The sequence below is a fragment of the Salvia hispanica genome, unplaced genomic scaffold, assembly GCF_023119035.1.
Source record: "Salvia hispanica cultivar TCC Black 2014 unplaced genomic scaffold, UniMelb_Shisp_WGS_1.0 HiC_scaffold_736, whole genome shotgun sequence".
NCBI lineage: Eukaryota > Viridiplantae > Streptophyta > Magnoliopsida > Lamiales > Lamiaceae > Salvia > Salvia hispanica.
In genome coordinates, this window is record NW_025952506.1 from 1 (window position 1) to 72,089 (window position 72,089).

The following is a 72,089-nucleotide window of genomic DNA, read 5'->3' on the forward strand; positions in this document are numbered from 1 at the left end:
CAAGGATTTAGTTCGATATTCTCTATTAGATTAATTTTAGTAAAAACTAAATTAGTACCTTTCTATTGTGTTGTTTCCGAAAGGTTATCTCCGCAAGTAAGATCGGAGTGAGAATCTCAAGTAAGGAAACCAAACAATCAAGGTGAGCTTTCTTATACTAAAAATATAAATTATATTTTATGAAAACTCGAACACATGTTCGTGATTTGATATTGTCTTGTCATAAATGTTTTGTGTATGATGCCTATCTGTTGGCTAAGGCCAAGTGAATTATGAATGATGATATATAAGTCGAATTCGGGTCCCGGTGAGGGTGGTGTCCCCGCTCGGACTAGTGTACACGGGATACCTCTAGCCGTGAACGGACGACAGAGAAGGTGACCGTGGAAGGTGTCCACCTTCCCGGCACAAGGATATCTCTTACCTGTTGGGCAGGTAAGGTGACCGTTTGAGAACACCATCTCAGCGGCACAAGATGATCAGATATGGCAAAATACAGAAAGAAAATGGACTGCAGTCGAAAAATGATTTTAAGTAAGCTCAGGCCTTTTCAATAAAACCCCTGAGTGTTACTGTGATAATGGCTTGACAATATTTTAAATGTATATATATATATTTTTCGTCAATGTGTTCACTGAGTACCTTCGTACTCAGCCCTGCATATATTTCTAAATGTGCAGGTTGATCGTGGAGGGGTGAAGCAAGTGCTGTGGAGGGCAGACTAGTAGCTATATAAGAATAAAACTCTCGTAGGTTCATGTCTCCACACATGAACCGCGTTCTTTTGCTTCCGCTGTGCCGTTAATAAGGCCTCGCTTATTTTAAATTTCTAAACTCTGATAAGTCGAACTTGTAAGAACAGTCTCTCAAGTCCCCTTGATCGAGTATATTTTGATATAAGTAATTTCCTTTATTATTATAATTTGTGTGTCTCCTTATGTCTTGACCTTAATTTCCCCTAATTTCTATCCTCGCTTCTTATAATCCCTCCATAGTCACGATAAACCGGGTTATGCTATCCTTAGCTAACTGCGGTCGAGACATCTTTGCCCTCTCTTATACAATTTCTTGGCTCTGCCCCTGAATGAGACAATTTCTTATGGACATTCTAAATAGCCAAATGAGACTATTTTTCATGTACGGAGGAAGTACTATATATATATATAAATTTATATAGAAACTAAAAGAGAAAAGAATATACAAAATATAAAGAGTTTTTTTTTTTGGCTTACGAAATACTATAAAGAGTTGAGACCTAAATCCTCAAGGCGACCACTACGGTAGCGGCGAGCTCCCAGAGACGACTGTGCTGGGGAAGTCGTGCTGGGCCACCCTATTCTTTTCGGGCCTACTTTTAATTCTGAAGGGCCAGCATTATTAATATTTCGATTTGATAATGGGTTAATTTCAATCAAATTCTTAATAAGATTATCATGGAATATTATTGTGCTGAGTTTTTCGATATTGAGTCCAGAGCCTTTGTCCTAGCGGCAAGGAGTTTAGACATTATTGTTTGAGTTGCCGAAAGTTTTCTGATATTGATACGTTAAGTTTATTTTTTTAAGTAAAGAATGTGATAGAAAATATGGAGGCTGATAAAATATACTCCTACTAACAAAAATTCCTTATATTTTCTTTCTTTTTTTTTTTATAAATTTATAATCAACAAAAATCCACACAATCACAATATCTTATAAAAATTTAAATACGACCCATATCTGATGCGGGTCAGGTGCCCATTGGATTCTCTTAAAGCGTATTAAATTCAACTATTTTTTTAATACTATGCGATAAGGGAATATTCATATCCGTAAGATTATTGCAAAATTCACGTGTGATTTGACTACATACCTAACCCACATATATATATACTCATACATAATCCGCCACCTTTAATTCCTTATACTAATGTCATGTTTCATGTACAATTTTCCACTCTTAGCTTAAGACAGCCAACTAGTTAATTTTTGCAAGTATTTTAACATGAGATTAGGATATATTCGTATCCATATGATATCAGCATTATTAATCATACATAAGCCACACATATAATGTTATTGCTTAGCTTCATGTACAATTTTCCATGCTAGGCTTAAGACATCCCACTACGCGCAGTCACATGAGCCGTCACATAATATAATACTCCTACTATTATTAGGATATAATTATTAATTATAATTAATGAGTAGTCACTTAAAACAATTACTATTCTTAGTATGGAACATTTGACAAACATATTTACTAATATTAGGTTATAATGACTTAATGAGTGGTCACGTGATATAATAATAATAATAATAATAATAATAATAATAATAATAATAATAATAATAATATTATTATTATTATTATTATTATTATTATTATTATTATTATTATTAGGTAACGAAGTGCACCATAGTTAAATGTAGGTGTTTGGTATAGGTAATAAAGTGGAGTAATTTTTCTAGGTACATCAAAAAGTGGAGTAATATTTTAGGTACATCAAAAAATCTAGAAAGTTTTTCCTCTTTAAACATTTAGACTAGAAAGTGGAGTATACTTTATTTTATTTTATACAAAACAGTTTTAAATTAATACTGATACCATTAAATTCACAAATCATCTAAAAATAGAAGTTCAATTTGGCCATTTTTTCTATATTTTAAATAAATAAAATAACAAATTGAATTTCTGACTTTTAGATAATTGTTATTAAATTAACCCAATAGCAATCCAACTCAACACAATTTGTTTACCCCTAGTTTTTTACGTATTTCTACAAATAATATGGGACGAAAAGGAGTGATCGAACACTAAATTATCAAGCAAAAGACATCCCACTAATAATTGCAAATATTTTAATAGTATGAGATTAGGGGAAATTCATATCCATATGATATCAGTATAAATTCACGTAATTGAATACCGAATATCCATACCTAATCCGCCACGTAATTCACGTGATTGAACAGTACTAGTATATTATAATGTTGTCTCTGCATACGAAAATAATGGTTGAATTATTGAGAGGGACAATTAGTTTTCCACTCTTCACAACAAGTTAGCAAATTGCTTAATTATATTATTTTGTATTCATATGATTTTAAATCGTTTCTGTAACTGTGTTAATTGTGGCTGTATACTGAAAATTTATGAAAGAAATAATGATGATAGTATTAAATTATGAAATATCAGAGTTTCTTATTCATCTCATTGTTTAAAAATTATTTTTTGGTGATGTTGAAAACATTATGTTCTAAAAATAATAAAAGAAAAAAAAATGAAAATGAAAAAATTCCTCATTTTATTGTTAATATATTATTTGAGTATCATCAGAAGACATCGTCTCGTACATTAATAAAACATTTAAAATGAATTGAAACTTTTTTGTCTAACATCCTATTTTAAAACTTTCTAAAACTCGTTAAAATTGCACAAAAAATTTATTTATTCAGATAGCTAGATATAATTCTTGCATATTATACTATGCCCATTTATGCGACCAGCCGACGTGGTCCATCATTGAACCTATAGACTTAATAGTTTTTTAATTCGCATATTAAAAAATAATTATACGTTATAACATTTCCCAATAAAAAAAGAAAAGGTGCATCTATAAATTGGTGGATGATCTCTTTCAGTATCATAGCATTATCAAAATTATAATATTAGAGAAACACAAATTAAGAAAGCTAAGTTTACTATTTTTGTAGAAATGGCTGCAGCAAATATTTCGAGTGCTAATTCAAGCAACGTGAGGCATATCCGCCCTCCCACCGTCTCATACAAGCCAAGCATGTGGGGTGACATTTTCTCTACATTTTCTTTCGATAATCAGGTATTTTATTACTATAATTTAACCATGGTGTGATGATATGTACGTGCCATAATCACCTTTTAATTTGGAAAAAAATTAAAATAATGAATTTTATATTTCGAAACGCTGAAGATACCGACGAACGAAATTGGTGTGTATAGGTGCAGGAGAAGTACTCTAAGGAAATAGAAGAATTGACTAAGGAAATTGGAGGAATGTTAATGGCAGCAGAGTCTACGAAATTGTTGATATTGATCGACAAAATTGAGCGTTTGGGTGTCGCGTATCATTTTGAGAAGGAGATCGAAGAGAAGCTCAAACTAATTTATGAATCGGGAAAGGAACATGAAGGCGTCGACGACGACTTGCTCACTACTGCGCTTAGATTTCGTTTGCTCAGGCAACATCAGTATGCCGTGTCTTGCGGTATGTCACGTATTAGTTTATACTATTTTGATTAAGATGGCAACAATTAATTTTTATATAATGTTCAATAAATTTATGACTTACTAGGATGGATCCAATTTTTATATAATTGATAATTTATATGATCACATATTGATTATACAGATGTTTTCAACAAATTCGTCGAGAAAGACTACAAATGGAAACCAGAAAACCATGGCAACGACATCGAAGGCATCCTAAGTTTGTACGAGGCAGCTCATGTACGAATTCGCAACGAAAAAATACTAGACGAAGCTGCAAAATTCACAGTCGATCAACTGAATCAAATGCTATCAACATTAGATCAGTCTCCCATTGTGAAAGAGAAAGTGCAACAAGCTTTGAAGCACTCCATTCATAGAGGCCTTCCAGTTTTAAATATCCGATTCTACATTTCCATCTATGAAAGAGAAGGAACAACCGATGAATTACTTCTCAAATTAGCCAAACTCAATTTCAATTTCTTGCAGAATATCTACAGGAAAGAGTTGGATGAACTCACAAGGTAAAATTCATTACAACATGATTTTTTTTTACTAAATTTTAAGAAAAATAAAAAAATGCCAACATGCCTTATTTTTTGGTGAAGGTGGTGGGATAAATTTGACTTAAAGAACAAACTGCCATATGCAAGAGACAGAGTTGTGGAGTGTTATCTTTGGGGCAATGCGTTACGCTACGAACCTCAATACTCTTACGTTCGAGTAACTGTGGCCAAGAACATGCAACTTGTGTCGATTATGGACGACACCTATGATAATTATGCTACACTTGAAGAGGATGATCTTTTCACCGAGATTCTCGAGAGGTACATTTTAATACACCCCCTTGCCTATCATTAAATGCCCCAATTTTACTTGGTACAACTTTTATATATTAGCTATATAGGTGAAGTGAGACAGTAGAATGTGAGGCGCATTTAAAAAAGTTACTTATTCACCATTTTTAAAATTTTTCAGGTGGAATTTGGATGAGATTGATGTGCTCCCTGATTTCATGAAAGTTGTTTATAGATTCATTATGAGTACTTATGAAGATTTTGTAGTTGATGCTGAAAAGAAAGGAAAATCATTCGTTGTTCCTTACTACAGAGAAACAGTAAGCCTTATTATTAGTCGAAATCGTATATTGTGAAATTACAATTACACCCTTCATCAAAGTTCAAAACACTTCTCCATCCCTTTTGTCAATACTCCCTTCGACTAAATCTATTATAAATTCCAAGAAATAAAAGTTAATGCTCCTTTTTTTGTGACAATGAATAAGGTGAAGCAGCTTGGTAGGGCTTATAACAAAGAGCAGAAGTGGATTATGGAAAGGCAAATGCCAGGTTTCGAAGAATACATGACGAATTCAGTGATCACGAGCTGTATGTATGTGATGTTCACATCTCTTGTCCCTGGCATGAAATCTATTGATGAAGCAGCAGTTCAATGGCTCCTCAGTGAGCCCAAAATCGTCATTTCTACGGCCAAGATGGGTCGAACCCTCGAAGACTTGGGCAGTCATGAAGTAAGTCATACTAGTACGTACATAAATAATGTTGATTACATGTATATAGTTAAATGACTAATTAAAAGTTCATATTTGACGATGAAGCGCGAGAATAGGGACGGGAAAATGGCGACAGTGGTGGATTGCTACATGAATGACAAAGGCGTGTCGAAGCAAGAAGCGATTAGTGAGTTTGTGGAGCTTGTTGAGAATGGATGGGAAGATGTAACTGCAGAGTGGGCAAAGGGAAGTAGCACGGTGCCTAAGGAAATGGTGGAGCTACTGTTAAACTACGGTCGAATAGCTGAGATCACTTACAATAATAAAGAAGATGGCTACACTGATCCTGAGAAGTATTTGGGGCCATTGATTGCAGCTCTTTATGTGGATCCTCTTCCTCTGCACGTTTGATTTTTGCATTCTTATGATTAATGTGAGACATGATCTTGTTTTATTTAATTAGTTATGAATAAGCTAGGTTGGTGATTTACTATATCAATATATGTGTGCATTGGTGGAATTGAGCTTTTGTAATAAGATGTTGTATTGTACTAGTAATAAAGCCTTTTGCTTTCAGGGGGTTATGGTGTCAATATCTATGGTATTCAAATAATTGATCTTTTATACTCCCTTTTGTCCACCAATTACAGGACCCTTATGTCATTTTGGTTTGTCCACGATTTATAGAATCATTTACTTTATTCTATTTTTAGTATGCGGACCTCACATCTCACCAACTTTTTACACTAACAATCCAGTATAAAACTAATACTTTAAATAGGTCTCACATTCCACTCACTTTCTCCCTTTACTTTTCTTTACAAATTCAAACAATTTTTTAAAACTCGTGTTGAGTCAAAATAGGTTTTTAAATAGTGGACGGAGGGAGTAGTTTATTTATTGTTTGTTTCCGCATAGCCGCGCTCTTGTTGCGTGTCGCCGCCAAGCGCTTGCCGAAGGCCAACCCAATATCTTAATTATATAATTTTCTAGTTTTAATTAAGTTATTTGTGGATTTCATTTATAATATTTCAAAATGTTACTACCTCCGTCCCCCAAAATTTGCTACACTTTGACCCGACACGGGTTTTAAGAAACGTGAATGGAAAGTGAGTTGAAAAAGTTGGTGGGATGGGGTCCTACTTTTAAAGTATTAGTTTTATAATAAAATGCTAATAGAATAGAAGTTAATGGAATATAAGTCCACTACCAAAAATGGTAAAAGTGAAGTATATCAAATTTTCAGGGACGGACTGAAATAGTAAACTGTATCAAATTTTGGGGGACGGAGGTAGTATTAAATAAATTAAATTTTAATAAAACTTATATTTATTAAATTTCATATTTAATAATAATGTACAACTGTAAATTATAATGTGTATGAAATGTACTAGAAAGAATTAGAAAAATAAGTAAAGGCAAAATAAATAGTACTACTACTTGTAAACTCCTGGACTGTGGGTGTAAAAAGATGGTGACGGTGTAAAAGTTAGGGATGCGGAATTATACCGAAATACCGGATTTATCATACCGAAAAAATACCGAAAATGCTGATTTTTTGGTGTACCGTAGTTTTCGGTACGGTAACGGTATTAGATTTCCTATACCGCGGTATATCGTGGTATACCGAATCTTCGTTCCGATATATATCGTCATACCGAATCGTCGATATATATCGACACTTCGGTATACCGTGGTATACCGATATGCTGATTGATTATTATATAGTTAAATGAGGCTATTTTGTGATAACTAATTAAAAGTTTATATTTGACGATGAAGCGCGAGAACTTCAAAATAACCTTTCTGAGTTGTGTAAGGCTACCTAATACAGACAAAATAACGCTTAAAACAATTTCAAAATAAGCAAAAGATATGGTGTTGCGTCGCTATTCACTCTACCTCACTTCATAGTTCTTATCATTGATTTTCTGTTTCACCATCTTAAAATCTGAAATTAGGGAATCTCACTTATTCTATCCCTTTGTCACGTAGAAAAAGACTATATTTCTTTTTTGTTTAATAGAAATAGTTCATATCCATATATGATAAATTGATTTCCTTTTCTTTAACTTTATTATTTATAGATCCTACAATTTTTTATACAATTTTAACTATTTTTTTTTTATTTATCTCTTTTACTTTAACAATTACGTACTCCCTCTGTCTCATTAAAAATGAAACGTTTTTCATTATTTGGTTGTCCCATTAAAAATGAAACGTTTCTTAAAATGGAAACAACTATATCTCTATATTTTCATCTCTCTTACTTTACTCTATCTTCATTAACTCACAAAACAACACTATATAAAATCTCGTGCCGATTCCCAAATGTTTCATTTTAAATGAGACGAATGGAGTATTAAAACTCCTAAATGACCTATTTCTATGGGATGGAGGAAGTATTATTAACGCCCATCCATGACCCCATTCTGATGCAGTTATAGAATATAAGTCTTGTTAAGCAAGTTGTATTTTAAGTTTTATTTATTTCCTAGTTAATATAATTAGTAGATGAAAAAATATTACGAGTAATTAATTATTTTTTCCTATATCCAATTAGGTTTTTCTTTTGGTTTATTTCCTTTTTCATAAGTTTAATATTTCTTTTATCTATATAAAGGCCTCACAGTTTAATTTAAAAAGACTGACTTTGAATATTAAATTTGAGTTTCGTATACTAGAGTTATCAATTTATTGAGTTTTTATTTCTACCAATTTAGGCATTCTCGTTCGTTTCTGCATCATTCAACTTAAAAGACAAACTCTGAATATTATTTTTACATTGACTTTTCTGCATCATTTGAATGATGCAGAAACGTATGACTGTATGAGAATGACTGAACTGGTAGAAATAAGAAATCAATTTAGAGTATAAAACTCAAAGTAATTTTACTCCCTCCGTACCAGGATAAGCGACTCACATTCCTTTTTGGGACGTCCCAAGATAAGTGAGCCATTTCCATTTTTGGTATTCTCTCTCTTATTTCTCTCCATTTTATTAACTCTCTTACTTTATTCACTTTCCACATTACTAAGAGCGTCTCCGGTGGCGCCCCTCTCACTAGGACTTCCACACGGACTTCCCACAAAAATTGTTTGCCACGTCATCCCTAGCCCTTACCATTCCACTGGTCACATCACTAGGACTTCCCACTCGCACTAGGACTTTCCACTAAAGGACTTCCACTAGGACTTCCTGCAATTATTCAATTTAAGGACTTAAAATTTTACGGAATTAAAATATCGACACGGAATACGGGAAAATTCAAAAACTTCATTAAAAAAAATTACATAATACTTAAAAAAAATTACATAATACTTAAAATTTTTTTACATAATACTTAAAAAATTACATAATCATAAAAAGTCGAGAAATTACATAATAAATTTCGACTCTACTCCTCCTCGTCCTCGTCCCCGTCGCCCGTGCCGCTGCCGTCTCCGACGTCCCCGCCCCCAATCTCGACGCCATAATCATCAATGGGTGGCATTCCTAAATCGCGTCGACATGCATCGACCACATCCTTGCACCACCTTTTGTACAGGGATCGATGCGTGCTAAACCACTTACTCGTGCTGCCCTTAGGGTCTTCGATTAGTTGCGCGCGGGAGAGACGGTCGTTACCTGGGTCTTCTAGGGCCTCCGATTCAACCTCTTAGGACCCGCTGCCACTGCCGCTTCCGCTGCACCATCCGCTGTTTAGCCTTTTGCCCCATCGGGCGACGACGACAGTCGAGCAGTCTGATCGTGGTAGTGGGGCCACTTCCTCGGCTTCGGGGAGCTCAAAAGCGAACCAAGCATTGTTATTGTACTCACCAAATTTAAAGAGTTGATCTTCGTCTCGTTTCAAGCCCGAGTCGACACCAATCAAAAAGCTTTTGCGAATCCCTGACCACGAGAAAGGCCTCCCATTAGTCAAAGTCTTTGAACTTCAACTCTTTTGTCGAGGCACTCAGCCAAGGCTCGCTTTTCCATATCATCCTCAGACATGTCGCATATGACTGCACAAATATCCCAGCCTACCGAAAAGTTTACAATCGCAGGGGTATGACTCGTCACTCTTATCATGTCACACAAAGTAGGAATTGCGAAGGTTGTCTTCAATTTTGTAGGTGTCAACCCTTTCTGTAGATGAGAACCCCAAAACGTGGCATTTGTCATTACCCTCAACAATCTCCTATTGTATTTTCTTGAACATACTATCTGTGTACATAGTAGAAGCATGTTTCTCGAACAGAAAAGTAGTGGCCAATATAAAAGGCGAAAAGCGCCTTGGTAGTCCAACTTTGTTCTTTTGCTTGAAATTAAGTAAAATTTCGGAATGTTGGGGGTTTCCCAAAATTTTTTATAGAAGTTGTTCCCCAAAACTGGGATATCGAGGTGGCCCCAAATCATGGCCCCAAATGGGAAATCTCAAAATCTTGGTATCTATATTTCCCCATACTCGTGCAACGTCTTGAAAACTATGTTCTTGGGGGCCATAATCCCCAAATGATCCTTTCCCACTCTTCTTGAACTGTCGGGTTCAAGGGGCCGCCCAAACAGACATTAAAACTCTTTTTGAAATCTTCGTTTCCCGGAAACCACATGGAATTTTTTAAACCACCTTATGCATAATATGCCACATACACCTTTGGGGGGGCAGTCCACAGAAATCCTTCAAAGCCGACCCTCTCCCAAATATTGTTTGGGAACGATCTTTTGGGGAAAAGAACCCCCATACATTGAACAAAATTTTTGGGTAACCTAAAACCCTTCCTTTTTCGTTTTTTCCCAAAACCCCGGGAAAGAAAGTTCCCGGTCTTCCATAGTTGCCCTTTTCCCCGTAACGGGCGAAGATCATATAATCCCTTTATCATGGAAAAATATAATTCTATTTTGACGGATATAATGCATAATAAATACAAAAGAATCAGATAATAATGCAAAACCCAACCCTTAAATAATCCCACGGGGGATACCTATTGGTGTTATAGGTGGTTTTAAAAAACCACAATATCCCCCAACATATGGTAATTCCTCTTCATCAAACTATCACACCAACCCCAGAACCCAAAATTTGTTCTGATTAACCTCCCCTTTTCTATGTGAATCCCTTTGGGACATCTCCTTCTTCTTAGCCATTTTCATTAAAAAACCCTTTTCGCCAATACCATGTGCGTATGCTTTGAGGGCTCGGGCATTCCGATATCCCCAACATTTCAACCAACAAGTTTTTAAACCCCCCGGAATTTCCCTTTAACACATTAAGTGAAGGGGGCCCATATTAGCCTTGAACAATCAAAAAATAAATTGGTAATGTCTCCCCAACTTTGATTGATTGACATAAACTATTGATGCTCTTCCCAACCATATAATGGTTATGAACCTCATTGAACCCCCGATAGTATAACCTAAACTCCCCCTTCGGGGAAGAATTTGAATGATATACTGTTTTCAAAACCCCCTTTGGGTGTAATGGTTTTTCCAAAAAAAGGGGCCCCGGGGTTAACGGTCATTTGCCGACTTCTTCTTTTTCTTCACTATTGCATACAACATTATACCAAGTAATAAAACCCCTCTATTTTTCCTCATTTTAGATTTGCGCGTATCAAAAACCCCAAAAACGAACCCCCACATGGAAAAAATCAAAAAACTTTATTTGAACTTTTAACCACGGGGTTTCCCCAACCAAGAACATTGGAAACAACCCCGTATACAATCCCAAAAAAAAACCGCCCAACATACGCATTATGAATTATAAAACGGGAAAATTTTTTTAATAATTTAATACACGTTAAATCTACATTATGTATATCTAAAAAAAACAGCCCCTGCCCCCCCAATTCAAAACCCCTACCGAGACAAAATAAAAGGGCATTATTTATTCAAACTTTAATTATACATTAAAAAATGTACATTTTTTATCAAATAAAACAAATCCGCCCCCCCGATTCTAAACCCAGGAGACCAAAACTAAACTATGCCCTTGTCCACGTTTTGGAACAGACCAATCAACACTTACAAAAAACCTAAAAAAGGGGGGTTTAATCCCTACTTACTACATCCAAGGCCAACATTGTATCCCATTGAATAAAAAACGGGGAAAAATTTCAGATTTTTAAATATAATTGGTACAAAAAAATTAGACCCCAAAAAAAATATAATTTGACAAAATTTAAAAAACAATGAAAATTTTGAAGATATTTTAGAAGCAAAAAATTTTTTAAGGGAGAATGGGGGAAACGTAAAAGAAAAGAAATAATTTTGTAATTTTTGAAAAAACCCCAAATATTTTTCTGAAAAATATGGATTTTCCCAAGACGTAAATGTGTACCCCTAAATTTTCTATTTTTTTAATGAATAAAAAATTAATTTTCCCTTTTTTCACCCCTTAGATCTTGAAAATTGATGGTGGAGATTGAAAAGGGAAAAAAGAACCGGTGCAAAGAATATGAATACGTCCCTATATATATATATATATATATATATATATATATATAAAAGACGTAATTTGGAACAATTTTAAAGACCAAACTAGAGACCAAATTGGGATTGATCTAGTTTTTATAGAGTTCCGTGAAAATTTTTTTCGGCTTCATTACAAGCCCATTTTACTTCATTATATAGGTTTATTACTTCATTTTGTAAAATACCTTGAAACACAACAGTTATTATTTTTGTTTCCCGAGGTTTTGAAAAAATTTCAACATTGAAAATTCATTGCGGGTTTTTGCTTGATTAACATTTAAATCAAATTTTTTCAATGATTTATTATAAAACGTTTTTACTTCATGATAAGATTTTTACTTCATTCCCTGACTTCAAATGCTTCTACACATACTTTATTCCAATAATTTATTACATTATTCCCGTGTTTATTAAACCATATTAGCCAGGCGTTGGTGATAGATATTGTAGAGAGAAAAAAGGGACGCGGCGAAACCCATTTACGTTTGGGAAAGAAGAAAAAACCCCCGCAAGAAATAAAACCTAAGAATGGTAAAAACCTACTAGAATGAAGTAATATTTCTGGGAAAGAATTTAAACTTTAACATGTTAGATGACTTTTTATTGATGAATTAAAATGGCTCGTGATGGGGAAACAAATAAATTTATGTATCTTATCCATAAAAAACTAGGTCAAAAACCCCTAATTTGATGGGTTGGTGGTTCGGTCTTTAAATGGTTTGTGGAAAAGGACTTATATATATGGTTTGTGATAAATTTGAGATTTTTTATGCAAATTTTGAGAAAGAGAGTAAAGCCCCCATTTTTTTTAAAATAGTGGCCCAAATTTTACATCAAAAATTTTTTTTAAAGATTAATTAATTAAAAAAGGGGCAATATGGTAATGTGTCCCCCGATCTTAATCGGCCTCTTCCCCCCCAGGCCCCGGCTCCAACGAACGAGACACCCCAATTTCTCTCCGTCGGGGCAATCACGTGCCCCCCCAACGGAGCGTTTTGTTTTTAGGGGAGCGACGTCGGGCGGTGGGGGGCGGGGGAGGGGGTTGCGGGGAATTCCCCCGTCCGTTCTTGGGGGGAAGGGGCGGGCCGTGATGCGCCTCGCGGATATCGGGGTGAAGAAGAAAATTTCCCGCCGGCGGAGCGATTAAAGAAAATGGCCAGGATGATAGGGGTTTCATCCATTCGGTTGGGGGATCTCAAAATTGGAACGCTTGGGAGGTTTCCCGGATTACGTGAACCGTGAATGGGGAGCCGGACCGCCGGGATGGTTTTCTAGAGGAGGGAAATTGCCCTTGTTGGAGGAATCGAGCAACGGGAGCGATCCGTTGAGGGGGGGGGATTATTGCAGGGGAATTTCGCCCGGGAATCCGGAGGACCATGGATGCGTAAAAAAAAGCCCCGTGTCTGAGGGAAACCGCAATGGCGACGAGGGGGTCACGCGAAATCTACGATCGCCGGGGCCCCATCTTCCTTTTGTTTTTCCCGCCGACCCAGCTCACCCTGCGTGTTTTTTTTTTTTTAATTGTAGTTGAAATTGAAAAGTATGTTTTATGAATGGGCCGTTTTTTTTGTCAAATTTTTTATCCCTTTTTGCAATCGTATAAAGGGGGGTTTGATGGTATTGGGCGTTCAGGGTTTTTTATTGTAATGGTGTTTGATTGATTCTGAATTTTGTAAAATAGTTTTTGGGGGTTGGTTTTAAATTTAGTTTTGGTTTTTTTGGGGTAGAAAATTTTTGGGGGGTGAAATGAAAGTTTGATGATTAATTTCCCAAACCTAGGGGTTGTGGTCTTTAATTTTGTGTCAATGGGAACTCTATTTCCTTGATCAATTTAGCTGATGATTTTTAGTTGGATTACCTTTTAATACGACTTTGCTAGTTATTTTGTGTGTGATGTTTGTGCTTTCGGTCTGCATATGTATTTGGGGAAGATGTTGGATTTAGTGGTGTTTTCTTGCCTGGTTTATCTGATCAATTTGGGAAAAGTAGATCAGGTTTAGGTGAAATTCCTTGTTCTCTTTCCATTTCTATTTATTTGAAGCAAGCATTTTGTTGTGGTTGTACGTGTTTTAATCAGTCAATCTGTTAAGAACAATCACAAATTTAGTTGAATCACTTATCTTTAGAGTACTCGATTAACTGTCTGCAACATGAGTTGAGCTTCTTTTGATTCTTTAATTTGAATTTGGTTTTGCAATTTTTGGATATATATTTTCAATTTTCATCAATCTCTGTCTTTTTATAAACAACCATGGTTAGGTTGTCTAGAGAAAGAAAGAGAGAGGAAGAGAAGAAAATTGGGGAAAATTCAATTTTTCACAAGTTGATTGACATTAATTATATAGGTCATTGACATGAATTATATAGTTCGTTGACATAATAACGTTTGTTGTTGACATAAATTATATGTAAATCGTTGTTGTTGACACAAATAATATGTCGTTGATATGAAAATATTTGTTGTTGACATTGATTATTTGTAAAATGTTGTTGACATAATAGTTGACATAAATAAAGTTTATTGTTGACATAAAGTAGTTGGCATAAATAACGTTTGTTGTTGATGTCGTAGTTGACATAAATAACGTTTGTTGTTGACATCGTAGTTGACATAATATATATTAGTTGACATTACTTGAGTTGTTGACATTTTAATGTGATTGTTGACATTCGATATTCTTGGTATTGATATGTGAATAGTATGTGTTATTTGTTAGTTGTTGACATTTTAATATTTGAGTTGTTGACATTAGATATTCGATATTGATATGTGAATAGTAGAAGTATTTAGTTGTTGACACATCTGATTGTTGACATTAGATATTCATCGGTATTGATATCTTGAGTTGTAAGTGTTATTTGTTAGTTGTTGACATTTTAATACGTTGTTGACATTCGATATTCTCGGTATTGATGTGTGAATTGTAAGTGTTATTTTTAGTTGTTGACATTTTAATGTTTGAGTTGTTGACATTCGATATTCTAGATTATTGATATGTGAATAGTAAGTGTTATTTGTTAGTTGTTGACATTTTAATCACGAGTTGTTGACATTCGATGTGCTAGTATTGATATGTGAATAGTAAGTGTTGTTAGTTGTTGACATTTTAATACGAGTTGTTGACATTGCGATATTCGGTATTGATATGTGAATTGTAAGTGTTATTTGTTAGTTGTTGACATTTTAATACGTTGTTGACATTACGATATTCGATATTGATGTGAATTGTAAGTGTTATTTTTTAGTTGTTGACATTTTAATACGAGGTTGTTGACATTCGATATTCGGTATTGATATGTGAATAGTAAGTGTTATTTGTTAGTTGTTGACATTTTAATGCGAGTTGTTGACATTCGATATTCTGGTATTGATATGAATTATAAGCGTTATTTTCATTGAATAATTTGAAGATATGAATGTTGAAGATTGAATATTTGAAGATTTGAATGTTGAAGATTAGAAAGGTTTGAATGTTGAAGATTTGAAGATCTGAAGGTTGAAGATTTGAAGATTTTAATGTTGAAGATTTGAAGATTTGAAGATTTGAATTTTGAAGAGATTTGAAGATTCGAAGATTTGAACATTTGAATGTTGAAGATTTGAAGATATGAATGTTCGATTTGAAGATTTGAAGATTTGAATGTTGAAGATTTGAAGATTTGAAGATTTGAAGGTTGAAGATTTGAAGATTTTAATGTTCAAGATTTGAAGATTTGAAGATTTGAATATTGAAGAGATTTGAAGATTCAAGATTTGAACATTTGAATGTCGAAGATTTAAGATTTGAAGATTTGAATATTTGAATGTTGAATATTTGAAGATTTGAATGTTAAAGCTAGATTTTTAGAGAAGATTTTAGAAAATGATTTCAAACACAATTTAATGAAAAGACAATTATACCCCTTGTTGACATAATGTGGTATTTGTTGACATTTTATTAATCTTGTGGATTAGTGGCCCATATATGATCAAATACAAACCCTCTATAATATAAACTGTACAAACTTAATCCTACCCATTCTATATAAATTAATCTACGGTTAATATATGAGACATTTCAAATGTCAACATTTCCTACAAATCTGTCGACGAAGGGTGTATATGGAATTTGTTACATCACTCCTTAATTTCATGCCAATCTGCCATATTATTAACAAGAATCGAATGTAACAGTTTAACACCTAAACAAGTCAATTATGCGTCCCTAATTTATCTCCAACCTCCTGAATTACCATTATTATCATTTTTGAAACAGATTAGCGTAAAACATTAATAATTTCTTCCTTTAGGAGCAGGCGCAATTATCAACACTAGGAAAGAGATTACATTCAGCCAAAAAAATTGTATTAATCATTCATTCATGAAATATCAAATATCTTCGGAGACGTAGTTCTTCAATAAATCTTCTCCAGTTGAAATTGATCTCCTAAATCTTCTCCCATGAAATTTTTATACCAGAGACTGGAGAAGATAGAATAGATGCTGTCGTGACTGATGTAGAGTCAATAGGCGGACAGTCGTTGATGTCAACACCATGTCAACACGTCTACAACAACATTACAATTTTTCACTGATATGGACATCATACAAACACGTCTATCGATTGTTTCTGTCCACTTCATATGTTTCAAATTTTATCTGAAAAACGAATGTCAACAATTGATGCAGTTTCACTCTGGCTCAGGATCACTTTAAACCAGCTGAATTGATGCAGTTTCAATACAAATCTAGCTGATTTTTGCTGCTATGTCTTTTGAAAATTACGTACAGTTCACTATGGCTCAGGAGTACTTTAAACCAGCTGAAGGTGGAGTGCTGGTAGATGTGAGTTGTGGCAGTGGTTTGTTTTCCAGAAAATTTGCGAAATCAGGGGCTTATTCAAGAGTGTCGCGCTTGATTTTTCTGAAAATATTCTTCGCCAATGTTGTGATTTCATAAAAAATGGTGAAACTATCTTAAGCTTATCAGCTCCTAAAACAGAGACTATACAACCATTATCTCAATCAAAAACAAAGAGAAATTCTAGTGCCAACTATCCAACAAAGCTCATGAGCATTTCTCTCCTGACTAGAACATGAATACTTGAAACATTTTGGTTCAGCTCAGTTTAGAAATTGTATCCCTTAAACTAAATAATTCGACCAAATTTTGATTGGAGATATTTGCCCTTGTGGGAGCTGATGTTTCGAGGCTTCCTTTTTCATCTGGTGCAGCCTTACATTGCTGGGGAAGGTGATTTGGAAGTCTCATCAAGAGCAATGAGCATGTCCTTGATTATTACTTCAACCAGGTTGTGGAGTCCCTTTGAGTTGAGATAAAAACCGAGAAAATCCCTTTGCAAGAAAGTTCAGGGGTAATGTAAACATAATTTCAAAGGGAATGATCACAAAATTGTTTGTTCTCAACAATTGTAAAATGTCAATGATAAAACTAAACCACAATCTGGAAGTCAATGTCAACAACAGTTTCCCTTCAAAAGCTCACATAAAATGTCAACATATAAGCCAACATATATCAACACTATTGTATCATAAAATCAACTAACGTATCCAAGTTTCAACATGTCAGCAGAAAACTGTAATAAAATGTCAACATAGAGCCCAACATGTCACTACCACATAGTATAGTGTCAATACATCCAACCATTTCCATACCGATTAATAGGCTTGTTCGTAGGCACGGCCACTACAAATGTCAATACGTTCGAAAACTAGAGTTTTTGGCCCGAAATCTCACCTTCAGACGACTCACGAAGCTTGCCTTCGTTGTCGGACATAACTCATGAGGCCGCCGCAGATGAATCACTTCAACACCGACGAGGATTTGATTACTCCTCTGCAGCCGAGAAGGAGAGATAAGAAGGCGAGGATTCGACTAATGAGAGAGAAATTGGGAAGGCGAGAATTTGGAATGGGGGAAAGAAGAGAGATGAAACGTGAATAGTGGAGGAGCGATGAAACGACGCAATTATCGGGATATGGAGAATCTCTACGTGATTAATGATTTGGGTTGATTATTTCATTCTCTAAATTAACCTTTGTTGATAATTTTTTAGGAAATGTTGACATTAATAAAATGTCATATATTAACTGTAGATTCATTTGTATAGAGGGGTAGGATTATAGTTTGTATTATACAGGGTTTGTAGATTATCATGACCCTATATATATATATATATAAAGGGATGTATTCAAATCCTTTTCATATCTTTTGTCATTTTTCCTTCTTAATCTTACCACTGATTTTGTCATCTGACGTTGATTAATGTCACGTGTCATTTAATAATGCACATTTTCACTCTAATAATGCACTAATAATGCAACATTATAGACTAATAATGCACATTTTCATTCTAATAATGCACAACGGCTAATAATACAACATTATAGACTAATAATGCATTGATCACAACCATCCAATTCAAGGATCCAAGGACTAGATTAAGAATGAAATAGGACACTCGGTGCAAGAGGAGCTCTAACGCACCCCTATAAAATGAGACTCTTCATTTCATAGTGAAGATTCATAACTTTTAAACTAACGCTACATAAAATTTAGTCAGAAAAATTAATGCTTCACATTTAGTGGGATAAAGGGAGTTATTGTCACCACACTTTTATTACTCGTCATTCATTATTTATCTATATATTTCGTAACCTTTACCACCCGTATACAACTATTTGCAATGAAGATAAATATAAAAAATTACTCTACAATTGTTAATATTCAGTTGGACCACCAAGAGCCGAAATCCTTAGTCCGCATTACGCTCAAATCCATAACCTTTGGTCCAGGCATCAATTATTCATTTTACCGCACGTCCAGCACAACCTACAATATTTTCATTCTAGTAAAACATACGGTCGAATATGATACGGGAACTGCTAAAACGTAAAAATTTTCCATATTTTATTCTTCTTTGTCATACTATAAATTTGCAAACAACGAAAATCAACACCAACACAATATCAGATACGCATATAAATAAATACGGCCTATATATATCTACGGTGGGTCAGACTCACATTGGATTCTCTTATTATATTCCACAATCCAGATTAAGTATAATAATCCCACTAATTTTTGCAATCTAAGATGGGTCAGACTCACATTGGATTCTCTAATTATATTCCACAATCCAGATTAAGTATAATAATCCCACTAATTTTTGCAATCTAAGATGGGTCAGACTCACATTGGATTCTCTAATTATATTCCACAATCCAGATTAAGTATAATAATCCCACTAATTTTTGCAATCTAAGGTGGGTCAGACTCACATTGGATTCTCTTATAAATTTAATTATCTCATGATTTTATTTACTTGCCGCTTTTTATATTTACTTGGATTCTTTCTTCCTTGATACTATCTTAGTCCCAATAAAATATGTGCATTTGGAGAGTCAAATCAATATTGTTATTTGTGTTTAATGGGTTGTAATGATAGACCATAGTAGTATAATTAAGTTATAAATAAATGGATATATTCCATAGTAATGAGTTGAGGACAAGTTTCCATAAATAGAAATGTCCATATTTTTTAGCTGCGATAAAAGGAAAGACACATATTTTTATGGGACGATAAAATATTATTTATATTCTTCCTTTTTTTAGAAATGCAAGTCTTCAAAATAGTACTCCCTCCGTCCCATAACGATGACACATTTGGAAAATAATACGAGATTTTATGAGATGTTGCTTTGTATGTTACGAGAAAATAGGAGTATTTTTTTTAATGAAACAGAAAACTTTTTTCTATGATAAAATATACTCATATTTTTTGCCGGACAAATTGGAAAATAAAATATGACTATCTATTACGAAGAGTAGTTTTTTGAAATTCCACTATTCTAACATATGGACTTCTGACACACAAATATCAATCCTAATTCCATAATTTCTTTAATCATAAATTAAGTTTTGTATAGTTTAGTTTTCTGGTATATTTTAAAAACATTTTGCAAACATTATTAAATTATCTTTTGTTTCGGTGGAATAAAAACGTAGTAAAATATCTAATTAAAAATTAAATTATAAAAAAACTGAACGTTAATAAAGAAGAAAAGAAACATGATCCCAATTAATTAGTAATTTAAAAGAATCGCCAATTTACTACAGAGTACCACTATCATTTAACTCTTACAACTATTTAAAGGCAAATAAACATGAAACGGTGTCGTTTCTTAGGCACAGCACCATGCTGTGTTTTCCTACACTGCAGGGGATCATCCCCATCATTCATCTCGTTTTAAAGAAGAAGAAAGCCTAAATTTTGCAGCATTCATTTCTTGATAATTTTTGCAGCATGTAAAGATGAAAAAGCCTAAATTCTGTCGGTGATCTACGGTTAGTATAAACTAATTTTAGAGACTTGTTACTTTTTTAAAAAACATACACTCCTCTTACTAAGTTAATCATTTTATAGACTTATAGTCATAGAAACTTCTCACATTTCAGCTTTTACATGGATCCTGATAGCATAACTCAGAGGGATAAATGAAAAACTGAAAGAAGTCTCCGGGGCACAGCCGGAATGCACAATCTACAGAGTTCACAGACACTTACGCGACCTGAACCCAAAGGCCTACGAGCCTGAGGTGATCGCCATCGGCCCTTATCATAATAATAGTGAGCATCTAAAGAGGATGGAACGCCACAAGCTGCGTTACCTGAAGCAGCTCCTTGTCACAAACGATCCACCCGATGATGTTGGAAGGTATGTGGTCAAGCAGAGTGGAAGCAGAAGCAAAAGATGTAGCAGATCTGCCTGAAACCTGCCCCCGGGCCGAGTTCGTACAGATGCTTGTTCTATGGTTGCTTCATCGTCCAGCTAGTCGCAAGTTTGAAACAGTGATCTTGAGGGAGGAGAATGATCCCATCTTCCAAATGAACTGGATGATCAACAGCCTGCAGCGTGATCTCATGCTCTTCGAGAATCAATTACCGTCTTTTATCTTGTGCAGCTTACGATCTATCGCGGCACCCAACCAGCTCTAGGTTTGGTGCCTTCTCTTCAAATTCTTCATCGCCTCATCCTGGACGGGCAGCAAGCCAATGCCGATTGTAGATCCTCCAGTTATGTTAGGAAAAATTTCTTATTTTATATAATATTGATTTTATAAAAATAGTACTCCTCCATTTCACAATAATAGTCATTTTACTATTTCAGAAAGCTTTCTTCATAAGCCATTTTTTATAGAACTTTTTTCTTTCGTTTTACTCTACTTACTTTATTCTCTCTACTTTATTCACTTTATACTTTATCCTCTTTCCTTTACCTTTCTCTTACTTTTTATCTATTTATTTAACACACCCAATATTCATTTCTAAATTTCGTGTGAAAAGTTTCCCAACTATGGCAAACGGGAAGGGGTAATAATGAAATGAGATATATGTTGTGGTTCTTAAAAAATAAAAAAAAATTAGACATTTAATGACGACATTTAACTCTAGGTTAACATGTTTCTATTTTCTCTACCTTAATTAATTAAAGTCGAATAACCTAATGTGGTCCATATATCTTTCAGGTGAAGCATTTGCTCGACTTCCTCCATCAGAGCTGGCTTCCTCCCCCTCGGTGCTCAGGTGGAGGAAGCAGTCACCAGGTAATAACACTAGGAAGAGGTTGCGGTTCATCAGCACCGCGACGAGACTTCAGGATGCTCTTGTCATGTTTACGAACCGATCAAGAGGAGAGACATTGTTCGACGTTAGATTCGAAAAGGGGTGATGACAATGGCGCCACTAACCATCGAGGATAGGACAGAGTCGTTCTTGCAGAACCTCATTGCGTACGAGCAATATTTTGAGCATAATCAAAACAACTTCGTGACTGATTACGTCAAATTCCTTTACTGCATCGTTGATTCCTCCATGGATGTGGAGATACTGTCTCGAAAAGGGATCATCCACAACTGGTTAGGGGATGAACATAAGGTAGCGAGAGATGGTGAACAAGCTGGGTGATTCGGTGGCTGAACTGGGGAATAGCTTCGTGTATGCGAAGATGTTTGAGGATGTGCATAGGCATTGCGGAAAGCGCACGAATATGTGGATGGCTAACTCCATACGTATCTATTTTAACCGCCCTTTGTCTACTTTAACTCTTGTTATTGGTCTAGTGGGGGTTTATCTTGCAGTTATGCAAACGGTGTTTAGCGTATTACAATATAACCAAGGGAAGAAATAAATGGAGAGGTAACGTCATATAACTACCTTATTTACTTTTTCCATGTAATATTATTCTCCAAATGAAAAGGTATTCGAGAAAGTGATATATATGTTTTAATTTCGAAAAGGTATTTTTACACCTCTCCATCACGTAAGGTCATATAACTGCCTTATTTAACTTTTTCCATAAAATATTATTCTCCAAAGGAAAAGGTATTTGAGAAAGTAATATACACAAGTGGAGATGCTAAGGAATTAAGGCAAGGGTTGGTATGGTGAAGAGTTTTCTTAATTAAAGTGCAAATATGTTGATTGTTAATTATATTAATTGTATTTTATTTGATGATAGACTTGAGAAATATTGCTTGATAACTTGCTAAAATCCACTTAATGGTTTATTGGGTGACAAATTTCAAGCCAAGAATGGTAGCGACAATTATGATGGGGGCATTTATTGTGTGACAAATTACAAAGGCTTCAAGCTTGGAATGAGGGCTCTTCAACTCTTGGTTATAAGCCCCTTCAAGTTGTTTTATCTGATTTTGATGAATCTAATAGAGAACAACAACTATAACATCCATTTGATATGGTCGAAGGAAGTATAATTTAAACCGAGAGATACGTGAAATTCAATGTTTTGAGATATATGTCTAGTCACCTAGAGCCTGGTTTCCAAACCTAGGGTTTCGAATTCGCATCCGTAGGGATCGTGTTAATTGATCAAGATGTTTGCTTCGAACGTGAAGGTCGACAAATTCACTTTGAAAAATAGTTTCAGTCGATGGAAGATCAAGATGCGATCTTTGCTGAAGTAGCAAAGATTGTGGGTGTCTCTAACTAAAAAAAGAAAGGCGAAAAAGGCAGACGAGACAAATGACGAGTGGGTAACCCTAGATGAAAGGCTCACTCGACAATCATGTTGTGCTTGTCGACGATGTTATCATCGAAGTCGCTGATCAGAAACTGCGGTTGCCCTCTAAACGAAGTTGGAGAGTCTATACATGATGAAATCTCTAAGCACTAAGTTGCTCCCGAATCAACGTCCGTTTCCGATTACGCATGTAGGAAGGTACGCCCTTCAGATCATCCGGAAAATTTTAACAAAATTTTGTTGGATTTCGTAATGTTGAAATTAAAGTGAAGATGAGGATGCCGCTTTAATTATGCTAGTTTCTTTGCATGAGTCGTATGAGAATTTCGTTGAGTCATTTTTATGATGCGCTCGGAAGATGTTCGATCCGCTCTCCACATCGGAGAAGATCGCTACAGCAACTAGTTCGGCCACGTAAAGTCAAGCATCGGGATTATCTTGGGATTATCTTCTACGGGTACGGTCGAAGAAATCTGAAAGAAGAAGTCGAAATCAAAAGGGAGATCGAAAGGTTTCCAACCCGGCGACATCGCAGATATTATAAAGAACCGGCAATCGAAAGAATGATTGTCCGAAGAAGAAAAATAAAAAGGGCAAGAAGGGATGTCAATGGTTCAAGAACGTGGCGTAAGCTGATGACTCAGATCAAGTAAGCCGGAGCTAATCGCGATTACCAGCCACTGCAACGATGTGTGGAGTTTGACTCAGAGCATCGTACCATCTATGTCCACACATGGAGTATTTCACCACTTACGAGCGATAGATAGAGACAATATTACCATGGCCAACAGTGTTGTCTCGCAAAATGGTTAGCATTGGCTTTATCGAATAAGGACGCATGATGGGGTGTTCGCACCGAACGACGTTAGAAATGTTCCACAGATGACAAAAAATCGATATCTCCGAGTACCTTTGACAGAAGGGATTCACCTTCAAAGGTGAAGATGGAGTAATGCATATTATGAAAGGTTCGAAGGTGGTTCTTATAGCCTTGAAACGGGGCACCTTGTATATTCCGAAAGGTTCCATCGTGAGAGCTCGCTAATACTACATCATCCGAGATTTCAGTGAGAGTATGACAAAGTTATGGCATATGAGGCTTGGTCACATGGGGGAACAAGGGATGCAAATTTTGTCCAAGCGTGATTTTCTCCGGGCATAAAGTGAAGAATGGATTTCGAACACTATGTTTTTGGGAAGCTTCATCGCAACAAATTCCCAAAGAAGGTTGTTCATAGGACCAAGGGGATGCTCGACTACATTCACATGGATTGTTGGGGACCATCACATGCTGAATCTATTGGAGTGCTTAAGTATTTTGTGTCGATGATTGATAACTACTCGAAGATGACTTGGGTGTTCATGATGAAGCATAAAGGTGACGCTTTCAAGAAGTTTAAACGTGGAAAACTGGTGGAAAATCGGACAGAGAGCGACGGATCACGCGAGAACTGAAAATGGTTTGGAATTCGTTCGTCTGAGTTTAATTAGTTCTGGAAGAACGAGGGGATTGTTCGCTACCATACTATCGACATACACCACAACGGAGATGGTGCCAGAACGATGAATCGATTTGGTGGAAAGAACGAGATGTATTCTTTTCAAGCGAGTTGACTAGCAAGTTTTGTCGAAAGCAGTAAACACGACGTATTACTTGATCAATGTGGACCTCACAATGGAATTGACTACACGACACCTTATGTGAGTTTAATTAGTTCTGGAAGAACGAGGGGATTGTTCGCTACCATACTATCGACATACACACAACAGCAATGGTGCGCGAACGGATGAATCGAACTTGGTGGAAAGAACGAGATGTATTCTTTTCCAAGATGAGTTGACTAGCAAGTTTTGTGCGAAGAGTAAACACGACGTATTACTTGATCAACGTGGACCTCACAATGGAATTGACTACAAGACACCTTATGAGGTATAGTCGATACACTGCAGATTACTCGTTCGAGAGTTTTTGGTAGTACTTGTTTATTAACATGTGAGTGAGGGTAAATAGGAACCAAGAGGCCTTTTGAGAGAGACCCAAAAACAACTCGGTGCGGCTTGACCCAAAGTGGACAATATCAAAATAATGTGCAGTCGACGGTCGTAACAAGTGGTATCAGAGCCCAAGTGGCTATGGGTCGCCTTGAAAGACTTGGGTTAAAGTCGGGCCCTCGATGACTTAGGGGCCGGGCTGGAACAACCCATGTTTGTGTCGACGCGTTCCGATGTGGTCTCGATTTGAGGGGAAGTTTGTGGGTTACAAACCCATCCCACATCGGATGAGTGGGGGAAGTTGGAAGGTGTATATAACTTGTCGGATTGTTGCGTTGCGTATTAATTTGATATTGTCTGCTTTGCATCAAGTCGCACTGATTTGTCTCAAACTAATTAGGGGTTAGACAGGATTATATACACGTCCGCGGTATTAGTTTGATATTTTTCGCTTGCATCAACCCGCAGGATTTGTTTTGGGTCACTCCCAAAAGGCCTCAAACTAATTAGGGATTGGACAGGATTATATACACCTTCCAACTTCCCTCGATTTCCGATGTGGATAGGTTTGTACTCGACAAACCTCCCCTCAAACCGAGACCACATCAAGACACATTACGGCCGACTCGACTTGTGAGGATCGTCCTACTCAACATGGGTCTCTTAGACCAGACGTGGCGCCAACCGGCTTTGATACCACTTGTTAGGATTGTCGGCGTCGGTAGTATTAGTTTGATATTGACCACTTTGCATCGCCACGAAGTTGTTTTGAGTCATATTAAAAGACCTCGAACTGATTAGGGGTTGGACATGATTATATATACCTTCCAACTTTCCTCGGGTTTCCGATTGGGATAGATTTGTACTAAACAGTCAATGTATTAGTGATTAATGCAATTTACAAGCATAATTAATCCATACAAAGGGAAAGGTGTTACAATACCATTGATCTTACGAACCATGTTCAATCATTGTCATCTTCTACTTCATAGAAAGGCAAAAGATAGGATGAAAAATAAAAAAAAAGTGAAAACAACAATTTTTTAAAAGTAAAAATTGGGTGAAAAAAAGTCAATCCCGCAGTATTAAAAAGTCAATCCGCAATATTTTCTACCAATTTAGGCATTCTCATTCGTTTTGCATCATTTAACTTAAAAGAAACTCTAAATATATTTTTACATTGACTTTTCGCATCATTTGAATGATCGAAACGTATGTACGTATGAGAATGACGAACTGGTAGAAATAAGAAATCAATTTAGAGTATAAAACTCAAAGTAATTTTACTCCCTCCGTGCCAGGATAAGCGACTCACATTCCTTTTAGGGACGTCCCAAGATAAAGTGAGCCATTTCCATTTTTGGTATTCACTCTCTTATTTCTCTCCATTTTATTAACCCTCTTACTTTATTCACTTTCCACATTACTAAGAGCATCTCGGTGGCGCCCTCCCACTAGGACTTCCACTGGACTTCCCACAAAACGTCACGCACGTCATCACTAGCCCTTCCCATTCTACGCCACATCACTAGGACTTCCCACGCACTAGGACTTCCCACTAAGGATAATTATTCAATTACGGACTTAAAATTTACAATTAAAATGTCAACACGAATAAGGAAAATTCAAAAACTTCATAAAAAAATTACATAATTAAAAAAAATTACATAATTTTAAAAAAATTACATATTTTAAAAAAATTACATAATTTAAAAATAAAATTACATAATACCATCGGTCTCACTCCTCCTCGTCCCCGTCCCGTCCCGTCCCTCGTCCCAGTCGCCATAATCATCAATGGGTGGCATTCCTAAATCGCGCCGACATGCATTGACCACATCCTTCCTGACAGCTTTTGTACGGATCGTGCGTGCTAAACCACTTACTCGTGCTCGCATCGGGGTCTTTGTTAGTTGCGGGCGAGACGGCGTTACCTGGGTCTTTTGGGGCCTCCGATTCGACTCGTAGGACCCGCTGCCAGCGCTTCTCCTCACCATCCGTTGAGCCTTTGCCCCCATCGGGCGACGACGACTGAGAGTCTGATCGTGGTGCGGGGCCACTTCTCGGCCGGGAGCTCGTGCGAACCAAGCCTTCGTCGACTCCTCGGAAGAGTGATCTTCGTTCGCTTCCAGTCCGAATCGACACCCAAGCAAACTTTGCGATTTCCTAACCACGAGAAAGGCCTCCCATGGTCAAACTCTTTGAACTTCAATTCTTTGTCGAGTCTTGGGCGGCTCGTTTCTTCACATCATCCTTAGACATGGGGTTGCCATGTGCATGTTGTTTGAGGGGCGGAAAAAGACGAGTTAGCCAACCCATTTCCCCGAGCCAATCAGGCTTTGCTTCGGTTTAGGGGGTGGGCCCACTAATGCGAACCCCCCAACATTTTGTTGCCCGAAAAAGGATTCCTCTACACCCATGGCCTTTGCAAGCCCCTTTTTCCCACACGGTCCGACTCCCCCTCGCCTCTCCTCACCCCCCCTCCTCCCCGTTTCAAAAAGAGCGGGGTTTTGCCCCCCCACCCCCCCCCGTTTTGCTCCCCCCCCCAAAAAGGGGCTCCGCCACGGGCGTCTTACGGACGGGCGTAGCCCAATTTCCCTTTTCATTCTCAAAAGAGAAAGTCTTGATGCGGAAACGAGTTTTTGGAAATCTAGGGGAATCGTCCCCAAGGGAGATGTTTAACAGAGGTCCAAATTGTTGATATTGATCAAAAAATTGGTTTGGGGTGTGCATCTTTTTGAGAAGGAGATCGAAAGCTCAAACTTATTTATGAATGGGGAGAGGAAATGTTTGTTCCCCCGTTGATTTCTTTTGCCAGGCAACATCAGTATGCTGTTTCTTGGGATATACAAGTCACTTTTTTTTGACCATTCATTTCATTACTGTAGTAGTAGTATTAATTTTTAATTTGGGGGCAAAAATTTAAAATTTTTTTAAAATAGTACTCTATGTTATAATAAAATATAATGTTCAATAAATTGATGACTTACTAGCTGGATGGCCCCAAATTTTTTGTACAATTGATGATTTTCATGATCACATGTTGAGACACAGATGTTTTCAACAAATTCGTCAGAAAGACTACAAATGGAAACCAAAAGCCATGGCAACATGTGGGGCCCCCAAATTTTAAGGGAGCCTGTCCCAATTTTTAAAAAAAAAATATTAGACAAGTTTCCAAAATTACAGTATCAATTGAATCAAAAGCTGTCATCATTAGATCAATCTCCATTGTGAAAGAGAAAAACAAGCTTTGAAGCACTCCATTCAAAAGGCCTTCCAATTTTTTTAAAAATCCCATTCTACATTTCCATCTTTAAAGAAAGGGAAAAACCGATGAATTACTTCTCAAATTAGCCAAAGTCAATTTAACTTAGAATATCTACAGGAAAAAGTTGGTTGAACTCACAAGGTAAAAAATTTTATAACATGACTTTTTTTCTAAATTTTTAAAAAAAAAAAAATCCAACATCCTTTTTTTGGAAGGGGGTGGATAAATTTGACTTAAAAAAAAATTGCCATATGCAAAAGAAAAAATTTTGGAGTTTATCTTTGGGGGAATCACCCCAAAACCCCAATACTGTATTGGAACTTTCCCAAAAACATGCAACTTGTGTCATTATGGGCGACACCAGATAATTATGCTACACTTGAAGAGGATGATCTTTTTACCCAGATTCTGAGAGGACATTTTTAAAACACTCCCCCCCTATATTAAAGCCTAAATTTTACTTTGGGACGACTTTTATATATTAGCTTTATAGGAAAAATGAGTGAAATGAGATAATGGGAAAATGCGGTAAATTTATAAAAAGTTTACTTATTCAACATTTTTTTAAAAATTTTTAGGGGGAAATTTGGATGAGATTGATGTGTCCCGATTTCATGAAAGTTGTTTAAGATTCATTATGAGTACTTATGAAGATTGTGTTGATGCTGAAAAGAAAGGAAAATCATTGTTGTTCCTTACAAGAAAACAGTAAGCCTTATTATTAGGGGATTTGGGAAATTTCAAATACCCTTCCCAAAGTTAAAAACACTTCTCCATCCCTTTTGGCATGAATAGTACCAATTTAATTAAATCTATTTAATTGTTTTTTTTAAATTTCAAGAATTAAAAGTTAATGTTCCTTTTTTTTTGGGCAATTAATGGTGAAGCAGCTTGGTAGGGTTTTAACAAAGAGCAGAAGTGGATTATGGAAAGGCAAAAGCCAGGTTTCGAAGAATACATGACGAATTCAGTGATCACGGGTTGTATGTATGTGATGTTCACATCTCTTGTCCCTGGCATGAAATCTGTTGATGAAGCATCAGTTCAATGGCTCCTGAGCGAGCCCAAAATCGTCATTTCCACTGCCAAGATGGGTCGAACCCTCGAAGACTTGGGCAGCCATGAAGTATGTGACACTACTATAGTACCACATAAATAATGTTGTTACATATATATAGTTAAATGAGGCTATTTTGTGATGACTAATTAAAAGTTTATATTTGACGATGAAGCGCGAGAATAGGGATGGGAAAATGCCGACAGTGGTGGATTGCTACATGAATGACAAAGGCGTGTCGAAGCAAGAAGCGATTAGAGAGTTTGTGGAGCTTGTTGAGAATGGATGGGAAGATGTAACTGCGGAGTGGGCAAAGGGAAGTAGCACGGTGCCTAAGGAAATGGTGGAACTACTCTTAAACTACGGTCGTATAGCTGAGATCACTTACAATAATAAAGAAGATGGCTACACTGATCCTGAGAAGTATTTGGGGCCATTGATTGCAGCTCTTTATGTGGATCCTCTTCCTCTACACATTTGATTATACTCAATTGAGACATCTTGTTTATTTAGCTATAAATAAGGTTGATGAGTTACTTGCTCAAGCTAGTATATGTGCTGTGTGTGTGGAGTTGTGGAACTTGAGCTTTTGTAATAGGATGTTGTATTGTAATCAAAACAAATAATTATATAATTTGGTTATTGTTCTGAAGTAAAGTGAGAGTTCATCTACATAAAAGTTATATAGCGCCTCAAATAAACAAAATGGATTGAATCCATGTAGGGTTTTGGGCTGGGTTCAATCGGACCCAGGGTTGGGCCCAGATTCGGCCCGCACGCATCCAAGAGAAAACATTATGTGAAGAATGGTGTGTATAAGTAGCCCAGCCAATTAAGGAAGTAAGCCCAAGTGAAGAAAAGAAGAATGAGAGTTCAAAGAATGAACTAGCCGCTGGAAAAGCTGTTGCTAATTTCTGTTTGCTTTCTCTCATTTTGTTTAGGCCGTTTGAGGCAGTTAGTAGAAAAGGGTATATAGTGTTAAATACTCAGCCAAGTAAGAAGAGTATCAATCGAGAGTTTATTGTTCGTCAGAAAAACAAATGCTCACATTTAGTGGGACGAGGGAAGTTATTGTCACCATGTTTTTATTATTCGTCACTCGTTATTCATCTATTTATCTTATAACTTTTTACCGCCTGTATACAACTATTTGCGAAGAAGATAAATATAAAAAATTACTCTACAATTGTTAGTTTTCAATTGGACCACCCCTAAATCCTTAGTCGCCACTGCTCAAACCCATAACATTTGTCTAGGATCAATTAATCATTTTATCGCTAGCCAACACTAACCTACGATATTTTCATTCTAGCAAAACATACTGTAGAATATGATGCGGGAACTGCTAAAACGTAAAATTTTCCCATATTTTATTCTTCTTTGTCTTACTATAAATTTGCCAACAACGAAAATTAACACTAACACAATATCAAATAAGCATATTATACGGCCCATATATATATCTAAGGTGGGTCAGACTCACATTGGATTCTCTTATCATATTCCACAATCCCACTAATTTTTGCAAACGTTTTAATATAAGAATTGAGCATCTCGTACTTATCCATGTGATTAACTTGTTTATAATCCGCCACCTAATCCATGTGATTAAGCATAATAATCGCACTAATAAGCCCCTTCAAGTTGTTGTACTCCTTTCGTCCCTCATAATTTGTCGCCATTTGACCCGTCATGGGTTTTAAAAAAAATAATAGAAAGTGGGTTAAAAAAGTTAGTGTCATGTGGATCATACTTTTATATATTAATTAATTTTATATTAAAATGCAAGTGAGAATGAGTTAGTAGAATATGAAGTCTACTACCAAATATGATAAAAGGAGGGAGTATCTGATAAATCTAATAGAAGAACTAACAACTATAACATCCATTTGATATGGTCGAAGGAAGTATAATTTAAACCGAGAGATACGTGAAATTCAATGTTTTGAGATATATGTCTAGTCATCTAATGTCAACTGTAAAGTATGTCATTAGCAACTGTATTAGTCATGAATGCAATTTATAGCATAATCCATACAAAGAGAATGGGTTACAATACCATTTATCTTACAAACCATGTTGAATCTTTTTCATCTTCTACTTCATGGAAAGGAAAGTACCCTTACAAAACGGAGTAGGACGGAAAATAAAAAGTGAAAATAACAATTTTTTTAAAAGGAAAAATTGGGTAAAACCCACAATATTAAAAATAACTAATTATATCATAATTTTAATATTTTTTCAAGTATCTTATTAATTTGGATGTGGAGGCAAATTATGTGTGTTATTGCAGCGCCAAGAAGCAGAGCAATGGAGGATCGGTACGGCTCGTCCTTAGGACTTGGGCTCATCAAATTAAAAAGATTTGGGCCTGAATTATTTAACTCGTAGTTGGGCGGAATAATACTAGAAGTGAGACTGGATATAAATATGTACCTTGATATCATAATCTTAGAGTTTATTATGGATTGATTTAAGTGTTGAATTATTTTTTTTCTGTAATTAAATCGCTGGATTTATTTAAATAATTAAATCCTATTACTTATATTTGTGATTGAATTGTACATTTAATTAAGTAATTAATCTCTGGATCAATTTATGTAACACGAAACTAAATCCCTTGCTATGAATGAATCCTAAACGATGTCGTATATATGGTTTGGTGTGGTGTGGATATTGGTGACTAATTAACGTAACCAATGTTTTTGATCGCATGTATACGGCTTTGGTCGTTCAAATAGACAAATAAAATTGAATGAGCTTTTCCTGATTATAGACTTCGAGAAAAGTGACGGTTCTGATCTATACAATATATAAAATGGAGTTTTTGAAAAATTTATAAAATTGCTATTTAATTTAAAAAATTATGTTAAATTAAATATATATAAATTAAAGGCAATTAAATGTGTGATTATGGAGTGAGTGGGAGGTTTTACTAAGGGTATCCCACTGGCGCCTCCCACTCGCCCGTCGGGGACGGGCGACGGACGGCGCCATATGGGGGAAGGCGCCACGCCCGTCCCGAGTGCCCTCGCGATGGCCTCGCCCTCGACTCGACGTCCTATCGACGGGCGCCATCAGAGCGTGGGTAGGACATCCCACTTGACGTCCCACCGATTTTTTTTATTTTTTATTTTTTTTAAACTCTATAAATATGGCTCGTGTCGAAATTTTAATTTGTAAATTTTAATTCCGTAAATTTTAATTTTAATTGTGAATTTATTAATTTTATTGCGGGAAGTCCTTAGACGGCTCACGGTTCAAAAACCGCCGGATCCGGTTCGGAACCGCAGCTCGGTCGTCAAATGCTTGAACCAGAATCGCCCGATAACGTTATCCGGTTAACCGCCTACTGTCGTTCCGGCTTATAACCGCGGTTTTTCACCGGTTCCGGCTGGTTCGGCGGTTCCGGCTTCGTTCCGTTCGATTTTTTTTTTTAATTTTATATTTATAACTTTTAAATTCTATAGAAAATCCAAAGATAATTGATCACGATAAAGAATTGCAATTTTATTGATTTGAAACTTTGAATGTAAATTTCTACAATCCAATTACAAGTTACAAAATACAACAATACTTATACAACTATACACTTGAATTTAAAATTTAAATACAAAATTACAATTTACAAAAAACATATTAAAAGTAAAGTTGAAACAATAGAAAACCGCCGGTTTCGACCGAATACCGGCGGTTTCCGACACCATTTCGAGCCATACGCTAACCCTAAACCCTACGCCTCGAACCCTACCCCCGAACCGTCTGGGAACTAGCGGTTTCAGGTCATAAACCGCCGGTTTGACACAAACCGCCGGTTTTCTCGACACAAAACGGCGGTTAACCGTACTTTTTCGCCTACACATGCAACCCTACGAACCTATCGGCGAACGGCTACATATTCTGCTAACCGGCGTTCAACCCACGGTTAACCGCAGTCTGGTTTCTTATTTTTGGAACCGTAACCGAACCGTGATAACCTGTAACCGATTTCGAACCGAACCGTCGTCCGTTCTCCTGCTTCCCAAACCCCGGTTTTCAACCGCGGTTAACCGCGTCCGGTTGGTTGGCCACCTCTAGAAGTCCTAGTGGGAAGTCCTAGTGCAGTGGGAAGGGCTAGTGATGTGGCAGTGAATGGGAAGTGGCTAGTGCCGACGTGCATGCGCTTTTGTGGGAAGTGGTATGGAGGGCGACGGAGGGCGCTCGGAGATACCCTAAGTGGGAAGTTTCTCGTCACTACCAAACTGACATATAGAGTCGGAGATTGATTTCGTGCATTCAAAAACAGTAGTAAAATTTTATACTTCTTCTCACGAAATTTCAATCCTTACAAAGGCAAGATAGCATAGTTGTTTCCTACAGATGGAGGTGAGGGACAATGGTGCAATGAACATGAGGTTGAAGAAATATCGAATTTTAAGCATCTAAGGGGGAAGAATTTTCCTGCATTGTTTCGCGCAAGGCTTCCGGAAGGGGCCCTGACGACTCCTTGATAGGGTTCAATTCCATCTGAGAGATTAGAGCAACCTATTTGTGATGAAAACGGAAAAAAACAAGGAATAAACTTAGCAGCAACCAGTGCTTTTGGTTTCGAGAATTGAATTTTATTTCATACTTCTAATATTTTGACTCTAATGGATCCTAGTATTTATAGGATCCGACTCGCTTGATTCGACTCTACGATTCGGAAAGAATCAAGAAAAAAACCCAAAAGATTTATATAAATCCTATGCTAAAATAGTAGACAAGGAAATAAATAATAAGCTAACAATAAAAGATGTCGGGCCACGGCTTAGTTGGTCGTTGGCTTGGGGCTCGAGGTCATCAACTCCCTTCCGATAACAATCGCCTTTGTCCTCGGCGGAGATGACGAAAATGCGTAAGATCAATTTTATAATTTCATGTCCCAAAGCTCGAAACTGAAGCAACACACATAAGCTACAATGAGCAGCCACATATGCTTCCCCACTGATTGCCAGCGTTCAATGTTGCCTTCTAAGGGAAAATTTGGGACTTCTAGCTTTTCTCCGTACTATACGCTTATTTGCCGCTCGTCGCGCTAGTAGTCATACTCTCTGTAGCTGGAGCTTGAATCCCCTGCGGTGAGTAGCGCCAATCTCGACCACCCATGATTGAAGTGGCACCACTCTCCTCACCCGGCGTCTCACCCCACGACCGGCCAACTCGGAATAGTCAATCCCATTGCCATTATTGCTGCTTCAGCAGTAGCAAACTTAAGATGAACAGATCCTGGAAACGAATGACTGTCCTGTAAGTTTCAACCTATTTTGAAAATCGGGAGTCTCGCATCACCTTCTCTTATCACCTTGGCAAAGATGGGAGCAATATTCGAGCGCTGCGAACAAACTATCTTCTGCGATCCCTTTGTTGTCTTACAATAGTACCATACTTCAAAATCCCATGCTCTTCCGCAATGAGAGATATCGCGCACCATGCCTACACCTAGGTATAGAAGACTCAAAAATGCTTCCAAAGTAAGACAAATTATCGAATTTCTGTACGAGATAAACTTGAGGAAACTTCGTACCCCTTAGAGACCCCCAAGCACCTCGTAGCTTGCTCTTTTTTATCCACAACCGAAAGAAAGCATCCACACGACTTGGATGATTTTTTTCCCCTCAAAAGCTCCCCGGGTCAAATATGCGATCCCCTTCAACCAGAGCTCACTTTGCGCTTACTCCCGGCGCCTATTCCATGATCCTTTCCATCCCTCGTCCTTGTGAAACAACGTGTTAGAGGTGCACCCCCTTTCCCGATTCCCGAATATAAACCTTCATGTTTTGTGCGCTCTATAGTCCCGGAATCCAAAAAACCAAATTAGTCGACTATCCCCGACAATACCCAAATTAACCCAAATTAACAACCATGGGTGAATCTCGGTCCACCCCATTGCATACTAATCCACTCTCCAATATTTTCATGACCGGCACAACCTCGATACTTATCTCTTCATCCGCTAACCCAAAAAAGGTCTCGGCGTTGTATCGACTTTATCCTGGAGAGACCAAATGCAACATCTCCACTCGCAAATTTCCGCAAACTTGGGGTAACCGCTATGCCTGAAGTGCATCGCATACCAAGTCAATGGGGAAGAACCCGCACCGCAATGAATAAGCCGGAAAGAGTGTTGAATCGTAATATAATCCCCTGCATTTCTTCCAAGACATCATAAAACAGACCCAATGGTGCACCATATTCATCTTTGCCCCATGGCAAATGCACCGGTAATAGACACTATAGTCGGGTCTAGAATTATCTCGATGATTTCGAGACGCACAACAACATCGACTCTTTGGGATCCATAACACCAAGAAATGGAAAGATTTCCATAAGAGGAACATAACCTCCTCGATCAAATTCATGAGCGATTTGTTCCGCACCAAACAAGAGAGACAATTTGCCCCATTTTACCATCTCCTTGTAATGACAGCCATAGTAGCTTCCCAAAAAATCATTCAAAGATTTCACATTCTCTACGAGAAATCCATGTTCATCGCTGAACCGAGCCCGAGAAAGGAGAAACTGACCGTTCATATACACTTTAGATGGCGTGATGAAGGGTCGATCCTCCGAGATAGAACCTTTACTTCCCCAAAATCGGCGAATTTATCCTCCCTCGGGCCCCATCGGGGCTCAACCTTCGAGGGCCGCCGCATGTGGAATGAGCTCCTTGCACATATGGACATCTTTGGCAATAAAACAATATCCTCATTATTGGGAACAAGTAGGCGCTTCCCAAATTCTACTTCCTCATTTAATTTTGGTCAATTAACGCCAAAGCCGCAAGTCGTTGGGCCCCAGAGGGGTATCAACGCCTATTATCCCAAACGACATCTAATAGGATGTCTGCCGTGGCATAGTCTTCTATAATCAGGGGCAAATCGCGCGACCGCTCCAAGAAAATCATCCCAACTCTCCCTGATGATTATATTTCCAGGGTGTCATCCAACTGGGCCCCAGTTGATCGAACAAGTATTTAGTAAGGTATAGCCGATCGATAGTGGCATGTAGCCTGGTTGTAGTACATCTCGAGATATTACTAATCCACTCAGGACATTCATCCGTCGAAACGTGGGGGATCAAAATGAGGGCAGTGAAGGCTATGGGCACCACGCCTGGGTCATGAGCGACGGAGGAATTCCCACCCGTGTATCCGAGTGACAGCAGGTGGATCGAGCGGGTTTGATCATTGATCTGCTCGCGCCAAAGCTCATGTAATCTTTATGTAAAATCGGATGAAATCGATGTTGACCGCATCGAATCTTCCCGCCTTTTTCCCTGTTGTTGTCCCTTTCCAAATGTCGCCCAATCATATGCCGGTGGGGCAAATAACAACGTGATAAGATAGAGGCGACGATTCCGGAGTATAACTGTGATTAAGTATTTCGATCTTGATAATCCAAAGATCTTCACCCGTGAAACGTGGCGCTCCACGCGGATACGGGAATTGACTCGGGTTGTGGTCGCTGGGGTGACATCGCGACGGTGGTGGTTTCACACATGGTCCGTTGCATCTCCGAACGCCCGGGGGGTCTTTATGTTTGCACCCCATGCGACCAAAGCCAGGTTTTTTTCCGAATCATCAATCGAATCAATGAACTTTGGGGGGGATGAGGGTTAGAAAGCATCGTTAGATGAGGGTAAGAGTAATCAATGGAAGCACCAATTGATAGGATTCAATTTCATCGGAGAGATTAGAGCACCTATTTGTAGAAAACGTGATAAACAAAGGAATAAACCTAGCAAAAACTAGGCCAAGCTTTTGGTTTCGAGAATTGAATTTTATTTCATACTTCTCATATTTTGACCTCTAATGGATCCTAGTTTATAGGGTCCTGACCGCTTGATTCGACTCTACGATTCGGGAAAAAATCAAGGAAAAAAACCCAAAAGATTTATATAAATCCTATGCTAAAATAGGGATATCTGCTTGAGGAGCAAGGTTTGTGTTCCAAAAAAACTATAGCTAGACAAGGAAATAAATAATAAGCTAACAATAAAAGATGTCGCCACGGCTTAGTTGGTCGTTTGGGCTTGGGGCTCGAGGTCCCTATCACTCCTCCGGCTGACTCCCTCCGCCTGCCTCGAGTTCGTCGGAAACGCCGCTCTTGGCTTGGCCGTTGCCAACTTCGTTTACCTTTACTATCCCAGCTTCGATCCCGGGAAGCTCCGCTCCTACGCTCCGCCAACACCAGCACTGAGAAGCTTGCGCACGTCGCGTCCGCCACCGTCTCTATAAGTACGTTCGCCGATGTCCTTGATGAAAGGGTATCTCCTTCAATTCATATTTTGTAACTACTCAATTCGCCCCTATTTCTCCGTTTATGGCTTTTACTTACGATTCCATTCCAATTTCGGTTTGCACTTTATTAGTTTTTTTTTTACCAATAATTGATGTTTTATACTACCTCCGTCCCCAAAATTTGTCTGACTTTGACCCGACACGGGTTTTAAGAAATGTAATGGAAAGTGAGTTGAAAAATTGGTGGGATGTAAGTCCTACGTTTAAAGTATTAGTTTTATAATAAAATGTGAGTAGGAATCGTTAAGTGGATTATGGTGTCCACTACCAAAAATGGTAAAAGTGAAGTGTATCAAATTTTAAGGACGGACCGAAATAGTAAACGTATCAAATTTTTAGGGACGGAGGTAGTAACGATAGCTGATATGATAAAGAGAAATTACGCCAAGTTTGGAGAGAATTTATACGTGGTATACTTTTGACTGACTCTAGAGGTGTGTAGTGGGTAATTGATGGATATGTCAATTTGTGCTATTTAGAACATTGCTTTGCTGCGCTTGATTGTGAAGTTGGCTTTTGTTAAGTAAGCACTTTTGGGTCGGGGCTTATTGATAGCTAATTGTTCATCAAATGTATAGTTCACGTTTGATGAATTTTGCTATAATTCATAGCTGAATATGCCTGATACAACTCTGTCAAGATCATGTTCAATTTATGCTTATGCTTTATGTAAGAGTATTCGAACTGGCACAACAAGGCAAGGAAGAAATAGAGATACATAAGAATCGAGGGTATTAGTATATAATGATGAGGTTGATTTTAATTTTTAAAGTTAATATAGTGTATAAAGAAGTTTTAAAAATGATGAGTAATTTTTTATTGTGATAGATTTTTATCTTTGCTCTATGATTTAATATTTATACATTATATTATATGATTTGTTTTAAATTTATTATACTTCAATGTTGATTTGTATAGATTTTTTTCTTATATAATTAAAATTGTTACTCATATTGTTCATTGTTAATATTGATTCTAATTTTATTTAATTAATTTAAAATTAAAAATTAATGTATTAAAATATGTATTAAGATGTGCATAGTACAAGTGTGATACTACTTATAATTAAAAATGAAGATTGTATAAATGGTCGTTGTTCTGATTAAAGTAACATTCATTCAATACAGAAGTATATCTGACTTAAAATATGGCACTTTTTTATTACTATATTTTTCATTCAATACAGAAGTATATCTGACTTAAAATATGGCACTTTTTTATTATCTAAAATATAAGTAGTTATCATTAATAAATAAATGCGTGATAATGTCGGATTAGATCCATGTAGGATTTTGGGCGGGTCAGGTCAAAATTGGGCTTGGAGCAGTGTCCGACAAGCACACATCCAAGTGCCCCTTAATAATTATACTTGTCCCAAGAAAGATAACCTTTCTCTGATCGAGATTTTATGCGGTTTATTTTATATGTTAGGTAGAGAGATAAAGCAAGAGAGAGTAAATAAAATAGAGTTAAAGAGATTTCTATTTTCAGTAATGACTTATCTTGGATGTGACAAAGTAAAAAGAAAAGTGAGTCATCTTTAGTTTTGCGGAGCGAGAATATGTATTCTTTTTAATGGAAAGAAAGGGAAAACATATATTTACACATATTTTTCACTCTTTTCACATGTTTTGTAAAATTGAGAACTCCTTCAGTCCTAAAGATGGCTCACTTTCCATTTTGGTTTGTCTTAACCAAAAGAAAAACCAAAAGGACTCACTACTAAAAATGGAAACACATTTATGTATACTTTATTCATTCACTCTTACTTTACTTTTTCCTTTAATATACAAAATAAAGGTGCATAAAATCTCGTGTCGCCAAAAGAAGAGATCAACTTTCATGGGACGGAGGAAGTAGTTTTTAAGGAGATGATGAAAGAATTGAGCAACCTCTCCCTTATTTTCAGTCAAATTCTTGATAAGTTTGTCATTGAATATTGATGTGTTAAGTTTTCCGATATTGATACGTTAATTTTATACATGTACATAATATTGTATTCATAATCAATTAATTCAATTAACATATTCATTGATTTCTGTATGTGCAAAGGTACAATTATCTGCCCTACTAAATTAATTATATGCATGCTAATCACCTCCCGCAGATTTAGATGATAAATTTGATTAAGATTAATCATAAATGAATTTAATCATGAAGAATGCACAATTAGCAAAAGTTGCTCGTTATTTTGCTTAATACTCCCTCCATAGCCATTAAAGGTCACATTATTCTTTTTTCATCCGTTCGCTAATAAATGTACCATTTCACTTTACTATATAGTGGAATCACTTATTCCACTAACTCATTTCTCTAACATTTCTACTTTTCTTTACAAAGTCAAAAAAATTTTAAAACCTGAACCGGTCAAATATGAGACACTTATTCATGAACGGAGGGAATAGTAGTACTCCCTCCGTCCTATTGAAGATAACTCACTTTCCTTTTGGTCTATCCCAATCAAAACGACTCATTACTAAAATAAAAACACCCTTCTCTCTACTTTATTCTCTCTCTCATACTTTACTCTCTCCACTTCACACACAAAATAAAATTGCATAAATTCTCGTGTCGTTCAAAGAAGGGGTCATCTTCTCGGATGGAGGGAGTATTACACAAGTACTCCTCGCTATTTCCTCGCTCTTTTCTCGCAGATTGGTGCTGGTAATGTTAGAAATTTTTATACTAGAAATCACCTTTCGAGTGATTGAATACTGTGAAACTCTTATTTTATTTTCCAAATGAATAAACAGATTATTTTTGTTATAAGGTTGTTATGTTTTACATTTAATGGATGTTTATTACATGTTTAAATGTATGAGTAACCTAACAAAGTCTAAGTCTTTGTTTTAGTAGACCGGTTGTGGGCGTCATTCACTTTAAGGTAACACGGTCAGTTCTAAACAAAGAAAAAGAATAATTTCACAACCTAGATAGGCTTAGACTACCTATCGTGAAAGGTTGCAATGTCGATCCGATTATTTCTAAGCCTTAACGCTGGTGTGGTATAGCCCGAATGGATCTAACATGAGACCGTCTTTATGCTATCTCGAAAGACAAGGTCTCGTAAATTATTTCTTAATCAATGTACGTTGGCATTTAGCATACGGTATTGATTATGCACTACTTTGACTTACCAAATGGTGCGGGTTTTCCTAACCCAATAAGCCTGGTATATTGGGTAGTGGTGATTAATATCTAGCGGTGCTAGAATTGCTATTATATTGAATCGTGCGCAGGTGAGTCTCGTTTGATAACATCCTCAAGAGAAGCTTGAAATAATGTTTTATTATTCGGAACCTAGCTAGTTGGTGTTTAATCACTCTATGAATAATAAATAAGATTTTCTTGATGAGTCCTCTCTTGGAATAAATAAGATATTAATTAATTAAGTTCATAGAGACAATAATTAATTAATGGATGTTTCTATCTTAAGCGTGGGAAATAAATACTAATTTTTGGAAACCCGGAGTACTTGTAATTTCAGATTTGGATGGGGAGTGTAGTATTACTTCGTAGTGGCTGCTCGTAATATTCCAATTTTAAGCTTATATTAAATTGGGTTTAATTTAATTAGTAAAAAGCTAATTGGAGGAGCTCATATCCAAAGCCTTCCATAGATCCCTGTTTGGGTCCAATGTGTGACTTATTATAAATAGGAGAATAAAGGAGGCAGAAAACATACTTGAAAATACTACAAAATTTTCGACCCCTCCCTAGGAGTAGTCGAATTTTCTCCTTGTGGGATAGGATTTCTGTCTTCTTTATTTAAGTCTTAGTACTGCTGGAAGATCAGCCCCACGATATCGGTTACGTTCGGAATCATCAAAAAATCCGTGGTTTTGTACTAAAGATCTTCACGAGGAGAAGGCACTAGTCATCTACGATTCTTTGGAGAATCATCAAGATATAATGGCTAAACCGTAAAAAGCATGTTTTAGGTTTCAATTAATTTAAAGCATGATTTATTTGAGTTATGAGCATGATACATGTGATAATTGCGCGAATAGAATTTGTCTAAATAATCCGCTAAATAGATCAGAATTATTATGTAATTGATTCATGATAAACCTAGCGCTTCCGCTCAGCCCCTTCGGTAAGTGGTAACATAAGTGGACACAATTAAAGAAGGACTTTAGAGCATCCCAATGGGGCGCCCTATAAACGGCCCTATAGGTTGCCCTATTGACAAACACGGATTTTGCATGTTTTAAGGTCTAGATTTGACTCATTTTAAATGTCAATCATGCAAATTATGTTCTTAAATTGCATATGTTATACATTTGATATTTTTAATGTGTTTGTTGATAAATGATAGAAAAGATAGAAAAAAAGGTGCAAAAAGGCCAAGGTGCAGCAGCCTCTGTTTGAGCCCATTCTTCCAGCGATTTTGAAGTCCAATCAGTGCTTACTTCATGTCATTCTCTTCGTCTTCGAAAGATCTTCGCGTGGATATCGCGCACGTCTCAATCGGAGTTCTGTGGAGAAAGTTATGTCGATTCTATGAACGTTGCGCAGTGCAGTCAAAGCTGGCGGAAATTAGGTGGAAATTCAAGGAAGGAATATATTATTGCCCAAATCTCTCCTTTTAATTGAAGGATCCGAAAATATCATATTTTCAATTCATAATTCATCTCAGAGTCTTCAATCCTTCTCCCTTCTACACATTCTTCCATCCCACAATCCACACATAATCATCCATCTTCCATTGGAGCGGAGCTCGGATCCAGCAAGAGAAGGCTGAAGATTGAAGATTCAACCTTGGTTTTATCAATTTCTTTCATGTCTTGTACTTTAATTGGTGTATTTACTTGTCTATGAGTAGAACATCTTTTGTGGACTTTTGGTGAAGATATTCAATTGATTTTCCGTGTTAGCTCTTGCATTATTTGATTTATCCTTGTGCCTTCTATATTCAATTGATTAGCTACCTTTTGAATACATGTTAGAGTTGATTAGAGTACTCGGAGACGAAATAATTGACTTGGACGAGGATAATTCACACTTTAATTCAATAGAACTCGGGAGAGTTGAGGTTTCATGTGAGGTCATTGGTCTTACAACAATCTTTTTAGGAGTTAGGTCTAAGAATTAAAGGGGACTTCAATTATTGCACCTAATCTCACGGATTTTCACCTCGGAGGAGGTTTAATCTAGTTAAGTGACCGACTTAATAACTCTAGAGACCGTAATTCAAGGAAGTCGATTGTGTTTTGGATCCTAAAAGTCTACATTCAATCCCCTGTTTTGTATCATATGTATGCTTTATTTTATTTGTTTATTTATTTTTCTGTCTAGTTTAATAAACCAAACCCAAAATCTTCGTGTCTCTAGATAGTATATGATGCTTATTATATGGTAGTCGATTGCAATCTTATTCCGTGTTCGATATCCAGTGACCTTTAGCTATACTAGATCTACCATGTATGCTTGCAGGTATTTTTAGTGCTAATAAATAGTGCATCACCTATCCTCTGCCACATCGGCATTTTATCCTACACCTCATCTACTTAGTGGGGCGCCCTATAGTTTGAACTAGTACTACTATTTTATATTTATTTAATTTTTTTTATGTTTGTATATATGTCAATTAACAATATAAATATAACAACACAATAAATTAAAGGCAAATGCTATTGTTAGTATTTATTTTTTATTTTTTTATGTTTGCAAATATAGAAAATCTGGGATTCATTCTTGAATTTAGAGAGAAATTGAGATGGGGGAAGAGAGTGGAGTGAAAGATGTGAAATGAAGTAAAAAAGTGGTGATATATATAGAAGAAAATATTTTAAAAAATTAAAAAAAAAAAAAAGAAAATGCGTTGCATCGTCCGGACCTATCGTCCGACCCCAATTGGGCATAGGATAGGCCGAGGATGCAAAAATCGGTTGATCGTCCGTGGAGGATGGATAGGGTGCAGAGGATGGGGAGCATCTTGTCCATCTACGTGGCGAACGATAGGGGAGGATGCATCGAGCGGCTATTCGCCGCCCATTTGGAGTGCTTTTAACCTACCAACCTTGTCTTTATAATTATTTCCTTTTCAAATTTTTTATATTTTATGTATAGAAGTAACTATTATGTAAAAGTCTCAAAAAAATTGATCCGAACCAAAAATTATTTCGTTTATCCTGTAAGAGTCATAATTTGCCATTTTGGTTCGTTCCACAATAAAAGTCACATTTTACCATTTCGTTCGTTCCACAATAAAAGTCACATTTTACTTTTATCATAAATGATAAGTAGGTTTTACGTTTCACTAACTCACTTCACTCACGTTTTTATTACAAAACAAATATAAAAGAAAAGTGAGTCTCTTGACACCTATTGTTGGATGAAGATGGTATTTTTAAGTAAATTTATAAAATAAGGCCTAGTGATGTATTCCCTCCATAACCCAAAAATATGAACTTTTAAAACAAAATAAGTTTTAATTCAAAATAGGTAAAGTAAAAATAGAAAGAAAATGGGTTAATGGAAAATGGTATGGCCTCGTTAAAGAGAAATTAATTTCTTGAAACAGAAAGTTCTATTTATAAGGGACAAGCAAAAATTAAAGAAACTCTATTGTTAGAGGATAGAGTATTTTGTGTCCGCACCTGCTCGGTAATCAAGTTTTTTTGTTACTAAATCTTATGCGGAGTGGCGGTGGATTTGGCGGCGAGCTATTTTCCGACGTGGGACATTTTCGTTCAAAGATGATTTGTCCTCCGCGCACGTTTGGCTACGTGAAATTACATAAAAAGCATCGCATCGCGCCGATGCGGGCTCGATTTTGTCTCTCCGAGACGAGACCGCACGAGCGCGATGCAAGCTCCGCTCTCGCAAGCTCATCCGGGCGAAACGGAGAGCTCCCATTCGTCCATTGAAAATCTCATCTCGCCGTCCGCGAGTTGGCGCGTTTATATCCGTTGAAAATCTTTGTTTTTTGGTTTTTTTTAAATTTAGAATATTTCGAAAATTAAAAAAAAACCCAAAAATATACTAGCCTTTTTTAGCCATTTTTTTTTCAAATTTTTAATTTTTTTCTATTTTTGTAATCCCAATCACTTCAATAAATATCAAATCATTCCCACAAATTATCCACCATAAAAGACTCTCTATTCTCACTCAAACACTTTACATTCTTCATCTCAAAACATTATTTTTCTCTCAAATTTTAATCCATTCATGGATCCATTTGAGCAAATGCGTCAAATAATGGAAGAATCATTAGAAGAAGATCGACGCAGAAGGAGGAGAAAGCCATGCATCAAGCGACTCCCGGAAATACATCCATTGTGACCGGAGGAAGCGCCACAAGGTTGGTACGCGATTACTTATGTGCGAACCCGGTATGGGGAGATACCTATTTCCCGCGCTTCCGCATGCAGCGGGAGCTATTTGTGCATATCGCAAATACATTGGCGGCCCGAGAAGAGTACCTTCCAAGAAGGGTTCGACGATATTGGCCGTCCTTGCCTCACGACACTCGAAATACTGCAAGAACCGTCGCTTGCTACTAGACAAATGATGGATTTGTTCATGAATACCCGCACATTGGGGAAAGCACTGGAGAGTTCGTTTGATGAACTTCGCAAAGGCGTCCAGGTAGCCTTCACCGACGAATTTCGAAAGCCAAGCACCGCAGATGTCGATCGTCCAACTTCATGAACAAGTGCACGGATTCACGGATGCTCGACAGCTCGATTGCATGCATTGCAATGGAAGAATTGCCCCGTGGCGTGGAGGGTCATACACGAGCAGCCACAAAGGCACCCACCCCACCGTTATACTCGAGGCGTTGTCGACTATCGGCGTGGATTTGGCATGCGATTCGGTCCCAATATCAAACAACGACGTCAACATGCTCACCTAATCCGACCTCTTCCAAATTTTGAATGGTAAAGCGTCGGTCATCAACTTCATCGCTAACAACCGCGTATAAAATGGGGTACTATCTTGCTCGTGGCATCTATCCGAAGTGGACAACCTTGTGAAGACGTTCAACATGCCGATGAACGAAAAACAAGATCTTTTTGCGCAGAAGCGAGGCGGCTTGCAAGGATGTGGAAAAGGTCCGGGTTCTCCAAGCTCGATTCAACATTATCAAAGCTCGCTAGTACGTGGTTTATGGAGAATATGGTCGACATCATGTATACGTGCATAATCTTGCACAACATATTGTCGCCGACGAAGGACCCGAGACGGGAAAATTTGGGTTCGACCCGAAATCCCGGGAAGATCTACCGTAGTAGTCCGCCTCGAGTGGAGTGCATCTCGTCTTTGCAAGAGGGTCGTGTGTTCGGAAAGGACACGTGATTCTACCGCCCACGCCAATCAGGAAGATCTAATGGAGCACATTTGGGCAAAATTTGGCAACCGTTAGACGATCACCGCTTCACTTTCCATGATTATGCGGATTTCAATAAATTGTAATATTAGGATTTCAATTATGTATTTTTCATATTTTCGATGTTGTAATTTTCGTAGACGACATGATCATAACTAGAGAACTTTCTTCCGTTCTTCGCCTCCATTTATTTTATGATTTGAGTTTTGAGATTTTGAATTTAGAGAGAGTGAGAGGATGATACATCGTTAAGTTTCATCTTACTGCGATTATTGGCGTTTGTTGTATTCCATAATCCATATGCAACAAATTTTAAATTTAAGCTTGCAATTTTAGTGTGCAATTTTTAATTTCTAGTTTTTTAAAATTATGTTTTTTTTAAGATTTTAATTACGTGTTTTTCAATTTTTTTTTTTAGGATTTTAATTATGTGTGTTTTTTTTTTTTTTAGGATTTTAATTATGTGTTTTTATTTTTTAATTTTTTAGAATTTTAAATTGTAATTTTTTTTAATTTAATAAAGTGTGTTTTATTAATGGAAATTGTTGGAAATAAAAATAAAAAATGAAATTTAATGAATAGTTAAGGAATGAGATAGTTAAGAGATGGGTCGAGATCTATCTCTTAGTTAAAAGATGGATGAAAAGACAAGGGGTCTATGAATAGTAAAGATATGAAACGGTATTGAGACGATAAGAAGGGACGTGGATGCCCTAAGAAAAGTTAATAGACTAAGGCCATCCGCAACGTCCTCTTATCCGTCTCTAACCGTCTCATCTCTTAACTATTCATGGGCCCCACTATACTTTTCACCATCTCTTAACTAAGAGACATCACTTGCATCCTTCCATCTCTTAACCATCTCTTAACTATTCATTCAATTTCATTTTTTATTTTAATAATTCCAACAAATTCAATTAATAAAAAACACACTTCATAAAATAAAATTACAATTTAAATACCTAAAAAATGAAAAGACATAATTAAAAAACTAGAAATTACAAATTGCACACTTAAACTCAAATAAAAAAATGGAGGCAAAGAAGCATAAGAAGGAGTTCTCTAGTGAAGATCATCTAACGGTTGCCAAATTTTGCCCAAATGTACTCCATTAGATCCTCCTGAGCTAGGCGTGGGCGGTGGAATCACGTGTCCTTGCCCAAATAGTCAACCACTCTTGCAAAGACGGATGCCCCTCCGTTCGAGGCGACTACTTGCGGTTGAGCTTTCGTTTCGGGTCGAACTAATTTCCGCCCCGGGTCCTTCGTCGCACAATCATGTTGTGCAAGATTATGCACGTATACATGATGTCGACCATATTCTCTATAAACCACTGCTCGAGCCGGAGTGTCACGACCGCTTTGCTAAGGATAGCATTGCTCGGTAAATCATGACCAAGGGAGGGAATTAAGAAGAGGGATAGAAAGGGACGAAAGAATTTTACAATAAGACATGCAAGTACTTCTTCATAAGATAAAAGAGGTTCACAAGACAACGAAAAAACGGAGGATTTAAAGAGTGTTTAACGTGGTCACTCAAACGATCATTTTTTCTATGACCCATTAGTACAAACTACTACAACATAAGCACAACTAAGGGAGTTTAACCATATGGTCATGAGTATGAAGACACATGCCACGAAAATCCACAAAAGTGGGGACGACCACCAACTCCACTCAGCCCCCCATCCATCACTTGCTCAATCTCGCACATTTAGAAATACATGCAAGGTGAGTACGGTACCGTGGACACATTGCCAAGATACACATATAAGAAAAAGTTATTATCATGCCATCACAAGAAATCAGGGGGGGTTTTTTTAAAGGCCCGAGCTTACTAAGTCATTTTCATAAAGTTTGTTTGATCAAGCTAATTTCCCCTTCCATCAATCCCATATCGATAGTTCATTGTGTCGGGAAGGTGGCCACTTCCACGATCACTTTGACGCCAACCGTTACATGACCACGGTCCATTCCTTTGTGTACACTAACCCTCGAATAGGATCTTGGTCCTTGGACCCAATTTCGTTCATTCATTCATTCATTTGGCATCGCCAAACAGATGGGCATCATAAAACAAACAATTTATGGCACGATAACATTTTTAAAAAAAGTAAGTGCGATTTTATCAAACAAAATCATTTCATATATTTGATAATTTTATCCACACTTAATGTGTTGGTTATAAAGCCCACCTCAAAGCTTCCAAGTAAAACTTTACAAAAGCTCGACCTTGGGTAATCAAACGCCACGAACACACCCTTCTTGAAAGAGTATAATGATTTAAATTAGTTTTATGAACATACATAAAGTGCATGACATGAAATGATCCTACATGGAGTATTGGATCTCTATTTTATAAGAAATAAATAATTATTTGGGAGAGGGTTCATTAAATCCATACATTCTTATCTTCAAGAAATTTAATTAATTAATTAAGGAGGGCAAGACATTAATTTATCATAAGATTAATTATTTAAAAGCTTCAAACAATTTAAGAACTATTAAACCAAAATTAAGAGATAAGGATTCATTTCATCACTTAGACTTAAAAGCCCAACTTCCACCTTTCTTAAAAAAAAACGGCCCACACTTAGTAAGTTTAAGAGACCATACTTCACTAAAATTATTCGGCCCAAAGGGGAGGCCCAAAAGTGTGTTGTCCTAAATGCACTAAAAGAAATTAGCCTCCCTTCTTTCTTCTATTTCAAAAAAAAAAACATTTCTCCTTCTCCAACATCTCACTCTCTCGCCACTCTCTGCCTGGGGAGTGGGGCGCCAAACTGACGCTCGGCCGCCCGGGCACGTCTCCCCTCTCCCCCCTTTTCTATCTCGGTCTCTCTTCTTCGGCCTCCCTCTCCTACACCACGAACCGCCACCTCCGCCGTCGCCGCGGGCCGCTGCTGCCGTCGGCGTGGGCGCTGCCGCCCGCGTACGGGGTCTCATCGCCGTTGGCCGAGAGAGGTGGATCCCATTCCCTTCTTTCTTCTTTTCTTTATTTTCTTAAATTGAAGGCTTAGGACTAACAATTAAGTCTTGAAATGTGAAGATTTGGATAGATCGTGAAAAGGGATTAATTTCGTTGTGAAAAGTCACAACCCGAAATGTTGCCGGACTACCGCGGTCGTCGATTGCCGCCGCGCCAGGGCCATCCGGCAGTATCCTGGTCCGCGAGCTTTCATCAGAGGTAACTTTCCAAGATCGTTATTATTGTCGATAAAGTTCTCTATGAGTTTAGCATTGCTTAATTGTTTTTATTGTCTAAGTTTTTCTATAGTTAAGGCAATTCTATTCTAGAAGTCATATGCATAATTGGTATAAAAACCATTAGGGGAGAGGCATAATAATATGGTTTGAGTATTAAGCACTTTATTCCTCAATGATCAAGCTCTAGTTGTGGTTTTAAGTTCAATGAAAAGTTCTAGATGTTAAAAAGGGTGAAGGAAGTGGTATAGAATTGGTATTTGACATGGGAGGCTTCAAATGTTCATGCTTTACTAATTGTAATATGAAAATGACAATGTAGTAAGAAAAACAATTGTTAGGAGAATTTACCTTGAGAAAAGGAGAAGAAGAAGAATGGTAGTGTGTAGGAAATTTGACTCCTCTTCTTCAAACACTTATATGCATCCTCATTTTGATAGAATTTTGCTTAGAGAATTTTTATGGTTGAACAAAAGGATCAAGAGGGGAGATGGAGTGGTATTTATAAGGAAAATGGGTGCATAGGAATGCTTGGTCATAAGCTTGATTTCAAGAGGAAATGTATTGTCCAAAGGGTAGGGACTTTTTGCCAAATGAGGCAAGTTGTCTTGTCAAACACCTCTTTTTCCTAAATTGGTAAGAATATTATGTCTCGTCACTTAAAAAGGCGAGGCGTGAGCCGTCAAATGGAAAAACGCTGAGCTGCCGTTGCTGGTTTGCGTGTTCGATGTGATTTGATTTCTGGCCGATTGGTTCTATCGTCTTGATTTAACGTGCTTCTTATCCATTCGTGCAAGGGTGCATCGGGGTTCAAGACGCTGGCTATCGCTAAAGATCCGGAGGGCATGGAGAGTATTTTATTTTTAATTAATATTTACTTAAACGTTGAACTCGTGTACGGACTTTTATTAGAGCAAACATTTATATTGAATATTACTATTTTTGTTCACTACTCAAAATATATTTCACAACGATTAATCATAACAAGAAGTAATAATAAAAAAAAATTAGACGCGAAACTTATATATATATAAATATATATATAGAGAGAGAGTAGTCTCTAAGAGTCTTAAGGTAAAAAGTCGGGGTGTTACACGGAGCTTTGATAATGTTGAATCGAGTTTGGAGAACCTCTGAACGCTCTCTCCACATCCTTGCGAGCCAGACTCTTGCTTCTCGGCGCAAAAAGAGACGCTGCCTCGCCCGCGAACGTCTTCACGAAGGTTGGCCACTTCGGATAGATGCCGTCGGCAAGATAGTACCCCATTTTATACTGCCGGTTGTTAGCGATGAAGTTGCTGGCCGCGCTTACCATTCGAACTTAGCGAAGAGGTCGAAGTTGTTGAGCACGTTGACGTCGTTGTTCAAGCCGGGACCCCGAAATACGCATGCCAAATCCATAACCGTAGTCGGCGACGGCCTCAGTATAACAGTGGGGTGGGTGCCTTGTGGCCGCTCGTGTATGACCCTTCCACGCCACAGGCAATTCTTCCATTGCCAATGCATGCAATCGACGTTCCCGAGCATCCCGGGAAGCCGTGCACTTGTTCGTGAAGTCGGAGCAGTAAACTAACAATCTGCGTAGTTGGCTTCTTCAGAAATTCGTCGGTGAAGGCTGCCCGGACGCCTTTGCGTAAGTTCAACAAACAAAGTCTCCCAAGGATTCTCCGACGTGTAGGTATTCATCGAACGCATCCGCCGTTTGTCCAAGAAGAGCCGACGGATCGCGCAGTACATTTCGAGCGTCGTGTGCTAGGACGGCCAACATGGCCGAACCCTTCCCTCGAAGAACTCTTCCGTCCCGCCAATGTATTCGCGATATGCAAAAATAGAGGGCGTGACATTCGAAACGGCGACGGAAGTAGATATCTCCCCACACCGGTTCGACAAGTAATCACGTTCCAACCTTGCGGCGGCTTCCTCCGCTACGATGGATGTATGTCCGCTCGCCGCCTGGGAGGCGCGGCTTCCTCCTCCCTACGTCGATCTTCTTCTAGCGATTCTTCCATTGTTTGACGCATTTGCTCAAATGGATCCATAATTGATTAAATTTGGGAGTAAGGAAAAATAAAGGAATGATTTTATAAGTGATCGGAGAGGAAAGAAAGAGAGATGAGAGAATAGATATGTGTTTGTGTTTAAAATGGAGAATGGAGAAGAGTATATATAGAATATAAATTATAAATATGACCGTTCAACGGTTTTATTACCGTTTTTTTAATTTTTTTTTTTGAAAAATCTAATTTTTTAAAAAAATAAATTTGATTTATGACGTCATATCGGACGCCCACTCGCGGATCGCGAGTGGGCGTCACGCAGCCGCCCGCGCGCCACGTGGCGCGAGGCACGTGTCTCGCCAGCTCGAGGCTTGCCTCGCGGACCGCAAGCGCCGAGACATCTCGTCTCGCTGAGACGAGACGAGCCGCAACGCTGCCTCGATACAACGAGGCAGCGTTGTGGATGCTCTAACTCACGCCTCAAAATAATTAATAAAATTTTTAAAAAGGTGCATTTGTACCAATTTGTTGAGGCGAAAGAAGTGATGGGTATTCCTCTCTCCTATCGATTTTGCTTGTCCGTCTACATCCTTTTGGTCTTCGTCATTTACTTCCGCATTTGGGCTTTCACTTGCTCGACATTAAATTGACATGTATTTGTCATAAGGGAAGGACAAGACTTATTAAAAAGGCTAATTACTTACAGAGATAATTAAATATTACTAGTAATTGGATTTTTAGTCATTACATAACTGGTTTGGGATCTCCGTGCAATCAACCATAGCGGGATGCTTACAAACACACCAATATTAAAATAGTAAACTTTTTTATATAAAATATTGGTGTGTTTGTAACAAGATCCCATGTCGAAGTTGATTGCACGTAGGATCCAAACCCTTACTACACCGTTTACTCCTCTCGTTTCATACTCCTCCGTCACGCTAAAATGACATTATCTATAGCCAGAGATTTTAGGAGTTATTAGTTATAGTGTTTAATTGGAAGGAAAGAATGTGAGTGTAAGTATTAAAGTAGAGAGATAAAGAAAGATGAATATTATAATGGAGTGAAAAAAGTGGTCGAGTGTATTAATTGGAGAAAGTTACCAAAAAAAATGTCATCTTAGTGAGACAAACTAAAAAGGAAAACGTGTCATCTTAAGTGGACGGATGGAGTAGTAATTAAGTCATTTTGCCATTTTGATATGTTTTATAATAATAGAGTCATTTCTTTTATTAACAAAAGTCAACACATTTATTCTCACTTACTTTACCTCGCTTATTTTATTGTCTCTTCATCTCTCTATATTTTTCAATTTCTACTTTATTCTTCATTTATCTAATCCACTTAACACATTTTTTCTTAAATCCGTCAAAAGAAATGCATCCACTACTATAGAACGGATGGAGTATTTACTAATTTAAGTTAGAATACATTCATTAATCCCAATATAATTTTTTTCAACATCATTTTCTTCGATCCACAAAAATAGTTCATTTTACCATTTTAGGATATCCACAAAACATAGTCTCATTTCTAAAAATGGAAAGTTTATCTTTCACATTTTATTTATTTTTTCCTCTCATATTTTGCATACTTTTTCTCCCTATCTCTATTACTTTACCTACTTTTTCTCACACCTTTTAATTTATAATTTCAAATTAAAATTCGTGTCATCCACTAATGAGATACTTTTTGTGGACGTAGGAAGTATGATTTTCCATTTACTCCGTCCATCAAAATTATTGCTCACTGCATCCCTAATAATTGTCCACTTTTTTTTGGCATGAGTTTTAAGAAATTCAAAGAAAAGTGGATTGAAAAAGTTAGTGGAATATATGTCTCACTTTTATATACCCCTTCTATCTCCCTAGAAAGAGACATTTTTCATTTAATTACTCTAAAAATTTCTCGACTCTCTAATGAGGCGAGACTATTTTATTATAAAAATAATATATACTTTCTGTCTTTTGTAATACTTTAGTCATATTCTACGAAGTAAAATTCTATTCCGTTTAAATTGCTTCTATTCCTAAAACGGATCCAGTATCAGTTTTATAATTAAATATGTGGAATGAGTTAGTGAAATGCGTGGATATTTATTCTTTTCTTATAAGATGGGTCTATTTTTTACTAATTACACTCAATTATCTAAACTTATTTTTTGAGGCAATGGTAGTTTACTTAATTTTTCTATTTCGAATTATCACACCAAGTATATACGAGAGATTAATTACATGCTGTTAGTTTTCTTCCAGCAAGGCAACAAGACCATACATTAATGATTTACACACTCTCCAGTAACCAGTGAATTGGATTTGCAAATTTAGCGATCCACATACATTAATCACCCTCCATTTATCACTAATAGAAATTTGAACATATATAGGATAAACTTACAATCGAATACACATACTCCTTGTTACGTCAGATGGAGTAAATTTCAACTTGCATTTATCGGTGTGAGTATGAGTGGTTGGATAGTGTATACTCCTTGTTACGTCAGATGGAGTAAATTTCAACTTGCATTTATCGGTGTGAGTATGAGTGGTTGGATAGTGTATACTCCTTGTTACGTATAGTTGGCCATCAATGCCCACATGCTTCTGAGTCATTGGAAAAGTCGTCCTAGTACTTTATTGACTATCGAGTACAATAATTAATTTAATAGGGCTGATAAACTCTTGCTGGTTGAGTTGTCGTCGAATTACTCAGATAATGCGTAGCCTGTTAAATTCAAATACAATTAGCACATAACATGAATACTCCCTTCTGTCTTAGCAATGATGACCCCTTCTCAATACCACACGTGAATTTATACAACATTATTTTGTATATAGAGTGGAAAGAGTAAAATAAGAGAGATGAAATAAAGTAGATAGAAGAGTATTTCCATTTTAGTAATAAGTCATCTTGGTTGGGACAAACTAAAATGAAAATGGGTTATATTTGGTGGGATGGAGGAAGTATATATTAGTGACGATATTATTCGTTTTGATACCTGTTAAATTCAAATGCAAACACCATTGACAATATATATTATTCGTGTTGGTACAAGTTAAATTCAAATACAAACACCATTGACACATAACATGAACATATGTTAGTGATACAATATTATTCGTGTTGGTGCAAAACGAATTTGAAAGCACACGACAACTATATAAAATAATTATACTAATAAAGTAATACTACTGTAAATAAAGAATAATTATGCATTTTTCTAAAAATATGCTTTTCTAGAAGGGTTAGATACATCCTAAAACCATTCATTAAACTACTACTTTCTCCATTTCATCGAAGATAATTCACTTTTCATCAATGATGCAGAAACGTATGAAATATAATTGGACTGGTAGATAAATAACTCAATTAATTGGGAACTTAAGAATATAAAATCTAAATATAAAAATAATATTCAAAGTCTATCTTTTAAGTTTAACAATGAGGCCTTTATGTAAGCAGAGAAAAATACTAAACTTATGGAAAATAAAACTAAAATAAAAATAACTAAAATGAAATAAGCAAAAAGGTAAATTTAATTTGATATAAGGAAAAGCAATTACTCCTAATATTTTTCCATCTACTAATTATACTCCCTCCGTCCTCCATTAAGAGTCACATTTTTCCATTTCGGTCCGTCCCCAATTAAGAGTCACACTTCATTTTTACCATAAATAGTAAGTAGGTCCCACATTCCACTAACCCACTTCACTCACATTTTATTATAAAACCAATATAAAAAAGTGGATCTCACATTCTACTAACTTTTTCAACCAATTTTTCTTTACATTTCTTAAAATCCGTGTCCGGTTAAACTGTGACTGCTAATGGGGGACGGAGGGAGTATTAACTAACAAATAAGTAAAACCTAAAATATAATTTGCTTAACCTCCAAATCTTAGTATTCTATAATTGCATCACTATCCAAATAAAGTACTTTCTTTGTTCCAATAAAATTTGATTTCTGACACGAGATTTTATGCAGAAATGCTTTGAATTATATTTTAGAAGATGTTTTATTTTTAATAAAAATAACTGAAAAAAGCAAATATTTAATTTTTGTGAGACCAAACTATCACTTATCAAGTCAACCTATAAAAATAAAAGATAAGATAAGACTCGACACAAGTAACCAAATTAAACAAGACAACAACATATTTTAATTTGAATTGAAATTGCAAAATTAGTGAAAATATTGTAAAATAAGCACATGCACCTACTCTTTCATTATGTCTCTCTGCGCTACTCCTGTTTATCTCTTTTACCCGGTCAAATCAACTTGTCGTATGAAAGAATCCAAAAGACACTCCCACCTCAGGACAAAAGGTGGTATACATATAATCCCTATGACAGCATTGGCCACGGGAGCCGATAGCAATGGCCTATTTATCGCCCCCCTTATCCGCTCTCCTAAGTCACCATTGCCGGGGTAGGGCCGATTCCCCCTCTCCAACGCCTCCGCCTTGAGCCGATATTAAGCCTCTGCCGATTCTTTTTTTTTTTTAATTCATTTTTTAAACTCTTTATATACTCCATTCCCTGCCAATTATTCATATTTAATCCTATTTTATTTTATCTCATTCTACATTTTACTTTTCTCTAGTCAAATACTTTTAATATTTTTATCAATATTTTAGTTTATTTTTTCTTTATTTTTTATAAATGTAGGTTATTTTCTTTTTAATGAATTATGTTTTTATTGCGTTGTCTTAAATTTATTTTTCTTGCTATTTAATATCATTTTATTTCAGACTAACAATTAAAAGTAAAATATAAAAATAGTAATGATGTGGAAATGAGATGAGCTCTTCTTGCAGGGAGATAGACTTTGGGATGAGTCTGCTGACGTGACATGAAAAAATGGAGATATGCTCTTATTGTGAATGCCCTTGATACATCTTATCAATCCTCGACGAAATAATTATAGCGAATTACAGAGACTCGAACTCCTACTTTCCATTTAAAATATACCCTACTAAAAAAAGCATACAAATAATTTGAATGATACTTCCTTTCGCTCACATTACTTGAAGCATTTCTTTTTATCACGAGATTTAAAAAATTGTGTCTAATGAGTTAGATAAAGTAAACGAGAGAATAATTAAAATTAGATAAAGAAGAAAGAGTAAAATAAGATAAAGAATAAAGTATGTGAGATCAGATATTTTATTTTTAGTTAAAAAAAATATAACAACTCAAGGGAGTAAAACAAAATGATAAGTACTCCCTCTGTCCTAATTAAGATGACCCCATCATTTGCCGGCACAGAAATTTATGCAAATTTATTTTGTGTGTTAAGTGGTGAGAGTAAAGTAACAGAGAGAATAAAATAGAGATAGGGGTATTTTTATATACACCAAATTTTGTACAACCAAAAAAGTTTATACTACTAGTAATTTGATGTATTTATTATGTATTAAAATAATAAATATAGTTAGTGAACATGTTAAAAAGACTTATTAGTTTTTAGCCTCATTTTCAATTTTTTTTTTTTATATTTGAATTGTCTCTATATTATTTTTTAAATTTAACTTAAAATATGCATTAATTATATTTATGGTTCTAAAAAAGTAAAAAATTTATACACAAATCAGAAATATATGTTCATAATATTATGCATGTTCAATATACACCAATATATTTTAATTAAATGCATAAATAAACTCATTTTTTCTCAAACAAAATAGTTTTTGGTTGTACAAAATTTGGTCACATACACTTATGGTTTTATTTTTAGTAATGAGTCGTCGAAGTAAAAAGAAAAATGGAGAAAATAAAGTACTCCAACGACTAATGTGAAAGTTGACCCATCCATTGAAAAGACAGACACCTGACACGTCAATAAATATTTCCGCATGCCTTCTCCATTCATTTCGTTTAAAATAATGTAAATACCTCTATCATTCATCTCCTTTTATAGAAGAAGAAAGCCTAAATTTTGCAGCATTCATTTCTTGATAATTTTGCAGCATGTAAAGAAGAAGAAAGCTTAAATTCTGTCGGTGATCTACGGTTAGTATAACTTAATTTTACAGACTTGCTACTTCTTTAAAAACATACACTCCGTTTACTTAGTTTAATCGATGTTATAGTCACAGAAATTTCTCACTTTTCAGCTTTACATGGATCCTGATAGCATAACTGAAGCCTCAGATCGGATAAATGAAAAACTGAAAGAAGTCTCCGGGGCACAGCCGGAATGCACAATCTACAGAGTTCACAGACACTTACCCGACGTGAACCCGAAGGCCTACGAGCCTGAGGTGATTGCCATCGGCCCTTATCATAATAATAGTGAGCATCTAAAGAGGATGGAAGGCCACAAGCTTCGTTACCTGAAGCAGCTCCTTGTCACAAAGGATCCACCCGATGATGTGGGAAGGTATGTAGCGGCTGTAAGCAGAGTGGAAGCAGAGGCAAGAAAATGCTACGCAGATTTGCCTGAAACCCTAACACCGGCCGAGTTCGTACAAATGCTTGTTCTAGATGGTTGCTTCATCGTCCAACTAGTTCGCAAGTTTAAAAGAGTGATGTTGAGGGAGAGGAATGATCCCATCTTCCAAATGAACTGGATTATCAAAAGCCTGCAGCGTGATCTCATGCTCTTCGAGAATCAATTACCATTCTTCGTCTTGTGCGAGCTCTACGACCTCATCGAGTCTCCTGGCCAGCATTCTAGGTTTTGGAGCCTCCTCTTCAACTTCTTCACCAGCCTCTATCCTGGACAGGGCAGCGAGCCAATGCCGATTGTAGATCCTCGCCAGGTTATGTTAGAAAAAAGTTAGCAGAATGTGGTCTCTGTTTTTATATATTGATCTTATAAAAATATAATAATGTAATGAGATATATATTGGCGATCCTTAAAAATAAGAAAAAAATGAGACATTTAATGGCTAACTGAGAGAAGTACGTATTGACTGCCCTGTGACTCTAGGTTAACATGTTTCTATTTTTTCTCTACATAATTCAATTAAAGTCTATCCTTAATTAATTAAATTCAATAACCTAATGTGGTCCATATTCTTTCAGGTGAAGCATTTGCTCGACTTCCTCCATCAGAGCTGGCTTCCTCCTCCCCGGTGTTCGAGCGGAGGAAGCAATCACGAGTTAATAACACTAGGGACGAAGTTGCGGTTCATCGGCAGTGCGAAGAGACTTGAGGAGGCTCAGGTCAAGTTTGAGAACAGACCAAAAGGAAAGTCGTTGTTCGATGTCAGGTTTGAAAAAGGGGTGATGATAATGGCGCCACTAACCATCGAGGATTGGACAGAATCGTTCCTGCGGAACCTCATTGCGTACGAGCAATATTTTGGGCATAATCAAAACAACTTCGTGACTGATTATGTCAAATTCCTTGTCTGCATCGTTGGTTCCTCCATGGATGTGGAGATACTGACTCGAAAAGGGATCATCGAGAACTGGTTAGGGGATGAAGATAAGTTGGTGGAGATGGTGAACAAGCTGAGTGATTCAGTGGCTGAACCGGGGAATAGCTTCGTGTATGCGAAGATGTTTGAGGATGTGCATAAGCATTGCACAAAACCCTGGAATATGTGGAGGGCTGAGTTGAAACGTAACTATTTTAATAGCCCTACGTCTTTTATTACTCTATTTGCTGGTCTAGTGGGGATTTATCTTTCAGTCATGCAAACGTTAATTAGCATATTAGAGCACTAGCAATGGAGGGCCGATGGGAGGGCCTTCTCCATCGGCCCCCCATAGTGGAAAAGGGGCCGCCGATCGCCCCCTCCCTCTCTCCCCCATAAGGCCGATGTATCGGCCCTAGCCGTTGAGAAGGGCCCTCCGATCGGCCCTCCATTGTGGATGAAGGGCCGTCCGACGGCCCTCTCACCTAAATTTTTTTTTTTTTAATTTTTTGATTTTGTTTTTTATTCCATTTCTTCCACTATAAATATACCTACCATTCTTCACTTTTCCACACCAACATCTTAAATCTTCTCTCTATTTCAATTCATTTTCTCTCTCTAAATACATTTAATCAATGTCTTCCGGTAGCGATTCCGACGATGAAGTCATAAACCGAGTGGTGCAGCGAGTCCTTGCAAGGGCAGCTCGACGTCAGGAAGAAGCGAACCAGGAGGCAATTCCAAGGCCAATCCATCGCCGTCAATACAACGCTGATTTGCGTATTAATATTTTTTTGCATTTAAAATTATTTAATTTGACAATATAATAAAGATATAAGTGCTTCAAAATTAAAACAAAATAAATGATGATGTGGAAATGAATTGGAAATGGAAAGGCCCTATGGTTGGGCCCTTTCATTGTGGGAAGATAGGCCCTCTCAAAAATTGATGATGTGGAAATAATAAAAAAAGAAGGGCCCTATGGGAGGGCCTTCCATTGCTAATGGCCTTAAAGGCTGTTTGAAGGATGTTGGAAGTCGATTCTCTCATCACTTCAACTCTTGGTGAATTATAATTAGCCCTATCTGATTTTGATAAATCTAATAGAAGAACTAACAACTATAACATCCATTTGATATGGTGGAAGGGAGTATAATTTAAACCGAGAGATACATGAAATTCAATGTTTTTAGGGTGCGTTAAAATGCTAACTTTTCTTAAATTATTAACTGGCTAACTCATCAACGTAGTGTATTAAAAATGTCAACACAATCATATTAAAATGTCAACACATATTTGTGTTGATATTTTAATAAACTGTGTTGACATTTAAATATCAATGCCAACATAATGTATTAAAATATCAACTTAAGTTTACGTTGACATTTCAGTATCATTGTGTTCACATTTTTAATACATTGCATTGATAGTTTAGCAAGTTAGCAACTTAAGAAAAGTTTGCAACGGATCATACTCCTATATTAGTAGTATTATTTAAATATGGTATGTGATATTAATTTCAGTATGTCTATTCTGATCAACTGTCAAGTATGTCATCAACTGTCAAGTATGTCATCAACAACTGCATGTCTAATTATTAATGCAATTTGCAAGCATAATCCATACAAAGAGAAAGGTGTTACAATACCACTGATCTTACAAACCATGTTCAATCATTGTCATCGTCTACTTCATGGAAAGGAAATCACCCTTGCAAAATGGAGTAGGATCGGAAATAAAAAGTAAAAATAACAATTTTTTAAAAGAAAAAATAGGGGTAAAAAAGAAAAGCAAATCCCACAATATTAAAAAAAACTAATTGTATCATAATTTTAATATTTTTTTCAATTATATTATTAATTTGGATTCGGAGGCAAATTATGTGTAATTTGCAGCGCCAAGAATGATAGCAATGTAGGATCGGTACGGCTCCTCCTTAGGACTCGGGCTCTTCAAATTAAATGGATTTGGGCCTCAACTATTGAACTCATAATTGGGCCGAGTAATATTAGAAGTGGGACTGCATATAAATATGTACCTTGATATCATAATCTTCAATTTATTACATTTGGTTGGGCTTTGGATTAATTTTAGTGTTGACTTATTTTTTTCTGTAATTAAATCGCTGGATTTATTTAAATAATTAAAGCCTATTAATTATATTTTTGATTGAATTGTACATTTAATTAAGTAATTAATCTCTGGATCAATTTATGTAACACGAAACTAAATCCCTTGCTATGAATGAATCCTAAACGATGTCGTATATATGGTTTGGTGTATGTGGATAGTGGTGACTAATTAACGTAACCAATGTGTCGATGGCATGTAAATAGGCTTTGATCGTTCAAATAAACAAATAAAATTGAATGAGTTTTTCCTCATTATAGATTTCGAGAAAAGCGACGGTTCTAATTATAATTAAAAATGAAGATGGCACATCAGGTGCTGTGCTATTTCTACACACACAATTAAACAAAAAGAAAAGGAAAATGAAAAAATATAAAAACATGTAAAGTTGCGTTTCATTCACTAACTGCTGTGTTTTCAGCACAGCACTATGCTGTGCACAGCAGGGGATCCATTCCCATATTCCTTCGTGGCGTCGCCTTTAAATTTCAGTTATTTAACCATAATAATAATAATAATAATGATTATATAAATGGTCGTCGTTCTGATCAAAGTAATATTCATTCTATACAGAAGTATATCTTATTTAATATGGCATTTTTTATTATCTAAAATATAGCTATCATTGATAAATAAATGTGTGGCAGTGTCCGACAAGCACACATCCAATTGCCCCTTAAAAATTATATTTCTTATCCCAAGAAAGATGACCTTTCATTGAGATTTTATGCAGTTTGGTTTGTGTGTTAGGTGAAGAAAATAAAGCAAGAGAGAAAAAATAAAGTAGAGACAAAGAGATTTCTATTTCTAGTAATGAGTCATCTTTAATGGAACAATCTAAAACAGAAAGTGGGTCGTCTTTAGTTTCATGGAGGGAGCATAGTATTCTTTTTAATGGAAAGAAAGTAGAAAACATATATTTACACATATTTTTCACTCTTTTCACATGTTTCGTAAAATTGATACTCATTCTGTCTCGTTGAAGATGACTCATTTTTCTTTTAATTTGTCTCAACCAAGATGACTCATTACTAAAAACAGAAATATATTTATCTCTACTTTATTTATTCTCTCTTACTTTACTCTTTTTTCCTTAACACATAAAATAAAATTGCATAAAATCATGTGTTGCCCAAAGAAGAGATCATCTTTTATGGGACGGAAGGAGTAGATTTTATGAGATGATTGAAAAAACTGAACAACCTCTCCTCCCTTATTTTCAATTAAATTCTTGATAAGATTATGATTGATCACATGGAGGCTACTAAGAAAAATTCTTTATATTTTCTTTTTCTTTTTCTTTTTATAAATTTTTATAATCAACAAAAATCCACACAATCACAACATCTGAGAAAATAAATAAATACGGCCCATATCTGATGTGCGTCAGGTGCCCATTGGATTCTCTAAAAGCGTATGAAATTCTACTATTTTTTTAATATGGGATAAGGGAATATTCATATCCGTAAGATTATTGAACAATTCACGTGTGATTTGACTACATACCTAACAATTACTCCCTCCGTTCCATAGTAGTGGAGACATTTCTTTTCGATACGGAGATTAAGAAAAAATTGTGTTAGGTGAGTTAAGTAAATGAATAATAAAGTAGGAAATGAAAAAGATAGAGAGATGTACAGAGAATAAAGTAAGAGAGAGTAAAGTAGGTGTGGAAAAATGTGTTGAATTTTACTATAAAAGAAAATGACTCTACTACTATGGAACGTATCAAAATGGCAAAATGACTCTACTACTATGGAACGGAGAGAGTATAAAAATATATTCATACATAATCCGCCACCTTTAGTTCATTATACTAATATTATCGCTTAGTTTTCATGTACAATTTTCCGCTCTTATTGATAGAAATTCATGAGTTCCATTTCAAGGTGACTTTTTCTAATCGGTTGGACGATTGACCTAATTTTTTTCCCGGTCGATTGGACCACTGGCCCAATATACTGCTGAGTCAGTCCATTTTTCTGTTTAGGGCCAGATATACTGCTGGGTCAGTTAAATTTGACCCACAGTCGGCAACCCGATCTGATACCATGATAGAAATCCATGGATTCCATCCTAAAACCAATTGGTGATAGGAGGAGGGACCCATGACACTTATAGTTATAGTATATTTTGTAGTTTTTATTTCCAACACTCAGCTTAAGACATCCAACTAGATTTGTAAGTATTTTGACATGAGATTAGGATATATTCGTATCCATATGATATCAGCAATATTAATCATACATAATCTGCCACATTTAATTAATCACATTGATAATGTTCTCGCTAGCTTCATATCTTATTTTCCATGCTAGACATCCCACTACGTGCAGTCACATGAGCAGTCAATTAATATAATTCTGTTATTAATAAGCAGTCACTTGATACAATTACTATTATTAGTATGGGTTCAAGCAACGTGAGGCATATCCGCCCTCCCACACTCTCATACAAGCCAAGCATGTGGGGCAATATTTTCTCTTCATTTTCTTTCAATAATCAGGTATTTTATAATCACCTTTTTAATTTGAAAATAATTTAAAATATGAATTTTATATTTCGAAACGATGAAGATACCGACTAACGAAATTGGTGTGTATAGGTGCAGGAGAAGTACTCTGAGGAAATGGAAGCATTGACTAAGGAAATGGGAAGAATGTTAATCGCTGCAGAGTCAACGAAATTGTTGATATTGATCGACAAAATTGAGCGTTTGAGTGTTGCGTATCATTTTGAGAAGGAGATCGAAGAGAAGCTCAAACTTATTTATGAATCGGGAAAGGAACATGAAGACGTTGACGACGACTTGCTCACTACTGCGCTTAGGTTTCGTTTGCTAAGGCAACATCAGTATGATGTTTCTTGCGGTAAGTCTCGTATTACGTAATTACTTATTTTAATTTAGATGGCAACAATTAATTTTTATAATGTGTAATACTATATGTTATAATAAAATAGTATAATGTTCAATAAATTGATGACTTACTAGATGGACCCAATTTTTGTACAATTGATGATTTACATGATCATATGTTGATGACACAGATGTTTTCAACAAATTCGTCGAGAAAGACTGCAAATGGAAACAAGAAAGCCATGGCAACGACGTCGAAGGCATCCTAAGTTTGTACGAGGCAGCTCATGTCCGAATTCGCAACGAAAAAGTATTAGACGAAGCTGCAAAATTCACAGTTGATCAATTGAATCAAATGCTATCATCATTAGATCAGTCTCCCATTGTGAAAGAGAAAGTGCAACAAGCTTTGAAGCACTCCATTCATAGAGGCCTTTCAATTTTAAATATCCGATTCTACATTTCAATCTACGAAAGAGAAGGAACAATCGATGAATAACTTCTCAAATTAGCCAAAGTCAATTTCAATTTCTTGCAGAATATCTACAGGAAAGAGTTGGATGAACTCACAAGGTAAAATTCATTACAACATGATTTTTTTTTACTAAATTTTAAGAAAAATAAAAAAATGCCAACATGCCTTATTTTTTGGTGAAGGTGGTGGGATAAATTTGACTTAAAGAACAAACTGCCATATGCAAGAGACAGAGTTGTGGAGTGTTATCTTTGGGGCAATGCGTTACGCTACGAACCTCAATACTCTTACGTTCGAGTAACTGTGGCCAAGAACATGCAACTTGTGTCGATTATGGACGACACCTATGATAATTATGCTACACTTGAAGAGGATGATCTTTTCACCGAGATTCTCGAGAGGTACATTTTAATACACCCCCTTGCCTATCATTAAATGCCCCAATTTTACTTGGTACAACTTTTATATATTAGCTATATAGGTGAAGTGAGATAGTAGAATGTGAGGCGCATTTAAAAAAGTTACTTATTCAACATTTTTAAAATTTTTCAGGTGGAATTTGGATGAGATTGATGTGCTCCCTGATTTCATGAAAGTTGTTTATAGATTCATTATTAGTACTTATGAAGATTTTGTAGTTGATGCTGAAAAGAAAGGAAAATCATTCGTTGTTCCTTACTACAGAGAAACGGTAAGCCTTATTATTAGTCGAAATCGTATATTGTGAAATTACAATTACACCCTTCATCAAAGTTCAAAACACTTCTCCATCCCTTTTGTCAATACTCCCTTTGACTAAATCTATTATAAATTCCAAGAAATAAAAGTTAATGCTCCTTTTTTTGTGACAATGAATAAGGTGAAGCAGCTTGGTAGGGCTTATAACAAAGAGCAGAAGTGGATCATGGAAAGGCAAATGCCAGGTTTCGAAGAATACATGACGAATTCAGTGATCACGAGCTGTATGTATGTGATGTTCACATCTCTTGTCCCTGGCATGAAATCTATTGATGAAGCAGCAGTTCAATGGCTCCTCAGTGAGCCCAAAATTGTCATTTCCACGGCCAAGATGGGTCGAACCCTCGAAGACTTGGGCAGCCATGAAGTAAGTCATACTACTGTATAATGTTGTTACATACTATATAGTTAAATGAGGCTGTTATTTTGTAATAACTAATTAAAAGTATATATTTGACGATGAAGCGCGAGAATAGGGAAGGGAAAATGGCGACAGTGGTGGATTGCTACATGAATGACAAAGGCGTGTCGAAGCAAGAAGCGATTAGTGAGTTTGTGGAGCTTGTTGAGAATGGATGGGAAGATGTAACTGCGGAGTGGGCAAAGGGAAGTAGCACGGTGCCTAAGGAAATGGTGGAACTACTCTTAAACTACGGTCGTATAGCTGAGATCACTTACAATAATAAAGAAGATGGCTACACTGATCCTGAGAAGTATTTGGGGCCATTGATTGCAGCTCTTTATGTGGATCCTCTTCCTCTACACATTTGATTATAATCAATGTGACACATCTTGTTTTATTTAGCTATAAATAAGGTTGATGAGTTCAATGACGGACGGAGGTGGGGTCGCGCGGGGTCGGCCGACCCCACCGTCGATCCCATAATACCCAAAATTTATACTACCTTCGAACTTTCAACATGCCGTCGACCCCACGAATGATACCTCCGACCCCGACCCCGCCCCAAGAAGGCAAGAACTTAGAGGAGTAAGGAGAGGGATGGACGGATGGTCTTTGCCCAAATCAATACGCACAAGGCAATAATTGGAGAAGTTTAGCCCAAATCAACACAAAAGGAAACAATTTCCATATCTTTCTCCAATTTCTTTTCCTAGAATTTAGAGGAAATTTCCTTACCTTAACTTTCCTAGAATTTAGAGGAAATTTCCTTACCTAGAACTTAGAGGAGAGGGAATCTTTACTCTATTTAATCTCTGGCTCACCACTTTCTCTTCCAGTTGATCTCCTCTCCGGCTCCCCCCTTCTGTAATTCAAAACTGAATTTCGGCACCTGCGCTTCCAAAGCTTTTTGGCGACCCTTTCTGCTGTTCTGCAATCCTATTTCACTATTTGAGAGAGAATCGATAGGTGGTAGGTAAATAAAATTAAACTATGATATTTTCTTGTTCAATATTGTCTAGGTAATTGAAATTTGTATTTTACTAGACATTAGTCAAATAGTCATGATTGTCATTGATGGTGTGTACTATAATTTATAATCCTTAATCTTAGTACTATATTACAGTAGCTTTTAATATGTATTTCACGAACTGAAATTGCATAATAGGGAAGTAGACTATTTTTTTCTTTATGTTTTAATTTCTGATTTCATAATTTTATTATATTTATAGTTATAATAATTGTGTATTCTAAATTGTGGATTTGTAGGTAAATGGAAAAGTATTTTAAAAAAAGAACTCGAAATTCTATTGATTCTTCTAGTGCTAATGTTGAAGTTGAACAAGAAGCTAATGTTGAAGCTGAACAAGAACCACAATATTCTGAAAATAATGTGGTAGTTGATAGGAATCCAGACGAAGTAGAAATCGATGAAAAAGAAATCGATGCCGATCCCGGATCACGAAGGCCGATTGATACATTTGATGTAAACATTCGAGATCGTATTCGTAGAGAATATGTGGCTAAAGGTCCTTGTCAACCAAAAGGTCTTGATTTTCCTAGAAAAAAATATGGAAAAGATTATAGGGGTTTCAGAGATGTTTGGTATAAAGATTATGTTTGGCTTGAATATAGTACGTCAGAAGATGCTGCGTATTGCTTTTGGTGTTTTCTCTTCAAACGTGGATATTCGGCACCCGGAGATGAAACCTTTGTTAGTAGTGGTTTCTCTAATTGGAAAAAAGCCAACGAAAGATTTAGAGCTCATATTGGGTCAGCTACTAGTTCACACAACAAATCTAGAATTGAATATGAAAACTTTGTGAATCAAAGGCAAAGTGTATCTTATGTTGTTCGTAAAGCTAGTACAAGACAAGAGAAGGAATATCGAATTCGTTTGACTGCAACTCTTGATGTTATTCGTTTTCTTTTGAATCAAGGTTTGGCTTTTAGAGGAGATGATGAGTCCTCAACCTCCATAAATAGGGGTAATTTTCTAGAGATGTTACATTGGTATAGTTTAAGAAATGATGAGGTCGGTCAAGTTGTATTAAAAAATGCTCCGGGTAATAATCAAATGATTTCTCCAAAAATTCAGAAAGAAATGGTTAATGCTTGTGCCGTTGAAACCACACTTGAAATATTGGGTGAACTTGGTGAAGGATTATTTTCCATAATGGTTGATGAGTCTCGAGATTGCTCAGTCAAGGAGCAAATGGCTATTGTTATAAGATATGTGAACAAGAATGGGGAGATTATAGAAAGATTTTTATCTTTGGTTCATGTTAAGGAGACTACATCAAGGTGTTTGAAAGAAGCAATTGATTTTGTATTTTCTAAGTTGGGATTATCTTTATCAAGATTGAGAGGTCAGGGCTATGATGGAGCTTCAAATATGAGGGGTGAATTTAATGGATTGAAGGCTCTTATTTTAAAAGAAAATCCATCGGCATGGTATGTCCATTGTTTTGCCCACCAACTTCAGTTGGTATGTGTGGCAGTATGCAAGGCAAATCGACATGTTTCTGATTTTTTTGGCTATCTTACCCCGATTGTTACAGCATGTGGATCTTCTTGTAAAAGAGCAGATAAACTTCGACAAAACGAACATGATAGAATGGTTGAAATGATTGAAAAAGGGGAAATCAATTCAGGTAAAGGTCTAAACCAAGAAACTTCTTTGCATAGACCTGGTGATACTCGATGGGGATCTCATTATACAACTGTGATTCGTCTTGTATCTATGTGGCCCTCAGTAGTCAAAGTTCTTGAAAGCATATTTAGTGATGGAGATGATGCAGAGCAAAGTGGGAAGTGTAAAGGTTTGCTTCAAAAGATGGAAAGTTATGATTTTGTGTTTATCATGATTTTGATGAAACATTTGTTGTGTATGGTTGAACCATTATCTTGTGCATTGCAAGATAGAGAGCAAAATATTTTGAATGCCATCAATATGATAGCGGGTTTGAAAGAAGAGCTGCAAACTTTTCGAGAATCTGGATGGGATGATCTTTTGCAAGAAGTGGAAGATTTTTGTCGAGTAAATGAGATTGATGTTACTAATATGGATGACATTGTCCCCAGACGAATACGCATGAAGAGAGATGGCACAGTTGTCACAAACTACCATTATTATCGTGTTGAGATTTTTTGTCAGGTAATTTAAAATTTCATTTTCTTATTTACTGACACTTGAATTGACTAGTAACTCAATCATTTTTTGTTTATAATTAGGTTGTTGACTCCATTATTCAAGAAATGAGGAATCGTTTTTCCGAGTCTAGTACAGACTTGTTGAATTGTATGGCATGTCTTGATCCAAGAAATCAATTCTCAAATTTCAATGTCGATAAACTTGTTCATCTTGCCACCCTTTATCCAAAGGACTTTTCGTCCACAGAGATGACGATTTTACCTCATCAACTTAAATCCTTTTTGATTGATGCAAGACGAGATACACGTTTCTCTGATGTTGAAGATTTAGGGACTCTTTCAAAGAAAATTGTTGAAATGATGAAAGATGGATTCTTTCCACTAGTTTATCGGTTGATTAAATTGGTCTTACTTTTGCCTGTAGCGACTGCATCTGTTGAACGAGTGTTTTCTGCAATGAAGTTTGTGAAGTCAGAGTTGCGAAATAGGATGGGAGATGATTGGTTAAATGATATCATGGTGGTATACAACGAGAGAAAAATGTTCACTACTGTTTCTAATGAACGAATTTTGGTTCGTTTTCAAAATATGGATACTCGTAGGAATCAACTATCGCAGCTCACAAAAGATAGTGTTACTTAAATTGTAGTATTATTTTTTTAGACGGTTATTTAAATACTATACTATTTTTTATTTTTTATTTTCCGACCCCACGTTGAACATTTTCTGCGTCCGTCATTGGATGAGTTACTTGCTCAAGCTAGTATATGTGCGTGTGTGTGTGGAGTTGTGGAACTTGAGCTTTTGTAATAGGATGTTGTATTGTAATCAAAACTAATAATTATATAATTTGGTTATTGTTCTGAAGTAAAGTGATAGTTCATCTACATTAAAGTTATAGCGCCTCAAATAAACAAATATGGATGAGTGCATGACCGTTTCCACACAAAATGGATTGAATCCATTAGTGTTTTGGGCTGGGTTCAATTGGACCCAGCTGTATACAACTATTTGCGGTGAAGATAAATATAAAAAATTACTTTACAATTGTTAATATTAAAATTGACCAACGAGAGCCGAAATCCTTATTCCGCCACTGCTCAAACCCATAATCTTTGATCTAGGCATCAATTAATCATTCTACCGTTAGATCAACACAACCCACGAGAGTAAAACATACGGTAGAATGTGATATGGGAACTGCTAAAATTTTCCCATATTTTATTATTCTTCTTTGTCTTACTATAAATTTGCAAACAACGAAAATCAACACTAACACAATACTATCAAATAAGCATATAAATAAATACGGCCAATATATATCTAATGTGGGTCAGACTCACATTGGATTCTCTTATTATATTCCACTAAGGGTGTCTCCGGTGGCGCCCCTCCCACTCGCCCCTCCACTAGCCCTTCCCGCAAAAACTGCATGCCACGTCAGCACTAGTCCTTCCCATTTCACTGCCACATCACTAGCCCTTCCCACTATCCCTTCCACTAGCCCTTCCCACAATTAAATTAATTCATAATTAAAATTAAAATTCACGGAATTAAAATTCGACACGAATACGAACGGAAAATACGAAAATTACATTACATAATTAAAAAAAATTACATAATTTAAAAAAAAACATAGTTTAAAAATAAAATTACATAATACCCTCGGCTCTCACTCCTCGCCCTCGTCCTCGTCCCCGTCGCCCGTGCCGCTGCCGCCTCCGACGTCCCCGCCTCCGATCTCGACGCCATAATCATCAATGGGTGGCAGCCTTAAATCGCGCCGACATTGGTCGACCACCTCCTTGCACAACCTTTTCAACACTGGATCCTGCGTGTTATACCACTTCATAGTGCTCTGCATCAGGGTCTTCGTTTGCTGCGCGCGGGCGAGGACGTTGTCCTCTGGGCCTCCTAGGGCCTCCGATTCGACCTTGTAGGACCCGCTGCCGCTGCCGCTTCCCCTCGCCATCCGCTGCGCAGCCTGTTGCCCCATCGGGCGCCAACGACGGCAAGAGTCTGTTCGTGGTAACGGGGCCTCTTCCTCGGCTTCGGGGAGCTCGTGCGAACCAGCACTGCTGCTGTACTCACCGGAAGAGTTGATCTCCGTCCGCTTCCAGTCTGATTCGACACCAAGCCCAAACTTTTGCGAATCCTTGACCACGAGAAAGGCCTCCCACTGGTCAAACTCTCTGATGTTCAAGTCTCGGTTGGGGTACTGGGCCAAGGTTTGTCTCTTCACATGATCCTCAGACATGCCGCTGGTTACCATGCGCATGTTGTTTTGGTAGAGGGCGGCAACGACTGAGCTTAGGCCTCAACCGAAGCCACTGTTTCCGGCATTGCTCGGGTATGCGAGGCTTCGCCCCAGGCGGTTTGACGTTGCGGTAGGCGGCACTAATGCAATGCCACATTCGGTCAACATACTGGTTCGCCCCGACATAGGGATCCTCTACAACACCGATCCAAGCCTTCGCAAGTGCGGCATTTTCCCACACGGACCAGATCGTCCTCCTCTCAGTCTCATCCTCGCCCTCCTCCTCCTCTGCCCCCGTGTGCGATGAAGATCTCGGGACTTTGGCCTTGTCCTTGCCCCTACCCCCGCCTCTGGCCTTGCCCTTGCCTTTGCTCCTGCCCCTTGCAGCAGGCTCCGCCTCATTGGGAGTCTCACGGATCGGCGATAGCCCCAAATCCTCAAAAGAGAAAGTCTCGATGCCGGCGTACTGAGTCTCCGGAACAGTACTAAGGGAATCATCGGCCAACAAATTTATATATGGCTGATACACAGATTCCCTAGGCGTCCTCGGGCTCCGCCTCTCCATCGACCCACCCACCGACATATTTGGCGGCGTACCGTCCATCCCCACTGCCCCGGGCATCATACCTCTCACCCCCGCCATATTTGGCGGCATACCGCCCATCCCCGCTGCCCTTGGCATCGTCCCATCCATCCCCGACATATTTGCCGGCATACCCGCTGCCCCCGGCATCATCTGACCCATCTGACTCATCCAAGTGTACATAGTGTAGAACATTTGGGGAGTCATCGCCGGCATACCGCCCATCCCCGCCATCTGGGGATTCATCCCAGTCGTCCCCGCCATCTGGGGATCCATCCCCGCCATTTGGGGATTCATCCTCGCAAAATTTCCCTCCGATCCGATGGGAATCGAGGGTGTGTTTCCTCCGCTCGTGGTGGGGGAGTTTCTATTGTACTCCATTGTAGTAGAAATGAAATTTGTAGATTTAGAGAGAGAAACTTGTCAACACAAGTGGTGTGAATGAAATGAAGTTGGGGGAGCCCTATTTATAGAGTTTAAAAATGTCGGACGTCCGACCTTCGCCACAGTGGCGGACATCCGGTCGGACGTCGACGCGAGGGGCGAGCCCATCGCAGGGGCACTCGGGACGGGCGTGGGCGGACGTCCCGCTCACTAGTCCGGCCGCCCGTCGGCGACGTCCGACCGGACGTCCGCCGTAGGGAGCGGGAAGGGCGCCCACGCCCGTCCCGAGTGCCCGTCGGATGGCCTCGCCCATCAGCCCGACGTCCTACCT

At 37.0% G+C, this 72,089-nt stretch overlaps 4 protein-coding genes and 2 pseudogenes across 4 annotated transcripts; all 6 read left to right on the forward strand.

The window, feature by feature from the left end:
• Window positions 1-3,650: 3,650 nt before the first annotated feature.
• Window positions 3,651-6,316, forward strand: LOC125199919 (gamma-cadinene synthase-like). Its single transcript, XM_048097766.1, has 7 exons — window positions 3,651-3,820; window positions 3,961-4,225; window positions 4,370-4,751; window positions 4,836-5,054; window positions 5,206-5,344; window positions 5,513-5,758; window positions 5,846-6,316. Exons 1-7 carry the CDS (start codon window positions 3,698-3,700, stop codon window positions 6,149-6,151), a joined length of 1,680 nt encoding a protein of 559 aa, XP_047953723.1. The 5' UTR covers window positions 3,651-3,697; the 3' UTR covers window positions 6,152-6,316.
• A 14,597-nt stretch (window positions 6,317-20,913) lies between these two features.
• LOC125199922 lies at window positions 20,914-22,411 on the forward strand (annotated as a pseudogene).
• Window positions 22,412-29,496: 7,085 nt separating this feature from the next.
• On the forward strand, window positions 29,497-30,101 carry LOC125199921 (tau-cadinol synthase-like). Its single transcript, XM_048097768.1, has 2 exons — window positions 29,497-29,625; window positions 29,732-30,101. The coding sequence occupies exons 1-2, from the start codon at window positions 29,518-29,520 to the stop codon at window positions 30,035-30,037; spliced, it is 414 nt and encodes a 137-aa protein (XP_047953725.1). The 5' UTR covers window positions 29,497-29,517; the 3' UTR covers window positions 30,038-30,101.
• Window positions 30,102-57,363: 27,262 nt separating this feature from the next.
• Window positions 57,364-59,370, forward strand: LOC125199923 (UPF0481 protein At3g47200-like). The gene is made up of 3 exons (XM_048097769.1): window positions 57,364-57,426; window positions 57,531-58,178; window positions 58,444-59,370. The coding sequence occupies exons 2-3, from the start codon at window positions 57,537-57,539 to the stop codon at window positions 59,089-59,091; spliced, it is 1,290 nt and encodes a 429-aa protein (XP_047953726.1). The 5' UTR covers window positions 57,364-57,426; window positions 57,531-57,536; the 3' UTR covers window positions 59,092-59,370.
• A 3,930-nt stretch (window positions 59,371-63,300) lies between these two features.
• Window positions 63,301-69,345, forward strand: LOC125199920 (annotated as a pseudogene).
• LOC125199924 (zinc finger MYM-type protein 1-like) lies at window positions 66,655-69,176 on the forward strand. The gene is made up of 2 exons (XM_048097770.1): window positions 66,655-68,538; window positions 68,616-69,176. The coding sequence occupies exons 1-2, from the start codon at window positions 66,655-66,657 to the stop codon at window positions 69,174-69,176; spliced, it is 2,445 nt and encodes an 814-aa protein (XP_047953727.1).
• Window positions 69,346-72,089: the final 2,744 nt, after the last annotated feature.

What these genes read in the sequence shown, in the direction of transcription:
- LOC125199919 (XM_048097766.1), top strand. Translation starts at nt 3,698, where the DNA reads ATGGCTGCAGCAAATATTTCGAGTGCTAATTCAAGCAACGTGAGGCAT. An exon ending in TTCACCGAGATTCTCGAGAG is followed by an intron (nt 5,055 to 5,205) that starts GTACATTTTAAT and finishes AAAATTTTTCAG; the next exon opens with GTGGAATTTGGATGAGATTG. An exon ending in TTCCTTACTACAGAGAAACA is followed by an intron (nt 5,345 to 5,512) that starts GTAAGCCTTATT and finishes ACAATGAATAAG; the next exon opens with GTGAAGCAGCTTGGTAGGGC.
- LOC125199921 (XM_048097768.1), top strand. Translation starts at nt 29,518, where the DNA reads ATGAAATCTGTTGATGAAGCATCAGTTCAATGGCTCCTGAGCGAGCCC. An exon ending in AAGACTTGGGCAGCCATGAA is followed by an intron (nt 29,626 to 29,731) that starts GTATGTGACACT and finishes TTGACGATGAAG; the next exon opens with CGCGAGAATAGGGATGGGAA.
- LOC125199923 (XM_048097769.1), top strand. Translation starts at nt 57,537, where the DNA reads ATGGATCCTGATAGCATAACTGAAGCCTCAGATCGGATAAATGAAAAA. An exon ending in CGATTGTAGATCCTCGCCAG is followed by an intron (nt 58,179 to 58,443) that starts GTTATGTTAGAA and finishes ATATTCTTTCAG; the next exon opens with GTGAAGCATTTGCTCGACTT.
- LOC125199924 (XM_048097770.1), top strand. Translation starts at nt 66,655, where the DNA reads ATGGAAAAGTATTTTAAAAAAAGAACTCGAAATTCTATTGATTCTTCT. An exon ending in GTGTTGAGATTTTTTGTCAG is followed by an intron (nt 68,539 to 68,615) that starts GTAATTTAAAAT and finishes GTTTATAATTAG; the next exon opens with GTTGTTGACTCCATTATTCA.